The 70,717-nt window shown below is 46.6% G+C and overlaps 3 protein-coding genes across 9 annotated transcripts; all 3 read left to right on the plus strand.

The window, feature by feature from the left end:
* Positions 1-2,726: 2,726 nt before the first annotated feature.
* Positions 2,727-36,387, plus strand: LOC308138669 (uncharacterized protein; the record flags this gene model as incomplete). The annotated part of the gene is made up of 18 exons (XM_080507883.1): positions 2,727-2,910; positions 9,234-9,350; positions 10,091-10,246; positions 13,738-13,886; positions 14,621-14,764; positions 14,917-15,070; positions 16,184-16,401; positions 16,560-17,106; positions 21,717-21,950; positions 26,666-26,726; positions 27,271-27,365; positions 28,269-28,385; positions 29,035-29,158; positions 32,636-32,771; positions 33,480-33,623; positions 33,776-33,929; positions 35,043-35,260; positions 35,419-36,387. The coding sequence occupies 18 exons, from the start codon at positions 2,727-2,729 to the stop codon at positions 35,968-35,970; spliced, it is 3,504 nt and encodes a 1,167-aa protein (XP_080364009.1). The 3' UTR covers positions 35,971-36,387.
* Positions 36,388-41,523: 5,136 nt separating this feature from the next.
* Positions 41,524-53,694, plus strand: LOC308138192 (high-affinity choline transporter 1-like). 2 transcript variants are annotated; one of them, XM_080507206.1, is made up of 8 exons: positions 41,524-41,731; positions 44,135-44,251; positions 44,879-45,034; positions 45,953-46,101; positions 46,676-46,819; positions 47,087-47,240; positions 47,336-47,553; positions 52,101-53,694. In XM_080507206.1, exons 1-8 carry the CDS (start codon positions 41,548-41,550, stop codon positions 52,653-52,655), a joined length of 1,677 nt encoding a protein of 558 aa, XP_080363332.1. In that variant the 5' UTR covers positions 41,524-41,547; the 3' UTR covers positions 52,656-53,694. The 2 variants fall into 2 exon arrangements, with proteins under 2 accessions (XP_080363332.1, XP_080363331.1); XM_080507205.1 differs by lacking the exon at positions 52,101-53,694 and adding an exon at positions 48,684-52,079.
* Positions 53,695-54,851: 1,157 nt separating this feature from the next.
* Positions 54,852-66,558, plus strand: LOC308138195 (high-affinity choline transporter 1-like). 6 transcript variants are annotated; one of them, XM_080507210.1, is made up of 9 exons: positions 54,852-55,005; positions 56,626-56,832; positions 63,607-63,723; positions 63,808-63,963; positions 64,082-64,230; positions 64,310-64,453; positions 64,636-64,789; positions 65,038-65,255; positions 65,717-66,558. In XM_080507210.1, exons 2-9 carry the CDS (start codon positions 56,649-56,651, stop codon positions 66,269-66,271), a joined length of 1,677 nt encoding a protein of 558 aa, XP_080363336.1. In that variant the 5' UTR covers positions 54,852-55,005; positions 56,626-56,648; the 3' UTR covers positions 66,272-66,558. The 6 variants fall into 6 exon arrangements, with proteins under 6 accessions (XP_080363336.1, XP_080363338.1, XP_080363335.1 ...); XM_080507212.1 differs by having other exon boundaries at positions 56,629-56,832; XM_080507209.1 differs by lacking the exon at positions 54,852-55,005 and adding an exon at positions 55,574-55,893.
* Positions 66,559-70,717: the final 4,159 nt, after the last annotated feature.

Consider the following 70,717-nt stretch of genomic DNA (forward strand, 5'->3'; position numbering starts at 1 on the left):
AGTTTTGTGGTTCTGGTTCCAATGACAATAAAGACAATTCAATTCAATGGTCTGTAGAATGTGTCAAGAGGACTTGAAGTCGGCGTCCCGACGCCGTCGCTTGATTTATTTATTGTTTCACTTTCTACGACTGTAGTTTGACTGTAGTTGGTTTGACACTTTGTCTCCTGCCGCCGCGGAGCGACGGGATTACTGGACGATCTGTTGGTTTTTCTCACGCCGGAGCCTCGAGGCGCCAACATGCAGACCAGCTCAACGTTCTTTGGTCGTTTGGTTTTTTGTTCAGTTTGACGGAAAGAGGAAGTGTTTTTGTGTGTCGGGTCGAGAAAAACCTTGTCAGTGTAATGAAACTAGTAATAGATTACAGTCCCTGGTTAATTCCTCTGTGTTCACAGGGCCAGATTACTAGAGCGTTAGCATTAGCATTAGCATTAGCCGAGCTGTCAGCCATTATGTGGGTCTAGTGATGTCAGTTAGAGGAGGAAGATGCTCTATAATCTGGATTAGAGGAGGAAGATGCTCTATAATCTGGATTAGAGGAGGAAGATGCTCTATAATCTGGATTAGAGGAGGAAGATGCTAACCATTTGCTAACCATGCTAATGCTAAGCACAGCTCATGCTAGTACAGCGTCCACCAGGTTGCCGTTAGCAGGACTGAGTCTGATCGCTCCTCCAGTTAACAGGAGTTTAGGGAAATAGTAAGTTTTGAACATGACGGAGAGCGTAGCAGCATTTGCACATTTTATTTTCCTGAATGAAAAAGAACAATCACTTCGGAGCATTGATTGTTTATTTGCCGTCCCTCCATGTGGACAGTGGGACGTTGTGAACTTTGCACGTAGAGCAAGTGAGGGTGGAGAAACAAGTGAGGGTGGAGAAACAAGTGAGGGTGGAGAAACAAGTGAGGGTGGAGAAACAAGTGAGGGTGGAGAAACAAGTGAGGGTGGAGAAACAAGTGAGGGTGGAGAAACAAGTGAGGGTGGAGAAACAAGTGAGGGTGGAGAAACAAGTGAGGGTGGAGAAGCGGCCGGTGGATCACAGGAAGTTTGAACCGAGTTGAAGGAAACAGTTCTTGAGTCGCCTTTGTTTTTTTCCTTCACATGTAATTTGTGTTTCTGGATTGTTGGATGAATAAAGCTGATTTTGAACGCAGCGGTTTGCCCGGTGGTTCCACGACAAACACAACACATTTAGATCGCTGTTCCACAAAAGACTACTTTGATCAAAGTGTTGCTTTTATTTTCTTTTTATGTGCAGACCGCGCTATTTTTCAATCTAGAGCTACACTCGGTAGAGCGCAGCCCTGCAGGAACACCACATTTGTTTGCAGATCCGAGGCAGCGTCGCTAGAGCGTTAGCCGTTTGCTCAGATGGATGCTAGCTGGCCTGTCAGGTAGCTACATCACTGTGAAACACTGAGCAGGGAGCGTCTCCATGGCGACAGCCTTTGATCTCCATGAGGTTCCGCTCTCATCCACTTTGTATGGGACAGTTGTTCACAGTTTTTTGGGATTTATTCAGAAACGGTTCGTTGCTAACGTTTCAAAATCAAACGGATTGATCCTTTTATGGTGACAAATCGATTTCACGCCATTCGGATGAGTGCTTTTTACAAAAAGTTGTTAAAAGACCCACATACAAATCAATAAATAAACAATGCATTGGTTTTCTAAAGTGCTTTTCTCGACACCCAGGCTGCTGATGAGCAAGGCACAGTGAGGTGTAACTGGATCAACAGCGGTTACCAGAGTCAACACTGCTCTGGCTCCAAGGAGTCCGAGTAAATAATGTCGTGACTCCCAACAACCGGTTTGACCAGACTGATTAGATCCCACAAGGGAGGATTTGTTTTTTTAATATCTTCCAATGTTCACTGTCGTGGTGCCAATCAGGTGTGTTGTTCTGGGCCACATGAGTTGACAGGTGATCCCACTAGCATTTGTCTCTAACTCTCTACACTGCTGGTAAATAACTGAACCTCCAAGCAAAAATCCGATGAGAAGCTGGACTTGGATGCAAATGAGTTTTACTCCCAAGAACAGGCAGAACTCAGAGTCTCCGCTTGGTCCAAGACTGACGACACAGTGTTTGATTCTACCTCACTTCACTTCTCTGGTCTGCGGTATTACCTTTGGCATCATGCCTTTTATGTTATTTCTGGACCCCCCAACAATCATTTGGAACTAAACATGTCTTCAAACGTCCCTTTGGAAAGACCCTCCACTGGGTTTTTACCTTTTTTGGGTCATTTAATGGTGTCGTATTCCTCTGAGGGTCACTGAAGCTTATTTGGCCCTGCTTATGACACGATTAGAACCGTTGGCAGAGCATCCCTTTAAAAAACAACAACATTGCCATGGATACAATACAAAACAAAAGCAGCTATCATCAAACAACCATGAATTCAGCACAGACATAAGCAGCGATGCCGTCACAGCTGCCCAACTGATTTGACAAATGTATTACTTTGTTTATATTGTACAGATTCTAGGTACTAAAGCATTTTAGTCACCATTACATAAGTAAGCATGATTTCCTCTCTCCATACCTCGAAGCACAACTGCTTTGGGCAATATGTTTTCTTTCTCTGCACGACACAAAACCGGTTTGACCAGAGAGATAAGATCAGACAAGGGAGGATTTGTTCCCTGATAACTTAAACATTTACCATCAGCAGTCACCTGTTCAGTCAGTCACACCTCAGACAGTCTGCGGTGGTCCATCATGGCCGTCAACGTCCCCGGTGCCGTGGTGATGGTGGTCTTCTACCTGCTGGTCCTCGGGACCGGCGTCTGGGCCTCCTTCAAGTCCAGACGGGAGCAGAAGAAAAGTGCAGCCACTGGGATGGAGATGGCCCTGCTGGGGAACCGAGGCATCGGCTGGCTGGTGGGGATCTTCACCATGACAGGTGAGGATTTCATTACCCACTGAGTAATCAGAGTATCTGGATGAGATTGAGAAGACTACAGTGTAGTCAGACATCACTCAAGGTAATGACAAGAACATTTGGACCTCCAGCCTTTCGGCTGATCAGTTGGACAATTGAGTGTTATTTGTTCTGTTTAGTTTTCTGAAGACTGCCAAAATTAATTCAAAAAATTCAAATTCAAAAAATTCAGATTTCAAAAGATGCCCTGAATTAAAGGTGAGACACATTGTATGAGTTAAATATACATTAGATTGCAGATACAACATGCAGTTTTCCACCAAGTTGATCAAATACATAACAATGAGACAAGGGATGTGTTGCACGACTCCTTTACACACTTTAACAATTCTCAGAGTTTTGGTTGGTTTTAAGGGTTGGAGCTTCTCCAGTCTAAATAATAGATGTAAACTCTGCAGGTCAAATAGAAACTGCTCAGTGAAGTGATGTTAACAAGCAAGAGAACTTTCTATCCTCCTTGTAAAGTGCCTGAAATGTACAACGTACACTAAAGTATTGAAACGGTAAAGATCATCTGAAATAGTAAACAAGTACATCAAGTGTCCAATAAGGAATAAAGAATTGGTGCTTCAGTTCTTCAGTATAAAACTATATTACAAGCTTCAGCAGAATGTCTGTGTATTTTTCAGTTTTGAACAGAGGTGACAATTACTGAAGTATTTCTAGAGCCAATAATATGAAAGTATTTTAGATATCTGTACTTTAATCTTTCCTTCCACTATGATTGTGAGAACAAATATCTACTTTCATGACTTTAAACAGCCTCCTACATCTACATAAGAGCCTGGGGCCTTACTGGGTGGAGTCAATGCTAACTGGCTCATGTCCAGGGTGTAATCTATTACTTCTGAAAGTTTGCCACTGTTTGTGATCAGACTTGTTGCTACATACTTCAGAAGGTGTGAACCCACTCATAAATTTTCTTGATGTTTGATGTTAGTCATAGTGTTCTTTGGAACGCAGCAAACTGAACGTGCTTGTGTCTATGGTTCGCCAAACATGAAGAAGGGAAACAGTGAAGAAAACACCTCAAGTCTAACCTGTTCTTTCCAGTTGTTGGGGGCCACTCAACCTCATGGGAGGGGGAGGGTGGACCACGTTTTGAGAACAAAGGACCACATGCCTACAACTGAATAGTCTGCCATTGGTCACGTGATCACCCCCTGGACCCCCGTCCAAGGTGCAATACTAGAGGCCAACGGCAGGGGGAGCCTGAGAGCTCCCTCACCAGCTGGAATATCCAGGGCGGGCCCTCCGTCAGGATTGGTCCACATGACCCAGAGCCCACCGGAAACCCGACACCAAAACAACCGATATAAAACACCCCCGGGGTTGATTTCTTTCTCTCCAATGTTGAAACCTGCGTAAAGACGGACGCATCCGTTTCGCACGGAGACGAAGTGCCACGTGTGCCCGCTGACCGGCCCCGGAGTTCCACACCGGGCCGGACGAGCCGAGAAACCACCGTGGAACTACGTCTACTTTTCCCTTTTCCTTCTTCACCGGAGTCCGAGTGTGCAGCTGCCAGCGCACCGTCCTCCCGCATGCAGACCTGAAGCTGCTTCTTCTCCCCCCTCCTCAAAAGAAGCGCTTGATCCTCCTCGGATCATCCTGTGGACTTTTCCCTGTCCACAGACCAGTTGAGCTTGTTTACCCTGGGACGCCAGAGAAAACAAACTCGCAGCTGGGAAATCAACGCACTTTCCAGGCCGCCGGCAGCACGTTCACCCTCGTCAAACTGAGTAAGGCTTAGAGTCTGGGCAGGCAATGACAATAACGTGACTGTAATATTGCTGTGTGTTTATTATTGTGTTGAAGTCAGGGACGCCGATCCCTGTTTCCAACCCATCTGTGTCTGCGCGTTGGATTTACATCAGCGCGAACCTCCGCACTCTGTAGCCCGCTCGCTCTCTCTCTCTCTCTCTCTCTCTCTCTCCTTTTGCACAGATCATTTCTAGACTACTGTGCAGTCCAAGACAGTGTGCAGAGCTGGACAAATCTTGTCCACTGCCCTTTCTCCCCCTCCTTCCTCTCCTTTCTCTCTTTTTCTCTCCGCTCCACTAACCGCGGCGCAAACTCAGCAACAGCTGTTCCTGTGCGCCGCTCCACCCGCTTCTGTGACCGTGTGTAGTTCACTGTCCCTGGGATTTCTCAGCCACGAGCCCCCAGGCGCGCTCCGAGCAGGCTCACGAGCCGTGCACGAGCACAGTGACGTCACGCTGTCCAGAAAGAGTGCGCCAAGCGCCTCTGGTGGCCGCGTTGGTGATTGCAATCTCTTGAGAGACCGCCACTCGGTGGACAAGTCGAGTCATTGCATTCTCCCTCCGTGCGCCGCCGCGCCCCTAGTGGTCGTTACGGTCACTGCCTCGAACTAGACGCCTGCCGCCATCTAGTGTCCGTTCGAGGTCATTACACCCACACACACTGACCCTCCAACGCCTGCCGCCACCTGGTGGACGTTCGTGGTCATTACATCCCCACTCAGGCTTCCACTCACTCACACACACACACACCCTTTCTTTGTACATAGTGTTTGCTGTTTAATAGATTAGATCTCCGTGTTTGATTGTTTATTACTTAATTGTGTTTTAATAAATGATTTATGAATTCTTTTTGAATAAATACATTTTTGTTAATAAATGCATTTTAACTGAATTGATCGATTCTTGGTTATCATTGTGTATTTATTGTTGACAATTCACTGGTTTGTAACAGTCTGTGCTCGAATCTCACACCTTCCTTGTTATTTAATATTGTTATATTTACACAGAAATATTAACTTTACTTAAATAACCCTTTTTGACAAACGAGACTGAAATTTGGTATTAGCTATTTCCAGCTTAGCTGGTGGTGCCCCGATTCAATTATTATTTGATAAATAACCAATTTATGCAAATTAATAATTTTTCATTAATAAATTATTTTTGATAATTTATTAACTTTTGAGTAATTACTCAATTACTCTAGGAGTTGCTGATGAGTAACTAACCGTTTACTTCATTAGTAATTCCAATTTTTCCTAAATTACTTTCAGTAATCCATTACTTACAGTAATTATTTATGCTAATTACCAACCATAAATCCCAACACAGTTCAGCTTGGGTCAGGTGTAGGGTAGTACCACATATAGACAGAAGATGGAGCCCAACATAAGGGGTGGGACTGAGCTCTAAGCTCCTCTTGTGCGACTCCTACCCTGATTTAAAATTGATCAGACACTCAGAGAATGCAGTGGAGGAGCTCAGAGACGTTGTTTTGTGAATGGCTTCAGACTTGTTGAACTGTTTTGATTTGTTTGTCATTTGACCCAAATCTAAGCATAAACTCTACGACCATAGTGGTTGGCCTGACCAATTTGTTTGCAGAGGCATAATTTAGGCAAAATTCCTTGTTACTGGGTGCTGCCTGGTCCACTTGAGATACATGTACATAGTGTGATTTCATAGTGGAATTTATGTTAAAACAATGAAGGATAAAATCACTAAAATGTTAAGAGTAATGAGTTTTGGTTGAGTTAGATAAATATATTTACGTAAAGACTAAAATGAATAAATAAGTTATGGATCAAATACGTTCTATAAAGTTAGACTTTGATTAAAATGGTTAAAATGAGTACGGCAAGGTACATGATTTAATTTTACAAATGGAAAACATTTTAGGTTGAAACATTGTGGTACATAGCAGATAATTCAGTTAATAAATTAATGAATAAAAATGAGAAAAAGCTCAGGGTGTTAATTCATTGGAAACATTTGAACAGAGCTTATTTCTTCCTTTGTCTCTTTTTTACCCTTTTCTTTAAGGTTTTCAACCTGTTATAAAAGGCTAGAAATAAACGTTTTAAAAACTGAGTTGGCATCGCGTCGTTGTACTTGAGCTCCATCCATGTCCCATCAAGCTGGATTAGCATCAAAGAGGAAATAAGCTTGACAGTTGAAAACCACTCGTGTACCAGGAAGATTAAAGGATTAAAAGGCTTTTAAATTCCAATTGTGGACGCGATGGCAATGGCTGAAGAGAAGTCAATTAAACAACGCAAGAAGGAGCAAACAACCTCCAAGAGCCTTTTTACTCGTCAAGCCAATCATCTCTCACAAGAGGCAGATTTCATGGCTCAACAAGAATTATTGGATGACTTCAAAAAATTGTCTGACCGATTCAATGAACTCCTCCAAACAAACGAGAATTACTTGGCAGACATACTGTCAGACATGGTAAAAGAGGAGGAAGAACAGCAAGTTCTCGAGCATCAGAAGGAAATCCAGGAAATGGCCAAAGAAGCTGAGGAAAGATTCAAACTTGTGAAGAATATGCTGCAAGATACTTTGTGGAGAAATTATGGAGAGGAAGAAGTTGTGACGAGCACTAATTTTGAAAGTTATAGTGTTCATATGGATTTATTGGGGAAAAGGCTCAAAGAAGTCAATGACGCCAAGCGTGCTTGGGAAAATTGGATTCCTGGTGAGGAGAGAAGAGCTCTCAATAACAGAATCAGAGGAACAAAAGCTTTGAAATACAAGATGGAGCTGAGAGAGGCGGAGTTCCGTACTGCGAGACGAATCGCAGATGAAACTTCGGGTACCAGCAATGGTGGAAACGAGGCACTGCTGGCCCCAGCACCAATTAACCCAACTGTCAAAATAGAACCAACTGCGCTTCCTATCTTCAGTGGCAACAGTAGGGATTACTACAGATGGAAAAAGGACTGGGAAAACTTGCAAGAATAAGGTGAACCCACCGGGTCTGTTGAAGTTAAAAAGATACAACTTGTGGATAGCATTGAAGACAAGGTAGTCAAAGACCTGAGCCTGTCGACATACTCCTCTGCTGAAGAGATGTTCAGAGTTCTTGGAAACAAATACGGAAACAAGTCTGCAATACACTTGAAATACTCAAAGACTTGGAGAGACTACCTCCTATTCGAGGAAGGTCATTGATCTCGTCCAGGCAGTTGAGAAGGCCGTAGCTGATCTCACAGAACTTGACAGCACCAGTGCAATAAAGAATCCACTAGCCATACAAATCATTGAAAGTAAACTCCCTGCATTTGTGAAACGAGACTGGCCTGTTCACATGATGGAGCCAAGCAATGGAGTGATGAACAACAACCATTTCAATATGCTTGTGAGATTCCTTAAAAAGCAGGAGGGAGTACTCGAAAGGTTGGAGCAGTTAAAAGTGACAGACAGATCTGACCACTTTCCACATAAAAGACCAGAGAAAAAGTTTGCCTCAACCAAGAGCACAAAGAAAGAACTTGCAAATACATGTGGAGTGTGTGGCGATGAAAGGCACTACAACAAACTCTTCGATTGCAGAAAATTTACAAATCTCAGTGTCCCAGAGAAGAGAGTCACACTAAAATGACTCGGGGCATGCGAGATGTGTCTTGGTTGGCATACAAAGAAGGAGGACTGCAAGGACACTTGCCTTTGCAGGGATCAAGAATACAGAAAGGGGTGTCCTCTAGATCACCATTACTTCCTTTGTCTAAAAGAAAGTGAAGTGCTATCACAGAAATATTGCGATATCAGGAGGAAAAGCAATGTTCTGCGGGCTCCAGAGGAAGGAGTTCGAGGCTGAGTTGCGGAAGCGGGAGCTACTGGGGTTTGAGTCGGGTCTGGTCACGGTGGGTCAGGAAACAGGGGAAGCTGAGGCAGGCGAGTCTTCAAAGGGAAACCGAAGGAAGCGGCGTTAGTCCAACACAAAATCTGGGAGACAACACACACAAGTCTACTAACGCAGGGAGTGTTCTGATCCAGCGCAGAGTCGAGCACCGTTTAAGAGGTGCAGATGATCAGGAGGAGACGAGCTCCACCCGGTCGTCGCAGCTGAACTGAATCAGGTAATGATTCCCCCAGCAACTCCACTTCCTCACACACAGCCTGAAGCAAAAGGGGAGGAGAGACAGAAGACGGAAAAAACCCAACCACGCCCCTAAGAGGCCTCTGAGGAGTGGGGCGTGACAACGAGTGTCTGAAGTCTGACTGCTTTGAAACCCACAGAGACTGAAAGGCAATACATCTTCCTCTCAAGAAATGATACATGTTGTCAAATCTAGACAAAGTTGTGCAACATTTGAGGACTTGTGTCTTTCTTTTAATTAAAAATATTAAGTGTTCTGTACAGGATGCTCTATAATCTGATGTCAGAGGAGGAAGATGCTCTATAATCTGATGTTAGAGGAGGAAGATGCTGGATAGAGGAACATTGGAAGCTGGTGAGAATTTAGTCGTTCGGCTGTTATTTATCAGTGATTCTGTGTTTTGTGATCCATCTCTCAGCCACGTGGGTCGGAGGAGCTCTGATTGTTGGCACTGTGGAGATTATGTACACGCCGTCAATGGGACTGATCTGGACACTCATCTTGTTCACTGCATACAGTACGGGGTTCATTGTTGGTAAGAGTTTAGTCATATCTGCCAGACTACTGCTAATCTGGATTTGAGAAACAATCAAAACACAAGAGAACTGAAGAGTTCTTCCAAACACACCATGAAAAACAAGGAACATTTTCTGCTCAGATGTTGGTTTGTGTTTCTGCAAAGAAAGCAACTTCATGGAAACGGTCAATATGATCAAACTATCTGTTAGCATCACAGACAGACATGAGCTAGCATCTCAAGAGCATCAGACCAGTTAAAAATCCACCAGAAACCCCCTGGCATCAGAGGATCGTTGTGACGGTGGAGAATTGCAGTGGTTGTGGATTTGCGTCAATTAAAAATGTATTTTAAAAAGATTATAGCTTTAACTCGGGTTTACAAACAGTTGGACTCGGTGGAGATTATTAAAATATTTTGCAAATCCAGTGGCCGAGTCTGAGACAAGTCCCGTCAAATACCAAGGAGTCCAAGACGACAATAAAACGTCTCGAGTACGGACTCGAGTACTACAGCCCTACCATAATCTGTCTAATGCATAAAACTCAGAAACATAAATGAATAGAGTGTTGTGGATGTCTATGATGTGTATTGGAATCAGAGTACTCAATGTTGAAATGTTATTTGATCAGAGTAAACATTGGAAACCAAACCTTCAGTTTATTAAAAACACATTCAAAAAATGGCTGACAAGTTATTCTGTAATTGTTCACACAATTTTAACCTTTTGTCTCCTTCTGCTGCACTTTTCTCCTCAGGTGGTTTGTTCTTTGCGAAGCCGATGAGAGACATGAAATGTGTCACCATGATGGATCCGTTTCACTTGAAATATGGAAAAATCGCTGCAGCTGGACTGAGTCTGCTTTCACTTGTGGTGGATTTGTTCTGGGTACCATCAACACTGATTGGACTCGGTAAAAATACATTCTCCTGGGACTTGGTAGTTTTATTTTGAGAGTCATCTTGATCACAATCAAACTTGGTAATTTTATTTTGACAGTCACCTTGATCTCCCCCTTGAACTGCTACCTTACCGTGGTGGGAGAGTTTGAGCACCCGAATGACCCTCGGAGCTACGTTGTCGGGGGGCTTTATGCCCCCCAGTAGGGTCTCCCAAGGCAAACAGGTCCTAGGCGACGGGTCAGACCAAAAGCAGTTCAAAAGACCCCCTCTGAACATACACCAGAGGAGAGAAGTGCCGTCACCCGGTTTGGCGCAGCCGGGGCCTCACCCTGGAGCCAGGCCCGGGGTGGAGGCTCGCATGCGAGCGCCTTGGGGAGGGCTCTTGCCCGTGGGACTCGCCCGGGCTCAGCCCGAAGGGACGACGCGGGCCCCTCCTCCTCATCCTCCTGTGGGCCCACCACCTACAGAGGCTGCCGTAGGGGTCGGGTGCAATGTGGATTGGGTGGCAGTCGACGGCAGGGGCCTCGACGACCCGATCCCCGGACACAGAATCTGGTTTTCGGGACATGGAATATGACCTCGCTGGGGGGGAAGGAGCCCGAGCTTGTGGGGGAGGCTGAGAGATACCGTCTAGATATAGTCGGGCTAACCTCCACTCACAGCTTGGACTCTGGAACCCAGCTCCTCCACAGGGGCTGGATACTCCACTTCTCTGGAGTTGCCCGCGGTGTAAGGCGGCGGGCTGGAGTGGGCTTGCTTATTGCCCCGCAGCTCAGCCGCCATGTGTTGGAGTTCACCCCGGTGAACGAGAGGTTGCGTCCCTACGCCTTTGGTTAGGGGACAGGTCTCTGACTGTTGTCTCGGCCTATGCACCGAACAGCAGTTCAGAGTACCCAACCCACTTGGAGTCCCTGGGAGGGGTGCTGGATAGTGCCCCAACTGGGGACTCCATTGTTCTCCTGGGGGACTTCAACGCCCACATGGGCAATGACAGTGAGACTTGGAAGGGGGTGATTGGGAGGAACAGCCTCCCCGATCTGAACCCGAGTGGTTTTCTGTTATTGGACTTCTGTGCCAGTCACAGCTTGTCCATAACGAACACCATGTTGGAGCACAGGGGTGTCCATAAGTGCACGTGGCACCAGGACACCCTAGGCCGGAGGTCAATGATAGACTTTGTGGTCGTGTCATCTGATCTCCGGCCGCGTGTCTTGGACACTCGGGTAAAGAGAAGGGCAGAGCTGTCAACTGATCACCACCTGGTGGTGAGTTGGATGTGCTGGACTGGGAGGAGACCGGATAGACTCGGCAGGCCCAAACGTGTTATGAGGGTCTGTTGGGAACATCTGGCCGAGCCCTCCGTCCGCGCAGTTTTCAACTCCTACTTCCAGGAGAGCTTCTCACGGGTCCCCAGGGAGGCTGGAGACATTGAGTCTGAGTGGACCATGTTCTCCACTTCCATTGTTGAAGCAACTACAGGCGCCTGTCGTGGCGGCAATCCCCGAACCCGGTGGTGGAAACCAGAAGTAAGGGATGTCGTCAAGCTGAAGAAGGAGTCCTATCGGGCACTGTTTGCTCATAGGACTCCCGAGGCCATCGACAGGTACCGGCAGGCCAAGCGAGCCTCAAGAAGGGGGATCGGAGGGTGTGTTCCAACTACAGAGGGATCACACTCCTCAGCCTCCCCGGGAAAGTCTATTCCAGGGTACTGGAGAGGAGGGTCCGGCCGTTAGTCGAACCTCGGATCCAAGGGGAACAATGCGGTTTTCGTCCTGATGGTGGAACACTGGACCAGCTCTAGACCCTCCACCAGGTGCTTGAGGGTTCATGGGAGTTCGGCCAACCAGTCCACATGTGTTTTGTGGATCTGGAGAAGGTGTTCGATCGTGTCCCTCGAGATGTCCTGTGGGGGGTGCTCCGGGAGTATGGAGTCCGGGGCTAAGGGCTGGTCGGTCCTTGTATCCCCGGAGCAGGAGTTTGGTTCACATTGCCGGCAGTAGGTCAGACCTGTTCCCTGTGCACGTTGGCTGGAGGCAGGGGTGTCCTTTATCACCAATTCTGTTCCTCATAGATATGGACAGAATTTCTAGGCACAGCTGGGGGCCGGAGTGGGTCCAGTTTGGGGACCACAGGATCTCATCTCTGCTATTTGCAGATGATGTGGTTCTGTTGGCTCCATCAAGCCTGGACCTTCAGCACTGACCCGGTTCACAGCCGAGTGTGAAGCAGCCGGGATGAAGATCAGCACCTCTAAATCCGAGGCCATGGTTCTCGACTGGAAAAAGGTGGCTTGCCCCCTCCAGGTCGGTGGAGTACCCTTGTCACAGGTGGAGGAGTTCAAGTATCTTGGGGTCTTGTTCACGAGTGGGGGTAAGATGGAGCGTGAGATCGACAGGCGGATCGGTGCAGCGTCTGCAGTTATGTAGACGTTGTATCAGTCCGTCGTGGTGAAGAAGGAGCTGAGCCAAAAGACGAAGCTCTCGATTTACCAGTCGATCTTTGTTCCTCCCCTCACCTATGGTCATGAACTATGGGTCATGACCGAAAGAACCAGATCCCGGATACAAGCGGCTGAAATGAGCTTCCTCCGTAGGGTGGCTGGGCGTCACTCTTAGAGATAGGGGGAGGAGCTCAGTCCCCCTTAGAGATAGGGGGAGGAGCTCAGTCACCCTTAGAGATAGGGGGAGGAGCTCAGTCACTCTTAGAGATAGGGGGAGGAGCTCAGTCACCTTAGAGATAGGGGGAGGAGCTCAGTCACCTTAGAGATAGGGGGAGGAGCTCAGTCACCCTTAGAGATAGGGGGAGGAGCTCAGTCACCCTTAGAGATAGGGGGAGGAGCTCAGTCACCTTAGAGATAGGGGGAGGAGCTCAGTCACCTTAGAGATAGGGGGAGGAGCTCAGTCACCAGGGAGGAGCTCAGAGTAGAGCCGCTGCTCCTCCACATCCAGAGGAGCAGCTGAGGTGGTTCAGGCACCTGTTTCAGATGCTGGAGCCTCCCCAGGGAGGTGTTCCATCATGTCCCTCCGGTAGGAGGCCTCGGGGCAGACCCAGGACACGGTGGAGGGACTATGTCACTCTATGGCCTGGGAACACCTTGGGGTGCCACCAGAAGAGCTGGAGGAAGAGTCTGGGGGAGGGAAGTCTGGGCAACTGTGCTCAGACTGCTGCCTCCGCGACCCGGCCTGGATAAGCGGCAGACAATGGATGGGTGGAGACACCTTGATAACAATCAAACTTGGTGGTCTGTCCACTAGAATGTTCTCCCAGTGTTCATGTTTAGAGCCCACCATGAAAACGACATAATTTCTGCATCACGTTTCTGCCGTTTCCATGGAAACAAACAGTGTTTTTAGAATGTTGCTGTGTAAACGTGTAACCTTTGTGAAACCAAAACACTGAGTTTTCACTTGAAACGTGGTGGTGTAAACGAGGCTTTATTGTGGCGTTACTGTGATGCTCATTGGCTGCTGTGCTGTGGACCAATCCTGACGGTGTCTGACAGGAGGAACCATGAGTGTGGTCCTGGATGTGTCCTTCTCCGTCTGCATCTGGATCTCTGCTGCCGTGGCCGTGGTCTACACCCTGCTGGGAGGCCTCTACTCCGTGGCCTACACTGATGTCATACAGCTCGTCCTCATCTTCATCAGCTTGGTAAAGGCTGCTGGAGTGTGTGTGTGTGTGTGTGTGTGTGTGTGTGTGTGTGTGTGTGTGTGTGTGTGTGTGTGTGTGTGTGTGTGTGTGTGTGTGTGTGTGTGTGTGTGTGTGTGGTTTCATTGCAGCACCCACTAGTGGCCAAACATATAAACTACATCTTGTTCAGTGTTTCTGTTATTTTTATAGGAAGAGCCATCATTTTCTAAATGATGGCCTTTCAAAAAGGTTTTTTCGAAGGAGTTTGGAATTTTATTGTGAAAGGCCCCAGCCTAGCTAACCACGTAATATCCATTTGGAAGGTGTTTACTAACTGAGGACTATTAATTTGAAGGTGTTTGGACCTTTTATTTTGAAAGCAAGCACATGCAGTTTAACTGGCCAAAGTTGAATTGAAATCTCGTGTCTCAATACTGTGGATTGCAGAACAATGTTCTCAAAAGGTGCAGTTACCATGACATCATCGAGATGGAGGGAACATGGTGAAGAGGTCAAATGTGGCTTTATTTAGGAAGAAGAGGAGGAGGAAAGAGAGAAACAACAAATCATTCAGGATCCTTGCCCCCTGGCAAGGCTGGTGGAAGGGTTAGGGTTAGGGTTAGGGTTAGGGTTACCCAAACCCTAACCCTGACACCTAAAGTATATTTCTATATAATCTGATACGGTTCAAGGAGGGTCAGAAAGAAAACCTCCCAGGCTCTGTGTATTTATTGTTCCTTGTCTTTTTCCTACAGGTTGTCTGTGTTCCCTTCGTCATGATGAACCCTCACACCGTGAACATCAGCCAGACTCTGCTGAACAACTCTTTACACTCTCCATGGATTGGCACACCAGATGTTAGAAAGACATGGTTAATGATTGATGAGTTCTGCTTCTTGGTAAGATGAGACAACAACATCAAGTAATATATCTCCTACAATCACACTGCACTAGGACAGCTCATGTCATCTGTGTTTCTGACACTTCAAAACTACATTTGTGGACGAAAATCAGCAGATTTAGTTTTTATTTACTGCATTTTGTTTTGAAGGCACTGGGCAGTCTGGCATGTCAGTCCATCCAGCAGAGAATCTTGTCGTCTTCTTCTACTGCGACGGCCAAGCTCACATGCTTTGTTGCTGCTTTCATCCTGCTTCTATTTATGATTCCTCTCGTACTGCTCGGGGCGGCCGTGTCGTCTACAGGTAATCAACAGCTTTGCTTCCTGCAGTCAATTGTGAAAAATGGTGTCTGTGTTATGGTCAAGGAAAATCTAATGTCATTTTGAAAAATTGTCCCTCTGGAGGCTCCTGCTGAGGAAGAGGATCAAAGTGTTTCCTGGTTTCTTCATAGGGGTGTAGAAGATGAATGAGAAGGTTTTCAACTGGATCAGCAGTTTCCATCAAGCAGCCATCTACAACTCATCAGTAATGAATTCATACACTTATATAATGATGATGTCTGCATAGAGACTCGTTTACAAATCCTTCTCTGTGCAAGTGAATAAAGTCTCCCATGTGACGGCCCCTAATATCAAACAGCACACATCTGGTAGTGGATCCCTGATCTGAGTCACAATATTCCTTTTCTATTGTATTAGTGCTGAATGTCAACTGGTGAAGTACCGCCCTCCCTCAAACTGCAGCTATCAGATCCATATTCAAGAAGTACAACCTGGATCCAGAGCTCCTCTCAAACCACCACCCTCTCTCAAACTCTCCCTTTCTGACAAAGATTCTGGAAAAGGTCGTCACCCTGCAGCTTCAAGGACATCTCCGATCCCAACAACGTCCTCAGACGTTTCAATCAGGTTTGAGACCCTCCGACAGCACAAAGACTGCTCTGACAGAGTTTTGAATAAGCTCCTGAGAGCAGAAGACTCTGGCTCCCCCAGCCTACTGATCCTGCTCCACCTACTCAGTGCCGCCGTGTTCCACCAAGACTGAAACAATGAGATTGTGGATACAAGTGTCAGGACTCGTGGTGGAGCCATTGGTCCTCCACAGTGAAAGGAGACAGCTAAAGTGGTTCAGGACAACGGCTAAGAGATCCACTGGTGTCCTCTAAGTGAACCAAGGACATCCGACTCAGCCCCTCAGCCCGGTCCAAACTACCAGGAGAAATGACATCTCTTGGATGGTCTTCCAGAAGCTTGATGTCCTTCAGAAGTGTTGGGGGAAGACAGGGGTGTCCGGGCTGATTGTCTCTCCATACTGCCACTGGGACCGTATGCAGGCCAAGTTGGATAGAAGATGAATGAATTAAGCATTTTAGGTCTATCAGTCCAACTCTTTCATTCTCCTGTTTCTGTCCTTCAGACTGGAACATGACCTCCTATGGTTCTCCGTCTCCATACGACCGTGGGGAAGCAGCTCTGGTCCTGCCCATCGCCCTGCAGCACCTCACCCCGACCTTCGTCTCCATCATCGGTATCGGATGTGTGGCTGCAGCCGCCATGTCATCAGTTGACTCTGTTTTGCTTTCTGCTGCTTCAGTTTTCACCAACAACATCTACAAGAACCTCCTGAGACCAAAGGTGAGCTGATCTAGAATCCAACTAAACTGCTTCTTCTTACGACTACAGTACCCAACTCCCCGTTCAATGGTTGTACTGTATGGAGAGGAGCCAATAAGGATGATTTGACAGAATGAATGAATGAACATCTTGTTTATAATTCATTGTTTTCTCCCCAGGCATCAGACAGGGAGACCCTGTGGGTGATCCGTGCTGCTGTGGTTGTGGTGGGTGTGGCTGGAACATCTCTGACCAGCCTGAAAAACAGCATCGTGCTCTTCTGGTTTCTTGGAGCTGAAGTGTCATACGTCCTCCTCTTCCCTCAACTCGTCTGTGTCCTCTTTTCTAAAGTGTCCAATGCTTACGGGGCTCTTATAGGCCTTCTGGTGGGACTGGGGGTACGACTCCTCAGTGGACACACATCTCTGGGACTGCCCGTCATCCTCCATTTCCCAGGATGCACTCTGGAGGACGGCGTCTACGTCCAGTACTCTCCGGTTAAGACCATCTCCATGGTGTCTGGTCTGGTCTCCATCTTGCTCTTCTCCTACCTGACGTCTGAGCTCTTCAATAGAAACCTGCTGTCTGAGAGGTGGGACGTGTTCAAAGTGAAACACCGGCAGCTGCCACAAACACCAGCAGGTGGCGCCACAGAGCTGAAGGAGAATGAGAAGCGGAATGGAAGCCTCCCTCCTTCTGACATAACAGAACCAATGATGAGCACATGTTAGCATTCCTGTCTGGTGTTTATTTACTCATGTAATGAATGAAGGGGGTAACTACAATCTAGGCTCATAAGATCCATTGCTTCATGCTCCTCGTCCATCCTTCCATCTTGTATTCTGCTTATCCAATTCAGGGTCGTGAGGTGCAATGCGATACAATTAGAAGAAGCCCTTTTTAAACATGGTATCTTTTTTTCAATGTTTCATTTAATTAAATCTGAGAAATTTCCAGTCAAATGGAAACAAACAGCACCAACATTCTTGTGTTTTTTTTTTTTGTTGTTTTTCTATTCCTGAGGGGCCTTTCAAAAAGCAGCACACTGAGTGGTTCACTTCAAAGGTTGTACCTCATCACCTCTTGTGTGTGACTGGAACATATTGTGAGTAACGAGACGTAGAAAGCCTGTGTGAATTTATCTGGGCCAGAGATCATTTTAGGGACTTTCTGGGAACTTTTCACAAATGGAAACCAGCAGTGGTTCTGAAAAGGAATAATCAACCACGTTGGTATGAAGTGCTGAAGGAAGCATGCTCAGACGTAGCAGAAGGCATCTAAACACGTGCTGAGCCAGTGTTTCCACTTTCCACACCTGACTGCAATCTGGATGTGGACGTGAGCTGCAACAAAACTTGTTCTGCTGAGAGGAATGTGGATAGAGAAGTGGACTGGAGCAGAACTCCTTCTGCTGACCCAGTCAGTTCCAACACCCTTACCATCCCAGATCAGGTCGATCAGTCAAACGTCCTCATGTCCTCATCCGGGTTGTGGCACAGCAACATAAGCTCTGCCTCCCTGAGCAAAGCAGCTCTTCCTTGGTCCTGCCTTACACCCAGTAATGTGCAGTGAGCATCAGGCTTGGTAGGGAGGGCATTGTATGACAAGGCCATTCATGTTGACACCAAGGACAGTTACATGATGTGCTTAGTACACGTGGATATTAACAATTAAGAGTGCATTATTTCATTGACATCACCTGCACACAAGGGAAGCTTTTATTTTGAAACATTAAACTGTAATAGCAAGGCAGAATGATGTGACACAAAATCATCTTATCTCCTGGTTGCCTACTTCCAAATATTAAACTAAATTAAACTAAACCAGATCAACTAACGAAATACACGAACTGAGCAACAAAATATCAACACAACACAATCATTACCAACTCTACAAACCTTACAGAACCAATAATAAAGACATTTGAAACACTGCCAACTCAACTCCCACAATGTTTTGTATCGATCAGCTCCATGAAGCTGCAATATGTTTCAGTCTTAATCTAAAAAATTCAAGTTGGGAAAAAACAATTAAAGAAACTAAAGCAATGATCCAATAACAGTCCCCAGACTCTCCCAACAAGATAAATCTCATGACCTGGCAGCCCAGCTGTTTATCTTGGAAACACTGAAAAATGTAGAAAATTAAAACTCTCACAGCAGAACCGTCTGTGGTGCTGAAACCACTCCTGAAACCACTCCTGTAGAACGGTCTGTGGTGCTGAAACCACTCCTGAAACCACTCCTGTAGAACCGTCTATATGATCTAGTCATTATTGGCCAGCAGCGGTTGAGGAGGAGCCTGAAGCAGAAACTGACCTATTGAAAGACGTTCCAGCTCAGCTCATGGTGCGAGCAGAGAAACAACACGACGCCTCGGACTGTAAGGTGTGTACTTTGACTCCAACTGCCCGTTCAGGAAGTACTTTCTGTGTGTTTGCTCTGACAGCGACCGCAGAATCAATATTTGTCCAAGTCGGCATCTTACTGTTGCTTCTATGAACTTCAGAGACACCAAGGTGGAACTCTTTGGAAGAGAAACGCCCGAGAAAAACTGCGTCCCGAGAAGACAAGTTCTTTTGCACATGCTCAGTAGAGCCACTCAGGACAACGTCTCCTCGCCAGGACACTTCCTCCTTGTGCCTCGTCTTGAAGACGTGTTGGAATCTGTGTTCATGCTTCAAATGTGCCTGAGTGCTTGTTTTTCCTCATTAAAAACTTTTCTCCCCGGAGATCAGTCTGAAATCTGCCTTTTATTTCTCCTCTCCTCTCCTCTTGTCGTCTTTCTTTCCCCCCAAGCTTTCCATGCAGTTTTGTGGTTCTGGTTCCAATGACAATAAAGACAATTCAATTCAATGGTCTGTAGAATGTGTCAAGAGGACTTGAAGTCGGCGTCCCGACGCCGTCGCTTGATTTATTTATTGTTTCACTTTCTACGACTGTAGTTTGACTGTAGTTGGTTTGACACTTTGTCTCCTGCCGCCGCGGAGCGACGGGATTACTGGACGATCTGTTGGTTTTTCTCACGCCGGAGCCTCCAGGCGCCAACATGCAGACCAGCTCAACGTTCTTTGGTCGTTTGGTTTTTTGTTCAGTTTGACGGAAAGAGGAAGTGTTTTTGTGTGTCGGGTCGAGAAAAACCTCGTCAGTGTAATGAAACTAGTAATAGATTACAGTCCCTGGTTAATTCCTCTGTGTTCACAGGGCCAGATTACTAGAGCGTTAGCGTTAGCATTAGCATTAGTCGAGCTGTCAGCCATTATGTGGGTCTAGTGATGTCAGTTAGTGGAGGAAGATGCTCTATAATCTGGATTAGAGGAGGAAGATGCTAACCATTTGCTAACCATGCTAATGCTAAGCACAGCTCATGCTAGTACAGCGTCCACCAGGTTGCCGTTAGCAGGACTGAGTCTGATCGCTCCTCCAGTTAACAGGAGTTTAGGGAAATAGTAAGTTTTGAACATGACGGAGAGCCTAGCAGCATTTGCACATTTTATTTTCCTGAATGAAAAAGAACAATCACTTCGGAGCATTGATTGTTTATTTGCCGTCCCTCCATGTGGACAGTGGGACGTTGTGAACTTTGCACGTAGAACAAGTGAGGGTGGAGAAACAAGTGAGGGTGGAGAAGCAAGTGAGGGTGGAGAAACAAGTGAGGGTGGAGAAACAAGTGAGGGTGGAGAAGCGGCCGGTGGATCACAGGAAGTTTGAACCGAGTTGAAGGAAACAGTTCTTGAGTCGCCTTTGTTTTTTTCCTTCACATGTAATTTGTGTTTCTGGATTGTTGGATGAATAAAGCTGATTTTGAACGCAGCGGTTTGCCCGGTGGTTCCACGACAAACACAACACATTTAGATCGCTGTTCCACAAAAGACTACTTTGATCAAAGTGTTGCTTTTATTTTCTTTTTGTGTGCAGACCGCGCTATTTTTCAATCTAGAGCTACACTCGGTAGAGCGCAGCCCTGCAGCAACACCACATTTGTTTGCAGATCCGAGGCAGCGTCGCTAGAGCGTTAGCCGTTTGCTCAGATGGATGCTAGCTGGCCTGTCAGGTAGCTACATCACTGTGAAACACTGAGCAGGGAGCGTCTCCATGGCGACAGCCTTTGATCTCCATGAGGTTCCGCTCTCATCCACTTTGTATGGGACAGTTGTTCACAGTTTTTTGGGATTTATTCAGAAACGGTTCGTCGCTAACGTTTCAAAATCAAACGGATTGATCCTTTTATGGTGACAAATCGATTTCACGCCATTCGGATGAGTGTTTTTTTACAAAAAGTTGTTAAAAGACCCACATACAAAACAATAAATAAACAATGCATTGGTTTTCTAAAGTGCTTTTCTCGACACCCAGGCTGCTGATGAGCAAGGCACAGTGAGGTGTAACTGGATCAACAACGGCTACCAGAGTCAACACTGCTCTGGCTCCAAGGAGTCCGAGTAAATAATGTCGTGACTCCCAACAACCGGTTTGACCAGACTGATTAGATCCCACAAGGGAGGATTTGTTTTTTTTAATATCTTCCAATGTTCACTGTCGTGGTGCCAATCAGGTGTGTTGTTCTGGGCCACATGAGTTGACAGGTGATCCCACTAGCATTTGTCTCTAACTCTCTACACTGCTGGTAAATAACTGAACCTCCAAGCAAAAATCCGATGAGAAGCTGGACTTGGATGCAAATGAGTTTTACTCCCAAGAACTGGCAGAACTCAGAGTCTCCGCTTGGTCCAAGACTGACGACACAGTGTTTGATTCTACCTCACTTCACTTCTCTGGTCTGCGGTATTACCTTTGGCATCATGCCTTTTATGTTATTTCTGGACCCCCCAACACACATTTGGAACTAAACATGTCTTCAAACGTCCCTTTGGAAAGACCCTCCACTGGGTTTTTACCTTTTTTGGGTCATTTAATGGTGTCGTATTCCTCTGAGGGTCACTGAAGCTTATTTGGCCCCGCTTATGACACGACTAGAACCGTTGGCAGAGCATCCCTTTAAAAAACAACAACATTGCCATGGATACAATACAAAACAAAAGCAGCTATCATCAAACAACCATGAATTCAGCACAGACATAAGCAGCGATGCCGTCACAGCTGCCCAACTGATTTGACAAATGTATTACTTTGTTTATATTGTACAGATTCTAGGTACTAAAGCATTTTAGTCACCATTACATAAGTAAGTGTGATTTCCTCTCTCCATACCTCGAAGCACAACTGCATTGAGAAATGTGGTTTTTATCTCGACACGACACAAAACTGGTTTGACCAGACTGATTAGATCCGACGAGGGAGGATTTGTTCCCTGATAACTTAAATATTCACCACCAGCAGTCACCTGTTCAGTCAGTCACACCTCAGACAGTCTGTGGTGGTCCATCATGGCCGTCAACGTCCCCGGTGCCGTGGTGATGGCGGTCTTCTACCTGCTGGTCCTCGGGACCGGCGTCTGGGCCTCCTTCAAGTCCAGACGGGAGCAGAAGAAGAGTGCAGCCACTGGGATGGAGATGGCCCTGCTGGGGAACCGAGGCATCGGCTGGCTGGTGGGGATCTTCACCATGACAGGTGAGGATTTCATTACCCACTGAGTAATCAGAGTATCTGGATGAGATTGAGAAGACTACAGTGTAGTCAGACATCACTCAAGGTAATGACAAGAACATTTGGACCTCCAGCCTTCCGGCTGATCAGTTGGACAATTGAGTGTTATTTGTTCTGTTTAGTTTTCTGAAGACTGCCAAAATGTATTCAAAAAATTCTAATTCAAGAAATCTAGATTTCAAAAGAAGCCCTGAATTAAAGGTGAGACACATTGTATGAGTTAAATATACATTAGATTACAGATACAACATGCAGTTTTCCACCAAGTTGATCAAATACATAACAATGAGACAAGGGATGTGTTGCACGACTCCTTTACACACTTTAACAATTCTCAGAGTTTTGGTTGGTTTTAAGGGTTGGAGCTTCTCCAGTCTAAATAATAGATGTAAACTCTGCAGGTCAAATAGAAACTGCTCAGTGAAGTGATGTTAACAAGCAAGAGAACTTTCTATCCTCCTTGTAAAGTGCCTGAAATGTACAACGTACACTAAAGTATTGAAACGGTAAAGATCATCTGAAATAGTAAACAAGTACATCAAGTGTCCAATAAGGAATAAAGAATTGGTGCTTCAGTTCTTCAGTATAAAACTATATTACAAGCTTCAGCAGAATGTCTGTGTATTTTTCAGTTTTGAACAGAGGTGACAATTACTGAAGTATTTCTACAGCCAATAATATGAAAGTATTTTAGATATCTGTACTTTAATCTTTCCTTCCAATATGATTGTGAGAACAAATATCTACTTTCATGACTTTAAACTGCCTCCTACATCTACATAAGAGCCTGAGGCCTTACTGGGTGGAGTCAATGCTAACTGGCTCATGTCATGGGTGTAATCTATTACTTCTGAAAGTTTTCCACTGTTTGTGATCAGACTTGTTGCTACATACTTCAGAAGGTGTGAACCCACTCATACATTTTCTTGATGTTTGATGTTAGTCATAGTGTTCTTTGGAACGCAGCAAACTGAACCTGCTTGTGTCTATGGTTCGCCAAACATGAAGAAGGGAAACAGTGAAGAAAACACCTCAAGTCTAACCTGTTCTTTCCAGTTGTTGGGGGCCACTCAACCTCATGGGAGGGGGAGGGTGGACCACGTTTTGAGAACAAAGGACCACATGCCTACAACTGAATAGTCTGCCATTGGTCACGTGATCACCCCCTGGACCCCCGTCCAAGGTGCAATACTAGAGGCCAGCGGCAGGGGGAGCCTGAGAGCTCCCTCACCAGCTGGAATGTCCAGGGCGGGCCCTCCGTCAGGATTGGTCCACATGACCCAGAGCCCACCGGAAACCCGACACCAAAACAACCATATAAAAAACCCCGGGGGGTTGATTTCTTTCTCTCCAATGTGAAACCTGCGTAAAGACGGACGCATCCGTTTCGCACGGAGACGAAGTGCCACGTGTGCCCGCTGACCGGGCCCGGAGTTCCACACCGGGCTGGACGAGCCGACAACCACCGTGGAACTACGTCTACTTTTCCCTTTTTCCTTTTGTCCTTCTTCACCGGAGTCCGAGTGTGCAGCTGCCAGCGCACCGTCCTCCCGCATGCAGACCTGAAGCTGCTTCTTCTCCCCCCTCCTCAAAAGAAGCGCTTGATCCTCCTCGGATCATCCTGTGGACTTTTCCCTGTCCACAGACCATTTTAGCTTGTTTACCTGGGACGCCAGAGAAAACAAACTCGCAGCCGGGAAACCAACGCACTTTCCAGGCCGCCGGCAGCACGTTCACCCTCGTCCAACTGAGTAAGGCTTAGAGTCTGGGCAGGCAATGACAATAACCTGACTGTAATATTGCTGTGTGTTTTATTGTTGTGTTGAAGTCAGGGACCCCGATCCGTGTTTCCAACCCATCTGTGTCTGCGCGTTGGATTTACATCAGCGCGAACCTTCTCTCTCTCTCTCGCTCTCTCTCTCTCTCTCTCTCTCTCCTTTTGCACAGATCATTTCTAGACTACTGTGTAGTCCAAGACAGTGTGCAGAGCTGGACAAATCTTGTCCACTGCCCTTTCTCCCCCTCCTTCCTCTCCTTTCTCTCTTTTTCTCTCCGCTCCACTAACCGCGGCGCAAACTCAGCAACAGCTGTTCCTGTGCGCCGCTCCACCCGCTTCTGTGACCGTGTGTAGTTCACTGTCCCTGGGATTTCTCAGTCACGAGCCCCCAGGCGCGCTCCGAGCAGGCTCACGAGCCGTGCACGTGCACAGTGACGTCACGCCGTCCAGAAAGAGTGCGCCAAGCGCCTCTGGTGGCCGCGTTGGTGATTGCAATCTCTTGAAAGACCGCCACTCGGTGGACAAGTCGAGTCATTGCATTCTCCCTCCGAGAAGGTTGGAACGCTCATTGACCTCGCTTCAGACACGAACTATATCACGCACAAGGCTGCTGGCCATCTCAGGCCTCAAAGTGAGGGAGTGACTTTAGTCCTGGGCGGTGTTGGTGGAATGACTTTGACGGTAAAAACAAAACGCTATCTACTCAGAGTACGCGTTCACACTGCCTCAGGTGAGCAAAGGTCACATGAACTTGTTTGCTATGGACTGGACGAAATTGCAAAAGTACCCAAAAAGAAATCGAACCCATAAAACTTCAGAGATTCTTCCCCGAAGTCAATCTGGAAGACCTGAAATGCCCGAGGGAGGTTGAACTTTTGATCAGTCACCGTGAAGGAAGACATGCCTCCCAAAGAGTAAAGTTGTTGGGGACCTCGTCTTGTGGGACAGGCCCCCTGGGCAAGACGGTATGTGGTGCTCACCCTGCTCTATTTGAACACATTGAGATTGCTGCACATCAGTCAGAAACACACTTCGCTCGATCAATGCACACAGCTGCTGTTGAATATAAGGAGGTAAGAAGCAACGGTGACCCGCTACAAGTTGATGTGACAGGTGGCTCTACCAGAGACTTTATTGATTGGTGGAGATGGGAGAGCCTTGGCGCAGCCTGTGAGCCAAAATGTGGGGGTTGTCGATGTGGTAATTGCCAGCCAGGGGGCAAAGAAATTACACTGGCAGAGGAAAAGGAGCTGGAAATAAGAGGGACTAACATACGTCAAGGCAGATGCTCACGCAGACAATCCACATTGGGACGCAAAGCATCCGTGGACACAAGATCCCTGCTCTGTTCCGAACAACATTGGCGCTGTTTGAGCTACTTTCCTAAGAACAGAAAAGCAGCTGGAGAGAGAGCCAGAGTGGAAAGCAGCATGTTCTGTACAAGTAGATGAGATGGTAGACCGACGTGCAGTGATAAAGCTTATTGAAGAGATGAAGAACGACTGGAAAGGCCCTGTCTGGTATGTGAGTCACCTAGTGGCCCCGAATCCCCACTCTGTCACTACTCCAGTCCGACTAGTATGGAATAGCAGCCAAAAGTTCAAAGGGATAAGCATGAATGACATACTGATAAAGGGACCAAATGTGCTCAACCCTATCAGAGCTGTTCTGCTGTGATTCAGGCAGGGTGTGCATGCTGCCTTAGGAGACATCCAGAAGATGTACAACTCGGTATGGTTGGCGGACCGTGAGATGCACCTGCACTGATTTCTCTGGAGGCACAATCCTGTCGATGACATTGAGGAGTATGCCATAACCAGAGTAAATATTGGTGACAGACCAGCAGGGTGCATCACACAGGTGGCAATGAGAGAGACAGCCAAGCTAGCAGCTTTTAGTCACCTGGTAGAGGAGCGCAGTCTTTGATGAAGACAGTTATGTCGACGACATACTTACTTCCCACAACAGTCTGGGAACTCTTGTCAAGATCACTCAAGGAGTGGAGGAGACCCTAAAGGCTGGTGGTTTCTTTCTCAAATCCTGGTGCTTAAAAATCTGGCAGTTGATGGGGTTTCTACCTGGAGTGAATTCCAAACGATTTTGTTCACAGCGTCCAACCTCGTGGATGAAAGACCAATAGACGCTAAAGTGCAAAGCAGAGAAGATTGTATTTGCAACCTCAGCCCAAACAGTCTCCTGCTTGTACGAGCCAACCCCAAGGGTGACTTTGCAAACTTTGACTTCAAAGGCTACCCCCGCAAAAGACTGCCAGCCAAACAAACAGAAGTCAATACGTTCTGGAATCATTGGTGCCAGCTCGCGGGGCTAAATGTATTCACAGGATGTTCCTTATCTTCTTTTTTTTCTTAATTAAAAAAAAAGAAATGTTTAAATACATGACAGTCATTCCAATGTTCTTTTATAGAGAAAATAGAAAAGCCCAACATATCCACATGAGCAAGCAGGTGTTTGCGACTGTGGAAAGGAAAAACTCCCCCAACAGGAGAAACTTTGTAGAAACCAGAGTCAGAGGTGGAGGAATTCTGCGGACCGGTTGGGGTGAAAGGATGGAGGAGAGGAGAGGAAAGACAGAGAAAGACTTGGTGGGGGGATACATACAATACCCTTGTTAGTGCGACATACATTTTTTGCCATTATAATACAATAATCACAGTGATCCAAATATGTTCCAACTGCCATGAGATTAAACCAGCCTGAGCAACAACAGAGCAAAAAACTAAATAATCACAACAATGATAGCAAAGACAAAAACAAAAGGACACAAAACAAAGAACACAACAAAAAAAAGAAAGAAAGAAAACAAACAGACAAAAAAAAAAAAAAAAGTCAGCTGTCCATCCAAGCCGGGAGCCCCACTGCTCCCCGTCTCCCCCCGATCCAGGGGTGAGCCGGAACCGGAGCACGGCAGCCGGGGCCATCCCTGCCCCAGCGGGGGGAGGGAGGTGGAGGGAGGACCCACCCCCGGCGCCGCAGCGGGCACCCCCGCATTTATTCATGAGGATATTCCTTATGAATACATTTGGCCCAACGAGTGGCAACGTCGCAGACATAGTTTGGGTGGCTGACCAAAATGCACTGAGAAACCAGTACAAACTGGGAAGAGTGGTTGGAGTCGACCAAGATGGGAAAGGAAATGTCAAGGATGGCAACATAAGAGTGGCTCCGAGCTATCCTGTCCCAATAAGCTCTGCAAAACATCAAACAACAAAATCATCCTTCGGAGAGATGTGAGCCAAACCAGACCATTAAACACTATAATTCAATAAAACATGGCCTTTTCAGCAAGAGACCAAAGCTGCCATCTGCTCTCTTCCAGAAATGTTTAGTGTGAACTATAATGGGGTCCTACCAGAGGAAAATCGTTCCTCTGAGGCCACGAGTGTTACAGTGTGACTTCGGAGGCAGATACACCAGCGGGAGACAGACGAGTACACTTGAGTTTATTTTCAACAAGAGCGTGAATACAAGGTTCTGCGGGCTCCACAGGAAGGAGTTCGAGGCTGAGTTGCGGAAGCGGGAGCTACTGGGGTTTGAGTCGGGTCTGGTCACGGTGGGTCAGGAAACAGGGGAAGCTGAGGCAGGCGAGTCTTCAAAGGGAAACCGAAGGAAGCGGCGTTAGTCCAACACAAAATCTGGGAGACAACACACACAAGTCTACTAACGCAGGGAGTGTTCTGATCCAGCGCAGAGTCGAGCACCGTTTAAGAGGTGCAGATGATCAGGAGGAGACGAGCTCCACCCGGTCGTCGCAGCTGAACTGAATCAGGTAATGATTCCCCCAGGAACTCCACTTCCTCACACACAGCCTGAAGCAAAAGGGGAGGAGAGACAGAAGACGGAAAAAACCCAACCACGCCCCTAAGAGGCCTCTGAGGAGTGGGGCGTGACAACGAGTGTCTGAAGACTGACTGCTTTGAAACCCACAGAGACTGAAAGGCAATACATCTTCCTCTCAAGAAATGATACATGTTGTCAAATCTAGACAAAGTTGTGCAACATTTGAGGACTTGTGTCTTTCTTTTAATTAAAAATATTAAGTGTTCTGTACAGGGTGCTCTATAATCTGATGTCAGAGGAGGAAGATGCTCTATAATCTGATGTCAGAGGAGGAAGATGCTCTATAATCTGATGTCAGAGGAGGAAGATGCTCTATAATCTGATGTCAGAGGAGGAAGATGCTCTATAATCTGATGTCAGAGGAGGAAGATGCTCTATAGTCTGATGTTAGAGGAGGAAGATGCTCTATAATCTGATGTCAGAGGAGGAAGATGCTCTATAATCTGATGTCAGAGGAGGAAGATGCTCTATAATCTGATGTTAGAGGAGGAAGATGCTCTATAATCTGATGTCAGAGGAGGAAGATGCTCTATAATCTGATGTTAGAGGAGGAAGATGCTGGATAGAGGAATATTGGAAGCTGGTGAGAATTTAGTAGTTCGACTGTTATTTACCAGTGATTCTGTGTTTTGTGATCCATCTCTCAGCCACGTGGATCGGAGGAGTTGTGATTGTTGGCACTGTGGAGATTATGTACACGCCGTCAATGGGACTGATCTGGACACTCATCATGTTCACTGCATTCAGTACGGGGTTCATTGTTGGTAAGAGTTTAGTCATATCTGCCAGACTACTGCTAATCTGGATTTGAGAAACAATCAAAACACAAGAGAATTGAAGAGTTCTTCCAAACACACCATGAAAAACATGGAACATTTTCTGCTCAGATGTTGGTTTGTGTTTCTGAAAAGAAAGCAATTTCATGGAAACGGTCAATGTGATCAAACTATCTGTTAGCATCACAGACAGACATGAGCTAGCATCTCAGCTGCTGGTTGTGGATTTGCATCAATTAAAAATTTATTTTAAAAAGATTATAGCTTTAACTCAGGTTTACAAACAGTTGGACTCGGTGGAGATGATTAAAATATTTTGCAAATCCAGTGGCCGAGTCTTAGACAAGTCCCGTCAAATACCAAGGAGTCCAAGACGACAATAAAACGTCTCGAGTACGGACTCGAGTACTACAGCCCTACCATAATCTGTCTAATGCATAAAACTCAGAAACATAAATGAATAGAGTGTTGTGGATGTCTATGATGTGTATTGGAATCAGAGTACTCAATGTTGAAATGTTATTTGATCAGAGTAAACATTGGAAACCAAACCTTCAGTTTATTAAAAACAAGTTATTCTGTAATTGTTCACACAATTTTAACCTTTTGTCTCCTTCTGTTGCACTTTTCTCCTCAGGTGGTTTGTTCTTTGCGAAGCCGATGAGAGACATGAAATGTGTCACCATGACGGATCCGTTTCACTTGAAATATGGAAAAATCGCTGCAGCTGGACTGAGTCTGCTTTCACTTGTGGTGGATTTGTTCTGGGTACCATCAACACTGACTGGACTCGGTAAAAATACATTCTCCTGGGACTTGGTAGTTTTATTTTGAGACTCATCTTGATCACAATCAAACTTGGTAATTTTATTTTGACAGTCACCTTGATCTCCCCCTTGAACTGCTACCTTACCGTGGTGGGAGAGTTTGAGCACCCGAATGACCCTCGGAGCTACGTTGTCGGGGGGCTTTATGGCCCCCCAGTAGGGTCTCCCAAGGCAAACAGGTCCTAGGCGACGGGTCAGACCAAAAGCAGTTCAGAAGACCCCCTCTGAACATACACCAGAGGAGAGAAGTGCCGTCACCCGGTTTGGCGCAGCCGGGGCCTCACCCTGGAGCCAGGCCCGGGGTGGAGGCTCGCATGCGAGCGCCTGGTGGAGGGCTCTTGCCCGTGGGACTCGCCCGGGCTCAGCCCGAAGGGACGACGCGGGCCCCTCCTCCTCATCCTCCTGTGGGCCCACCACCTACAGAGGCTGCCGTAGGGGTCGGGTGCAATGTGGATTGGGTGGCAGTCGACGGCAGGGGCCTCGACGACCCGATCCCCGGACACAGAATCTGGTGTTCAGGACATGGAATATGACCTCGCTGGGGGGGAAGGAGCCCGAGCTTGTGGGGGAGGCTGAGAGATACCGTCTAGATATAGTCGGGCCAACCTCCACTCACAGCTTGGACTCTGGAACCCAGCTCCTCGACAGGGGCTGGATACTCCACTTCTCTGGAGTTGCCCGCGGTGTAAGGCGGCGGGCTGGTGTGGGCTTGCTTATTGCCCCACAGCTCAGCCGCCATGTGTTGGAGTTCACCCCGGTGAACGAGAGGTTGCGTCCCTACGCCTTTGGTTAGGGGACAGGTCTCTGACTGTTGTCTCGGCCTATGCACCGAACAGCAGTTCAGAGTACCCAACCCACTTGGAGTCCCTGGGAGGGGTGCTGGATAGTGCCCCAACTGGGGACTCCATTGTTCTCCTGGGGGACTTCAACGCCCACGTGGGCAATGACAGTGAGACTTGGAAGGGGGTGATTGGGAGGAACGGCCTCCCCGATCTGAACCCGAGTGGTGTTCTGTTATTGGACTTCTGTGCCAGTCACAGCTTGTCCATAACGAACACCATGTTGGAGCACAGGGGTGCACATAAGTGCACGTGGCACCAGGACACCCTAGGCCGGAGGTCAATGATAGACTTTGTGGTCGTGTCATCTGATCTCTGGCCGTGTGTCTTGGACACTCGGGTAAAGAGAGGGGCAGAGCTGTCAACTGATCACCACCTGGTGGTGAGTTGGATTCGCTGGACTGGGAGGAGGCCGGATAGACTCGACAGGCCCAAACGTGTTATGAGGGTCTGTTGGGAACAGCTGACCGAGCCCTCCGTCCGCGCAGTTTTCAACTCCTACCTCCAGGAGAGCTTCTCACGGGTCCCCAGGGAGGTTGGAGACATTGAGTCTGAGTGGACCATGTTCTCCACTTCCATTGTTGAAGCAACTACAGAGCACTGCGGCCGCAGGGTCTCTGGCGCCTATCGTGGCGGCAATCCCCGAACCCGGTGGTGGAAACCAGAAGTAAGGGATGTCGTCAAGCTGAAGAAGGAGTCCTATCGGGCACTGTTTGCTCATAGGACTCCCAAGGCCATCGACAGGTACCGGCAGGCCAAGCGAGCCTCAAGAAGGGGGATCAGAGGGTGTGTTCCAACTACAGAGGGATCACACTCCTCAGCCTCCCCGGGAAAGTCTATTCCAGGGTACTGGAGAGGAGGGTCCGGCCGTTAGTCGAACCTCGGATCCAAGGGGAGCAATGCGGTTTTCGTCCTGATGGTGGAACACTGGACCAGCTCTAGACCCTCCACCAGGTGCTTGAGGGTTCATGGGAGTTCGGCCAACCAGTCCACATGTGTTTTGTGGATCTGGAGAAGGTGTTCGATCGTGTCCCTCGAGATGTCCTGTGGGGGGTGCTCCGGGAGCATGGAGTCCGGGGCTAAGGGCTGTTCGGTCCTTGTATTCCCGGAGCAGGAGTTTGGTTCACATTGCCGGCAGTAAGTCGGACCTGTTCCCTGTGTACGTTGGCTGGAGGCAGGGGTGTTCTTTATCACCAATTCTGTTCCTCATAGATATGGACAGAATTTCTAGGCACAGCTGGGGGCCGGAGGGGGTCCAGTTTGGGGACCACAGGATCTCATCTCTGCTATTTGCAGATGATGTGGTTCTGTTGGCTCCATCAAGCCTGGACCTTCAGCGTGCACTGACCCGGTTCACAGCCGAGTGTGAAGCAGCCGGGATGAAGATCAGCACCTCTAAATCCGAGGCCATGGTTCTCGACTGGAAAAAGGTGTCTTGCCCCTCCAGGTCAGTGGAGTGCCCTTGTCACAGGTGGAGGAGTTCAAGTATGTCGGGGTCTTGTTCACGAGTGGGGGTAAGATGGAGCGTGAGATTGACAGGCAGATCAGTGCAGCGTCTGCAGTTATGTAGACGTTGTATCGGTCCATCGTGGTGAAGAAGGAGCTGAACCAAAAAGCGAAGCTCTTGATTTACCGGTCGATCTTCGTTCCTCCCCTCACCTATGGTCATGAACTATGGGTCATGACCGAAAGAACCAGATCCCGGATACAAGCGGCTGAAATGAGCTTCCTCCGTAGGGTGGGTGGGCGTCACCCTTAGAGATAGGGGGAGGAGCTCAGTCCCCCTTAGAGATAGGGTGAGGAGCTCAGTCACCCTTAGAGATAGGGGGAGGAGCTCAGTCACCCTTAGAGATAGGGGGAGGAGCTCAGTCACCCTTAGAGATAGGGGGAGGAGCTCAGTCACCTTAGAGATAGGGGGAGGAGCTCAGTCACCCTTAGAGATAGGGTGAGGAGCTCAGCCACCAGGGAGGAGCTCGGAGTAGAGCCGCTGCTCCTCCACATCCAGAGGAGCAGCTGAGGTGGTTCAGGCACCTGTTTCAGATGCTGGAGCCTCCCCAGGGAGGTGTTCCATCATGTCCCTCCGGTAGGAGGCCTCAGGACAGACCCAGGACACGCTGGAGGGACTATGTCTCTCTATGGCCTGGGAACACCTTGGGGTGCCACCAGAAGAGCTGGAGGAAGAGTCTGGGGGAGGGAAGTCTGGGCAACTGTGCTCAGACTGCTGCCTCCACGACCCGGCCTGGATAAGCGGCAGACAATGGATGGGTGGAGACACCTTGATAACAATCAAACTTGGTGGTCTGTCCACTAGAATGTTCTCCCAGTGTTCATGTTTAGAGCCCACCATGAAAACGACATCATTTCTGCATCATGTTTTAACCGTTTCCATGGAAACAAACAGTGTTTTTAGAATGTTGCTGTGTAAACGTGATACCTTTGTGAAACCAAAACACTGAGTTTTCACTTGAAACGTCGTGGTGTAAACGAGGCTTTATTGTGGCGTTACTGTGATGCTCATTGGCTGCTGTGCTGTGGACCAATCCTGACGGTGTCTGACAGGAGGAACCATGAGTGTGGTCCTGGATGTGTCCTTCTCCGTCTGCATCTGGATCTCTGCTGCCGTGGCCGTGGTCTACACCCTGCTGGGAGGCCTCTACTCCGTGGCCTACACTGATGTCATACAGCTCGTCCTCATCTTCATCAGCTTGGTAAAGGCTGCTGGAGTGTGTGTGTGTGTGTGTGTGTGTGTGTGTGTGTGTGTGTGTGTGTGTGTGTGTGTGTGTGTGTGTGTGTGTGTGTGGTTTCATTGCAGCACCCACTAGTGGCCAAACATATAAACTACATCTTGTTCAGTGTTTCTGTTATTTTTATAGGACGGGCCATCGTTTTCTAAACGATGGCCTTTCAAAAAGGTTTTTTCGAAGGAGTTTGGAATTTTATTGTGAAAGGCCCCAGCCTAGCTAACCACGTAATATCCATTTGGAAGGTTTTTACTAACTGAGGACTATTAATTTGAAGGTGTTTGGACCTTTTATTTTGAAAGCAAGCACATGCAGTTTAACTGGCCAAAGTTGAATTGAAATCTCGTGTCTCAATACTGTGAATTGCAGAACAATGTTCTCCAAAGGTGCAGTTACCGTGACATCATCGAGATGGAGGGAACATGGTGAAGAGGTCAAATGTGGCTTTATTTAGGAAGGAGAGGAGGAAAGAGAGAAACGACAAATCATTCAGGATCCTTGCCCTCTGGCAAGGCTGGTGGAAGGGTCAGGGTTAGGGTTAGGGTTAGGGTTAACCCAAACCCTAACCCTGACACCTAAAGTATATTTCTATATAATCTGATACGGTTCAAGGAGGGTCAGAAAGAAAACCTCCCAGGCTCTGTGTATTTATTGTTCCTTGTCTTTTTCCTACAGGTTGTCTGTGTTCCCTTCGTCATGATGAACCCTCACACCGTGAACATCAGCCAGACTCTGCTGAACAACTCTTTACACTCTCCATGGATTGGCACACCAGACGCTACAAAGACATGGTTAATGATTGATGAGTTCTGCTACTTGGTAAGATGAGGCAACAACATCAAGTAATATATCTCCTACAATCACACTGCACTAGGACAGCTCATGTCATCTGTGTTTCTGACACTTCAAAACTACATTTGTGGACGAAAATCAGCAGATTTAGTTTTTATTTACTGAATTATGTTTTGAAGGCACTGGGCAGTCTGGCATGTCAGTCCATCCAGCAGAGAATCTTGTCGTCTTCTTCTACTGCGACGGCCAAGCTCACATGCTTTGTTGCTGCTTTCATCATGTTTCTATTTATGATTCCTCTCGTACTGCTCGGGGCGGCCGTGTCGTCTACAGGTAATCAACAGCTTTGCTTCCTGCAGTCAATTGTGAAAAATGGTGTCTGTGTTATGGTCAAGGAAAATCTAATGTCATTGTGAAAAATTGTCCCTCTGGAGGCTCCTGCTGAGGAAGAGGATCAAAGTGTTTCCTGGTTTCTTCATAGGGGTGTAGAAGATGAATGAGAAGGTTTTCAACTGGATCAGCAGTTTCCATCAAGCAGCCATCTACAACTCATCAGTAATGAATTCATACACTTATATAATGATGATGTCTGCATAGAGACTCATTTACAAATCCTTCTCTGTGCAAGTGAATAAAGTCTCCCATGTGACGGCCCCTCATATCAAACAGCACACATCTGGTAGTGGATCCCTGATCTGAGTCACAATATTCCTTTTCTATTGTATTAGTGCTCAATGTCAACTGGTGAAGTACCGCCCTCCCTCAAACTGCAGCTATCAGATCCATATTCAAGAAGTACAACCTGGATCCAGAGCTCCTCTCAAACCACCACCCTCTCTCAAACTCTCCCTTTCTGACAAAGATTCTGGAAAAGGTCGTCACCCTGCAGCTTCAAGGACATCTCCGATCCCAACAACGTCCTCAGACGTTTCAATCAGGTTTGAGACCCTCCGACAGCACAAAGACTGCTCTGACAGAGTTTTGAATAAGATCCTGAGAGCAGAAGACTCTGGCTCCCCCAGCCTACTGATCCTGCTCCACCTACTCAGTGCCGCCGGGTTCCACCAAGACTGAAAGAATGAGATTGTGGATACAAGTGTCAGGACTCGTGGTGGAGCCATTGGTCCTCCACAGTGAAAGGAGACAGCTAAAGTGGTTCAGGACAACGGCTAAGAGATCCACTGGTGTCCTCTAAGTGAACCAAGGACATCCGACTCAGCCCCTCAGCCCGGTCCAAACTACCAGGAGAAATGACATCTCTTGGATGGTCTTCCAGAAGCTTGATGTCCTTCAGAAGTGTTGGGGGAAGACAGGGGTGTCCGGGCTGATTGTCTCTCCATACTGCCACTGGGACCGTATGCAGGCCAAGTTGGATAGAAGATGAATGAATTAAGCATTTTAGGTCTATCAGTCCAACTCTTTCATTCTCCTGTTTCTGTCCTTCAGACTGGAACATGACCTCCTATGGTTCTCCGTCTCCATACGACCGTGGGGAAGCAGCTCTGGTCCTGCCCATCGCCCTGCAGTACCTCACCCCGACCTTCGTCTCCATCATCGGTATCGGATGTGTGGCTGCAGCCGTCATGTCGTCAGCTGACTCTGCTTTGCTTTCTGCTGCTTCAGTTTTCACCAACAACATCTACAAGAACCTCCTGAGACCAAAGGTGAGCTGATCTAGAATCCAACTAAACTGCTTCTTCTTACGACTACAGTACCCAACTCCCCATTCAATGGTTGTACTGTATGGAGAGGAGCCAATAAGGATGATTTGACAGACTGAATGAATGAACATCTGGTTTATAATTCATTGTTTTCTCCCCAGGCATCAGACAGGGAGACCCTGTGGGTGATCCGTGCTGCTGTGGTTGTGGTGGGTGTGGCTGGAACATCTCTGACCAGCCTGAAAAACAGCATCGTGCTCTTCTGGTTTCTTGGAGCCGAAGTGTCATACGTCCTCATCTTCCCTCAACTCGTCTGTGTCCTCTTTTCTAAAGTGTCCAATGCTTACGGGGCTCTTATAGGCCTTCTGGTGGGACTGGGGGTACGACTCCTCAGTGGACACACATCTCTGGGACTGCCCGTCATCCTCCATTTCCCAGGATGCACTCTGGAGGACGGCGTCTACGTCCAGTACTCTCCGGTTAAGACCATCTCCATGGTGTCTGGTCTGGTCTCCATCTTGCTCTTCTCCTACCTGACGTCTGAGCTCTTCAATAGAAACCTGCTGTCTGAGAGGTGGGACGTGTTCAAAGTGAAACACCGGCAGCTGCCACAAACACCAGCAGGTGGCGCCACAGAGCTGAAGGAGAATGAGAAGCGGAATGGAAGCCTCCCTCCTTCTGACATAACAGAACCAATGATGAGCACATGTTAGCATTCCTGTCTGGTGTTTATTTACTCATGTAATGAATGAAGGGGGTAACTACAATCTAGGCTCATAAGATCCATTGCTTCATGCTCCTCGTCCATCCTTCCATCTTGTATTCTGCTTATCCAATTCAGGGTCGGGGGTTCTGGAGCCGATCCCAGCTACTGTGGGCGAGGCCAGGATCCACCCTGGACAGGTTGCTGGTCTGTCACAGTGTCACGCTCGTCAGTCCAATATACATGAAATGTGATGCAATTAGAAGAAGCTCTTTTTAAACATGGTACCTTTAAAATTTTTTTTTCATTTAATTAAATCTAAGAAGTTTCCATTGAAATGGAAGAAACAGAACCAACATCCTTGTGTTTTGTTTTGCGTTTTTCAGTATTTTGATACTCTGCTACATTTATGCATGATCCCGTTGTTACTTGCTACAAAATAAAATTTGAATATAATCATACAATTGTCTGAGGATATTTGGGTTCATCAGATTGTGTCACAGTGTTTGCTTCTCGTTTTAAATAATGGTTCATTCTGGGAAGTGGAGGAAAAAGATGTCTACTGTGGGAGTGTTTACTTTTGGAAAAAGCAGTTTTTGTTGTGCCTTTTGTAACGTTAGATCAGACACAATCAATTTCTGTGCTGGATCATATTTGCTTTCGTGTCTCAAAGAAAACAAGTCTGTGTCTTGATAATTGTGTCCTTTAAACATCCTGACTGGTGGCAGAAGCAGAACTTTCCTCTCAGACGTTTGATGGAAACATTTCTCTCATCACGTGAAAGGATCATTCAAATGTTCGATGGCAGTCTGATTCCTCAGCCTACTGATATTGCTGCATGCTCACCTCCAACATTTCCACAAGACACACTTCTTCAAGACCACACTTCTCAGCCTCCCAGGGAAAGTCTACGCTCGGGTACTGGGAAGGAGACTCCAACCAATGGTCAAACCTCCGATTCAGTCCTGGCCGTGGAACCACAGACCAGATTCACCCTCTCACAGATTATCAAGGGGGCATGGGGATTCACCAATCCAGTGTACAGATGTGTTTCAAAGCGTTGAGGATGGTCGACCACCGTGTCCAGAGATGCATTGTGGGAAGTGCTGAGAGAGTTCCAGAACCACTGCTGCAGGCTCTGTGTCTCTGTACTTTGGCATGAAGTCAGACTAGTTCAAGTGGGGCGCCGGACCAGTCAAGTCAAGTCAAATGATTTACTCCTGAGGGGCCTTTCAAAAAGCAGCACACTGAGTGGTTCACTTCAAAGGTTGTACCTCATCACCTCTTGTGTGTGACTGGAACATATTGTGAGTAACGAGACGTAGAAAGCCTGTGTGAATTTATCTGGGCCAGAGATCATTTCAGGGACTTTCTGGGAACTTTTCACAAATGGAAACCAGCAGTGGTTCTGAAAAGGAATAATCAACCACGTTGGTATGAAGTGCTGAAGGAAGCATGCTCAGACGTAGCAGAAGGCATCTAAACACGTGCTGAGCCAGTGTTTCCACTTTCCACACCTGACTGCAATCTGGATGTGGACGTGAGCTGCAACAAAACTTGTTCTGCTGAGAGGAATGTGGATAGAGAAGTGGACTGGAGCAGAACTCCTTCTGCTGACCCAGTCAGTTCCAACACCCTTACCATCCCAGATCAGGTCGATCAGTCAAACGTCCTCATGTCCTCATCCGGGTTGTGGCACAGCAACATAAGCTCTGCCTCCCTGAGCAAAGCAGCTTTACTTGGTCCTGCCTTACACCCAGTAATGTGCAGTGAGCATCAGGCTTGGTAGGGAGGGCATTGTATGACAAGGCCATTCATGTTGACACCAAGGACAGTTACATGATGTGCTTAGTACACGTGGATATTAACAATTAAGAGTGCATTATTTCATTGACATCACCTGCACACAAGGGAAGCTTTTATTTTGAAACATTAAACTGTAATAGCAAGGCAGAATGATGTGACACAAAATCATCTTATCTCCTGGTTGCCTACTTCCAAATATTAAACTAAATTAAACTAAACCAGATCAACTAACGAAATACACGAACTGAGCAACAAAATATCAACACAACACAATCATTACCAACTCTACAAACCTTACAGAACCAATAATAAAGACATTTGAAACACTGCCAACTCAACTCCCACAATGTTTTGTATCGATCAGCTCCATGAAGCTGCAATATGTTTCAGTCTTAATCTAAAAAATTCAAGTTGGGAAAAAACAATTAAAGAAACTTAAGCAATGATCCAATAACAGTCCCCAGACTCTCCCAACAAGATAAATCTCATGACCTGGCAGCCCAGCTGTGTTTATCTTGGAAACACTGAAAAATGTAGAAAATTAAAACTCTCACAGCAGAACCGTCTGTGGTGCTGAAACCACTCCTGAAACCACTCCTGTAGAACCGTCTGTGGTGCTGAAACCACTCCTGAAACCACTCCTGTAGAACCGTCTGTGGTGCTGAAACCACTCCTGTAGAACCGTCTATATGATCTAGTCATTATTGGCCAGCAGCGGTTGAGGAGGAGCCTGAAGCAGAAACTGACCTATTGAAAGACGTTCCAGCTCAGCTCATGGTGCGAGCAGAGAAACAACACGACGCCTCGGACTGTAAGGTGTGTACTTTGACTCCAACTGCTCGTTCAGGAAGTACTTTCTGTGTGTTTGCTCTGACAGCGACCGCAGAATCAATATTTGTCCAAGTCGGCATCTTACTGTTGCTTCTATGAACTTCAGAGACACCAAGGTGGAACTCTTTGGAAGAGAAACGCCCGAGAAAAACTGCGTCCCGAGAAGACAAGTTCTTTTGCACATGCTCAGTAGAGCCACTCAGGACAACGTCTCCTCGCCAGGACACTTCCTCCTTGTGCCTCGTCTTGAAGACGTGTTGTAATCTGTGTTCATGCTTCAAATGTGCCTGAGTGCTTGTTTTTCCTCATTAAAAACTTTTCTCCCCGGAGATCAGTCTGAAATCTGCCTTTTATTTCTCCTCTCCTCTCCTCTTGTCGTCTTTCTTTCCCCCCAAGCTTTCCATGCAGTTTTGTGGTTCTGGTTCCAATGACAATAAAGACAATTCAATTCAATGGTCTGTAGAATGTGTCAAGAGGACTTGAAGTCGGCGTCCCGACGCCGTCGCTTGATTTATTTATTGTTTCACTTTCTATGACTGTAGTTTGACTGTAGTTGGTTTGACACTTTGTCTCCTGCCGCCGCGGAGCGACGGGATTACTGGACGATCTGTTGGTTTTTCTCACGCCGGAGCCTCGAGGCGCCAACATGCAGACCAGCTCAACGTTCTTTGGTCGTTTGGTTTTTTGTTCAGTTTGACGGAAAGAGGAAGTGTTTTTGTGTGTCGGGTCGAGAAAAACCTCGTCAGTGTAATGAAACTAGTAATAGATTACAGTCCCTGGTTAATTCCTCTGTGTTCACAGGGCCAGATTACTAGAGCGTTAGCGTTAGCATTAGCATTAGTCGAGCTGTCAGCCATTATGTGGGTCTAGTGATGTCAGTTAGTGGAGGAAGATGCTCTATAATCTGGATTAGAGGAGGAAGATGCTAACCATTTGCTAACCATGCTAATGCTAAGCACAGCTCATGCTAGTACAGCGTCCACCAGGTTGCCGTTAGCAGGACTGAGTCTGATCGCTCCTCCAGTTAACAGGAGTTTAGGGAAATAGTAAGTTTTGAACATGACAGAGAGCCTAGCAGCATTTGCACATTTTATTTTCCTGAATGAAAAAGAACAATCACTTCGGAGCATTGATTGTTTATTTGCCGTCCCTCCATGTGGACAGTGGGACGTTGTGAACTTTGCACGTAGAACAAGTGAGGGTGGAGAAACAAGTGAGGGTGGAGAAACAAGTGAGGGTGGAGAAGCGGCCGGTGGATCACAGGAAGTTTGAACCGAGTTGAAGGAAACAGTTCTTGAGTCGCCTTTGTTTTTTTCCTTCACATGTAATTTGTGTTTCTGGATTGTTGGATGAATAAAGCTAATTTTGAACGCAGCGGTTTGCCCGGTGGTTCCACGACAAACACAACACATTTAGATCGCTGTTCCACAAAAGACTACTTTGATCAAAGTGTTGCTTTTATTTTCTTTTTGTGTGCAGACCGCGCTATTTTTCAATCTAGAGCTACACTCGGTAGAGCGCAGCCCTGCAGGAACACCACATTTGTTTGCAGATCCGAGGCAGCGTCGCTAGAGCGTTAGCCGTTTGCTCAGATGGATGCTAGCTGGCCTGTCAGGTAGCTACATCACTGTGAAACACTGAGCAGGGAGCGTCTCCATGGCGACAGCCTTTGATCTCCATGAGGTTCCGCTCTCATCCACTTTGTATGGGACAGTTGTTCACAGTTTTTTGGGATTTATTCAGAAACGGTTCGTCGCTAACGTTTCAAAATCAAACGGATTGATCCTTTTATGGTGACAAATTGATTTCATGCCATTCGGATGAGTGTTTTTTTACAAAAAGTTGTTAAAAGACCCACATACAAAACAATAAATAAACAATGCATTGGTTTTCTAAAGTGCTTTTCTCGACACCCAGGCTGCTGATGAGCAAGGCACAGTGAGGTGTAACTGGATCAACAACGGCTACCAGAGTCAACACTGCTCTGGCTCCAAGGAGTCCGAGTAAATAATGTCGTGACTCCCAACAACCGGTTTGACCAGACTGATTAGATCCCACAAGGGAGGATTTGTTTTTTTAATATCTTCCAATGTTCACTGTCGTGGTGCCAATCAGGTGTGTTGTTCTGGGCCACATGAGTTGACAGGTGATCCCACTAGCATTTGTCTCTAACTCTCTACACTGCTGGTAAATAACTGAACCTCCAAGCAAAAATCCGATGAGAAGCTGGACTTGGATGCAAATGAGTTTTACTCCCAAGAACTGGCAGAACTCAGAGTCTCCGCTTGGTCCAAGACTGACGACACAGTGTTTGATTCTACCTCACTTCACTTCTCTGGTCTGCGGTATTACCTTTGGCATCATGCCTTTTATGTTATTTCTGGACCCCCCAACACACATTTGGAACTAAACATGTCTTCAAACGTCCCTTTGGAAAGACCCTCCACTGGGTTTTTACCTTTTTTGGGTCATTTAATGGTGTCGTATTCCTCTGAGGGTCACTGAAGCTTATTTGGCCCCGCTTATGACACGACTAGAACCGTTGGCAGAGCATCCCTTTAAAAAACAACAACATTGCCATGGATACAATACAAAACAAAAGCAGCTATCATCAAACAACCATGAATTCAGCACAGACATAAGCAGCGATGCCGTCACAGCTGCCCAACTGATTTGACAAATGTATTACTTTGTTTATATTGTACAGATTCTAGGTACTAAAGCATTTTAGTCACCATTACATAAGTAAGCGTGATTTCCTCTCTCCATACCTCGAAGCACAACTGCATTGGGCAATATGTTTTCTTTCTCTGCACGACACAAAACAACCGGTTTGACCAGACAGATAAGATCAGACAAGGGAGGATTTGTTCTTTGATAACTTCAATGTTCACCACCAGCAGTCACCTGTTCAGTCAGTCACACCTCAGACAGTCTGCGGTGGTCCATCATGGCCGTCAACGTCCCCGGTGCCGTGGTGATGGCGGTCTTCTACCTGCTGGTCCTCGGGACCGGCGTCTGGGCCTCCTTCAAGTCCAGACGGGAGCAGAAGAAGAGTGCAGCCACTGGGATGGAGATGGCCCTGCTGGGGAACCGAGGCATCGGCTGGCTGGTGGGGATCTTCACCATGACAGGTGAGGATTTCATTACCCACTGAGTAATCAGAGTATCTGGATGAGATTGAGAAGACTACAGTGTAGTCAGACATCACTCAAGGTAATGACAAGAACATTTGGACCTCCAGCCTTCCGGCTGATCAGTTGGACAATTGAGTGTTATTTGTTCTGTTTAGTTTTCTGAAGACTGCCGAAATTTATTCAAACAATTCTAATTCAAGAAATGTAGATTTCAAAAGATGCCCTGAATTAAAGGTGAGACACATTGTATGAGTTAAATATACATTAGATTACAGATACAACATGCAGTTTTCCACCAAGTTGATCAAATACATAACAATGAGACAAGGGATGTGTTGCACGACTCCTTTACACACTTTAACAATTCTCAGAGTTTTGGTTGGTTTTAAGGGTTGGAGCTTCTCCAGTCTAAATAATAGATGTAAACTCTGCAGGTCAAATAGAAACTGCTCAGTGAAGTGATGTTAACAAGCAAGAGAACTTTCTATCCTCCTTGTAAAGTGCCTGAAATGTACAACGTACACTAAAGTATTGAAACGGTAAAGATCATCTGAAATAGTAAACAAGTACATCAAGTGTCCAATAAGGAATAAAGAGTTGGTGCTTCAGTTCTTCAGTATAAAACTATATTATAAGTTTCAGTCAATGTTTGTGTATTTTTCAGTTTTGAACAGAGGTGACAATTACTGAAGTATTTCTAGAGCCAATAATATTAAAGTATATTAGATATCTGTACTTTAATCTTTCCTTCCACTATGATTGTGAGAACAAATATCTACTTTCATGACTTTAAACTGCCTCCTACATCTACATAAGAGCCTGGGGCCTTACTGGGTGGAGTCAATGCTAACTGGCTCATGTCCAGGGTGTAATCTATTACTTCTGAAAGTTTTCCACTGTTTGTGATCAGACTTGTTGCTACATACTTGAGAAGGTGTGAACCCACTCAGTAAACCTTCATTTGTATAATTATGTTTACAGCTGATGTTAGTCATGGTGATATTTGGAACTCAGCCAACTGAACCTGTTTGTGTCTATTTACACTTTAGAATTCAGTTCAGTTTTATACAATGGTATTTCTACCGCTCCAAATATAACTCAGTCATTTCAACACGATCTGGAAAGGAAAACCAACAATTCACATTATATTTTCATTTATTCATTAAATTTAATGGGACAGTGCATATTGATGAACAGACAGTGTTGTAAATACACCAGATTTAGCTCAGAGCTTATTTCCATCTTCAGTCCCACGAGGTAGAGCCATATCACCAAACACAAATATATATTGGTACTATAGAATGTGTGGAAAATAACGCACACTATAAAACATACCACATTACAATACATATATTTATGTATGTAATGTTAATTTTGTTTTAGTTGTGAATAAAACATTTTTCCCCACAGTGTACTTTTGTAAGTACAGCTGAATGTCTACTGTAATAGGAAGACAATGGTAAATGTGAAACTTTAGGAAGTTTCCCACCAGAATCAGAGATTTATTGGTTTGTACCAAAATGATGCTGATATGAATGGTCAGTGTTGCTACGCCTCACACGGGGCACCATTTATGTCGGGGTTTCTTCCCTCACAAGGATCACTAGGGACCATTTATGTAGTGTCTTGGAAATTTGGCTATCGATAATGATTACGATGATCAAAGATATTCATTAATAATTTTATTGTATAAAACAAGCAAAATGTATAATGTTACTTGTTTAACAGGACATGATAGCAATTTCACTTATATCAGTCTCATCAGATATACTGAATAATTCATTAGGAATTTGAAATAGTGGTTAAAATAATGACAATTACCATGACAGGTGAGCGCCGCGCTAACGCCACAAACGCCACGAACGCCACGAACGCCACGAACGCCACGAACGCCACAAACGCCACGAACGCCACGAATGCCACGAACGCCACGAACGCCACGAACAGGCTCTTGCTGCGGTTTCCGTTCAGACTCTAGATATTCAGTCGCTGCAGATCAGATCAGCGTCGTCCTCCGACATTCTTCACCTGTGGAGCGGCGCTCAAACTCACATCTCACAACTTAAAACATGTCATGGCGGCTTGGCTGGCAGAGCGGCCGTCTCTTATTCAGAAGGTTGCAGGTCCAATTTTGCCATTTGCTCATGTCCACATGTTGAAGTGTCCTTGAGCAAGACACTGAACTTCAAACTGCTTCCATTGGATGAACTGAGGCATTTTGCATGTTGTGTGTGTGTGTGTGTGTGTGTGTGTGTGTAATCTTTAACAGTGATTAAAATAGACACGCATGAATCAACGATAACTTGCAAAGTACAAATTGACTCAAAACACAGCTCAGCGTCGGCCATGTTTTCTTTATGAACTATATTGATTGATACTATGTTTGATTCCGTCTGGCAGCGACGTGGATCGGAGGAGGCTTTGTCCTCGGTACGACTGAGATGATGTACACGCCGTCGATGGGATTAACCTGGACCATCATCCTGCTGTCCTCGTACAGCGTGAGCCTGATTGTTGGTAAGACTTTCATTACAGTTGCTCCATACTTTAGAAGTTACTCTGCCAGGTCAAAACAAATGAAAAGTAGTTATTGTGCTCTTTAATCTGGACATCAGAGGAGGAAGATGCTCTATAATCCGATGTTAGAGGAGGACGATGCTCTATAATCTGGTGCCAGAGGAGGAAGATGCTCTATAATCTGGATGTTAGAGGAGGAAGCTGCTCTATAATCTGGATTTTAGAGGAGGAAGATGCTCTATAATCTGATGTTAGAGGAGGAAGATGCTCTATAATCTGATGTTAGAGGAGGAAGATGCTCTATAATCTGGATTAGAGGAGGAAGATGCTCTATAATCCGATGTTAGAGGAGGAAGATGCTCTATGATCTGGTGTTAGAGGAGGAAGATGCTCTATGATCTGGTGTTAGAGGAGGAAGATGCTCTATAATCTGGATTAGAGGAGGAAGATGCTCTATAATCTGGATGTTAGAGGAGGAAGATGCTCTATAATCTGGATGTCAATGCATCATGAACAGTAATGTATTCACCAGGGTAACTGAACCATGTGTGACGATTGAACTCGTCCGTTGGTCTTCACGTCTCAACGCCTCTAGATTTCGGTCTAATCCCGATGTTCTGATTCCAGCTGGTTTGGTTTTTGCCAAACCGATGAGAGAAAAGCAGTACGTCACCATCGTGGACCCGTTCTTCATCAAGTACGGGAAGATCCCCTCGGCTGGAATGAGCCTGGCTTCTATTCTACTTGACGCCATTTGGACTCCGACGGCCCTGGTTGGACTAGGTACCGTCTCTCCTCGCCACATCCTGTTTGTGTTCGCCATTTTGTCATCATTATGTTGTGACAAAATGTCAGGAGGAGAAACATAGCTTGAAGACCACTAGCAACTTCATCAGCAGCAACTTCATCACCAGCAACTTCATCAGCAGCAGAGCTGGCCTGATGTCGCTCAGTAGATTATCATGTATCTCCAAGCCATGCTACATGCTACATGCTACATGCTAAGTGCCTCCAGTGCACACAGTGCAGTGTGTAGACACACGCTATGCTCTAAGTAACACAAACACGGTGGTATTCTGAAGCCCTCAGGGACGTTTCAGGTGCTTGTAGCATCGACGCAGAGGCTGTATAAACAAGTGTATCATTTGCTTATTGAGTATGAATCAGTTATTTACTCGTATTAGTACTTACAAGTTGCTAAAAGTACTTGTACTCTTCCCTGAAACTTCTTCTACCAGAATCCACATGAGAATAATTAATATTCGGGATCCAGTAGTTGTTGTTGACATCATCACACTCAGACTAACTGGCAATTCCAGCATTTTATTTTGGCGGGACATCCCCGCTTTGTTGACGTCTCAGCTTGGTGTCACCAGTTTGTGCACGAGATCTACTGAATCTACTGGATCTACTGGACCTATTGGGTCAACTGGATCCAGTTTCTCTACATCCAGACTTTCCTCTTCAAGACTCAGTCAGGAAACATCAACACTGTGATGGTTTGTCTGGAAACTTCTGGACTTTATTGTGAAGGTTCTGATGAGCTGCAGGTTGAGATGAGAGGAAATGAGAGGAGAAGGTCTGGTTTATTCTGTTTTTCTGGTAGTGGAACTTTTAGAAAGTGGTATTGGTGCATTAAATACAACTGTTGTGCAAATTCTTTGTCATTCTTTTAAATACGAGATAGTTTGTTGCTGACAGGAGGAACCATGAGCGTGATCTTGGATTTGAACTTCACCATGTGCGTGTGGATCTCCGCCGCCGTGGTGGTGGTCTACACCCTGCTGGGCGGCCTCTACTCCGTGGCCTACACCGACGTGATCCAGCTCGTCCTCATCGCCGTCGGTCTGGTGAGTCTCTGTCACTTCGACTCTATTTCAGTGGATTGCACTTCAAAGCAGGCAGCTCATGCTTGATATCGTCTTCCTCTGTGAAAATACCAGTGTCGGTTCCAACATGGAGTACCAGTACTCTGAACAGAACCCCGATACAACCTGACGAGTATTACCCGACGTCACGCAGGCACAGAGGAAGAGAGCACGAGGGAACGTTTGGAGATTCTTTAATGTCACTGGGAATGACGGACGTGAGGCGGGCTGTAAACAACGATCTGCCAATGAGGCGGTTTTAGAAGATATTTGAAGGAAATCAATAAAAAAAGGTTTAACAAAGTTTGACATTTTAAAAATCTCACAAAATAGGCATAATTGGGCAACATCCCATCGAGCTCCCGTCTTAAACAAAACTAAATGTCTTCTGATTGGTTTCCATCCAGTTTTTATTCGTCGACCAAAGTGTCAATTGTATTTTACATTTTAGTCCAAACTCACCGTCAAGGAAAACACTGACACCAACCATGTTCTGGTTTGGTTCTGGTGTTGGAGGAATCACCAGTTCCATGGTGTTTGTTCTCTTTTCCACAAGGTGGTGTGCGTTCCCTTCGTCATGACCAACCCTCACTGTCTGAACATCGGAGACACTCTGACGAACAACACCGTCCACGCCCCCTGGATCGGGAAGCCGGAGCTGAAGAGGATCTGGATCATGATGGATGACTTCTTATTTTTGGTGAGAAAATACAAATAACGTCCGTCACATGTCACACGACCATGTCAATATCCAATATCCTCCGATATCGATCCAAACCACAGGAACTGAAGGAGGAACACGGCAGCACGGTTACCGTTTTCCATTTTGGGACATTTGTCATAATTCAGAACATGAAATATGTGATTTTTTTTGGGCAAAATGCAAACGATTCCGCTTTGTCCAACTTCTCAAAGAGTCCCTTTGGTCAAATGTAATGATATTAAGTAAAGCCGTTGTGTTCTGGAGTGTCTGGGTAATCTGGGCTACCAGGGCGTCCACCAGAGGACCTTGTCTGTTTCCTCGGCGGCGGCGGCCCGCATGACGTGCTTCATCGCTGCATTCCTCGTCTTTGTGTTTGGGATTCCTCTCATTCTGATCGGAGCTGCAGCTTCATCCACAGGTGAGACCAAGCTGCTGCCCGGAGGAGCGATCAGCCATACCTTCAGGTTCGCCTGTGTTCAGGACACTTTCCCTCCCCCCGTGTCCGTCCTTCAGACTGGAACATGACCTCCTATGGTTCTCCGTCTCCATACGACCGTGGGGAAGCAGCTCTGGTCCTGCCCATCGCCCTGCAGCACCTCACCCCGACCTTCGTCTCCATCATCGGCATCGGATGTGTGGCCGCAGCCGCCATGTCGTCAGCTGACTCTGCTTTGCTTTCTGCTGCTTCAGTTTTCACCAACAACATCTACAAGAACCTCCTGAGACCAAAGGTGAGAAAAATACTCAACATTTTGTCAACAGGTTTATCTCCACCATTAATCATTTCACAGCTGAATATTGACTATATACATTAAAAAAATAAATAAAACTCTAATATTAATACTGCTGACTGTAGTCAGACCAACAGAACTTCACTGAAACTCAAGATGTTTAGTGAAAACCCAAACCTCCATTTACACGACGGCTCCCAAAGTGGTTATTTTCAAAAACATTCACACTCCGTCTCCGTGGAAAAGATGGAAAAATCTAACTCTTCTGAAAGCCTGCTGCTACACATGCTCGCCACAGCTGTGGTAACTCGTTCTTCTGCTCATGCTCAGTAGATGGACTCTGCTGCATTGTTTCATTGTTTTGTTACAAAAACATACAACAGCATCAGGAAGGAGGAAAAAAAAGATTTATATATATTTTTTAAATACATTTTATTTTTTAAAAACGGTGGGAAAGTGCATGGGGTGGAGGTGGGGAACAAGGGGTGAGAAAGGGGCGGGGCTAACATTTGACTTTGATCTGTCAAGTTAGTTGGATGAAAGGGATCTTCTTACACTCTGAGATGAACCTCATCAGAGGACATGAAAGAGGACATGAAAGGTTGATGTCATTTAATCTCCCGCTTTGATCTCTGGTTATAAAACAGCCTGCTCTGGAGCAGGTCAGACGTTCAGAGCGATTCACCACAGTAAGAAGTCTACCAGCGTTGCGTTACTGAAAACCCAACGTTCATCCTGAAGTTGTCTGGATAAGAGAATATCCAGAGTTGTACTATTATCCCGCGAGTCTATCAAATACTCGCCTCAATCCGTGCTGCAGAGTAAACCAGCGTCACATTTATCAGGTCGCACCAGAGTCAACCAGAGCAAAATGAGCAACTTTTTCCGCAATTTGTTCAGAAGAGCCAGAGGGAGAATTCACAAGAACCGACAAGAGGACCTTCCAGAACATGTCCCTGATGTGAGTCTCTATATTTGATACGTCCCAAGCAGATGTGACCAACTATGATAAATGTTCCTGGAAGAAACTCTTCTATTGGTGTGGACATTTATCAACAAGGTTATCATGAGTAAGATCAAAGTCTGTTCTGTCCTTTCTGTTGTGTTGACTCTCTGTCTTTTGTCCTCAGAGTGCCAGGTTCCACTGCTCCATCTGTGGGGACATGTTGACGGCGCCAGTCACCACACCATGTGGACACAACTTCTGTAGGGACTGCATCACCCAGCACTGGGACACCCAGGTCCAATGTGACTGTCCCCAGTGTGGAGAGAGTTTCAGAGAGAAACCTCTGGCAGTGGTCAACACTTTGCTCTCTCAGGTCGTTGCCCAGTTCAGACCTGCTACGACACCAGAAGGAGTTCTCTGCGACGTCTGCACTGGAACCAAAGTGAAGGCCGTCAAGTCCTGCGGGGTGTGCCTGCTCTCCTGCTGCCGGCCTCACCTGGAGCCTCACCTGACCAAGTCGGTCCTGAAGAAACATCGGCTGCTGGACCCCGTGGAGGACCTGGAGGCCAGGATGTGTCCGAAGCACCAGAAACCTCTGGACATGTTCTGCATCAGCGAGCAGAAATCTATCTGCGTGGCGTGCGCCGTCAGCGAGCACAGGTCTCACAATGTTCTTGCTCTGAGTGACTACGAAGAACACAAGCTGGAGCTGAAGAAGACCGAGGCTGAGAACCAGAAGCGACGAGTGAAGGTGGAGGAGATCAGAGAGAGTCGGGAGAAGAGTAGAGCTGCTGCAGGCCGGGAGAGAGCAGAAGGCGTGGAGGTGTTCAGGGCTCTGATAGAGCATGCGGAGAGAGCTCTGGAGCAGCTGAAGGAGAGGATTGAAGAGGAAGAGGAAGCCAGAGAGACACGGGCTGGAGGTCTCCTCAAACATCTGGAGGAGGAGATCAGTGAGCTGACCAAGAGGAGCTCAGAGGTGCAGCAGCTCCTTCAGTCTGGAGAACAGCTCAGCCTCCAGGGAGACTCCTCCTCCCTGAAAGCTGCTCCACCCACCCAGGACTGGACGGAGGTCCACGTCCCTCCGTCGTCACATGAGGGGACGGCGGCGAGAGCTGTGGCTCAGCTGCAGGAGACGGTCAGCCAAGAGTTGAAGAAGCTGTCTGAGGCCGAGCTGAAGACCAAGAAGCAGCAGTTTGCAGTGGACGTGACTCTGGATCCCGATACAGCAAATCCTTACCTCGTCCTGTCTGATGACGGGAAACGAGTCAGCAATGGTGACGTGAGGAAGCAGCTTCCAGACCACCCAAAGAGATTCTCCTCTTGTGTGAGTGTTTCGGGCAGACAGAGGTTCTCCTCTGGTAAAAGCTACTTTGAGGTCGAGGTGAAAGGAAAGACCGACTGGACGTTAGGAGTGAGCAAGGAGTCCATCAGCAGGAAGGGGAAGGTCAGAGTGAGCCCTGATGGAGGCTTCTGGACCATATGGTTGAGAAATGGAAATCAGTACTGTGCTACCGATAACTCTCCAGTGCCTCTGTCTCTGAGCTCTGCTCCTGAGAAGGTGGGGGTGTTTGTGGACTACGAGGAGGGTCGGGTCTCTTTCTACGACGTCGACGCTGCAGCTCTGATCCATTCCTACACTGACTGCTGCTTCACCGACCCACTCGTCCCACACTTCTGTCCCGGGCTGAACGAGGGTGGAAAGAACTCTGCACCTCTGATCATCTGTCCTGTCGATCAGTGTTTGATCGGTTCCCGTTCAGGCGATTCCCTCAGTCCAACACAGGCTGTGTCATCAAATCCAATCCAATCCAATTCTATTTGATTTGCAATAACCCAGTGGAACCCAAAGTGCTTTACAACAAAGCTATAAAAACAATACATTAAGAGATAAATACAAGAATAATACATAAAACACAGGTCTGACTGGAGGAGCCACGGTGCTGCAGGTTGGTGACGCTTCCAGAGATTCGTAAAAACAGAGCATACAGAATAAATACTCTGTCCGAGACAGAGTTAAAAGACCAACCTAAAAAAGTGGGTTTTTAGCTTTGATTTAAAAAGGCCCAGATCAGTAGTGGTGTGAATGTCGGGGGGAAGTTTGTTCCTCAGTCTGGGAGCAGCAGCAAGAGAGCGACACCCCACTGCTTACATCTCCACCTTGGACTGTCTAAAGGAAGCTGAGCTGAAGAACCAGGGCCCTGCAGGGTCACTAGAGTTAGAATATCAGACAAGTAAGAGGGACCAGGACATTGATAGCATTGAAAACACACAGAAGTTTAAAATCAATTCTGAAAGGAACTGGAAACCAGTGGAGAGACGACGGCACCCGGGGACGTGAAGCTCCGCCTGCACATAGAATCTAGCTACATCACATAGAATCGAGCTCCATCACATAGAATCCAGCTCCATCACATAGAATCCAGCTCCATCACATAGAATCCAGCTCCAATGCATTAAATCCAGCTCCAACGCATAGAATCCAGCTCCATCACATAGAATCCAGCTCCATCACATAGAATCTAGCTCCATCACATAGAATCCAGCTCCATCACATTAAATCCAGCTCCATCACATAGAATCTAGCTCCATCACATAGAATCCAGCTCCATCACATAGAATCCAGCTCCATCACATAGAATCTAGCTCCATCACATAGAATCCAGCTCCATCACATAGAATCCAGCTCCATCGCATAGAATCCAGCTCCATCACATAGAATCCAGCTCCATCACATAGAATCCAGCTCCATCGCAGTCAGGACTCACTGGTCCGGCTCTTCACCTCCCTGAGGACACGTCCTCGAGACAAACTCGCCAGCATCCGCTAGTTAGCTTGTTCTCGTGTCTCATCTGTAGGTGCCTCCGTGTTGCTAACTGCTTTCACTCCAGTGTTTGAAATGAGCCCCCCCCCCCCCCCCCTTCCTTCCCTGATAACCCTCACACCAGGAATTCTGGAAGCTTGTCTCTGTCCAGGACTCAAGGTCTTCTCACAACAACAGACTGGACTGACTGCAGAGACACAACAGGAACTTTCACCGTCTTGGACGAGGATGTGGGAGGAGCTGAGGCCGAGCGCCCCGGAAGCCGAGCGCCCCAGAGGGCCGAGTGCCCCCGGAGGCTGAGCGCCCCGGAGGCTGAGGGCCCGGCCGCTGCTCGCCAGGACACTTCCTCCTTGTGCCTCGTCTTGAAGACGTGTTGTAATCTGTGTTCATGCTTCAAATGTGCCTGAGTGCTTGTTTTTCCTCATTAAAAACTTTTCTCCCCGGAGATCAGTCTGAAATCTGCCTTTTATTTCTCCTCTCCTCTCCTCTTGTCGTCTTTCTTTCCCCCCAAGCTTTCCATGCAGTTTTGTGGTTCTGGTTCCAATGACAATAAAGACAATTCAATTCAATGGTCTGTCCCAGAAACTTAATGGAGGTTTTGGAGAACTCTGTTTGTTTGGTGACAAACCTGAACGTGTTCCGAGCTGCACTCATCTGCATGTGTGTGTGTGTGTGTGTGTGTGTGTGTGTGTGTGTGTGTGTGTGTGTGTGTGTGTGTGTGTGTGTGTGTGTGTGTGTGTGTGTGTGTGTGTGTGTGTGTGTGTGTGTTTGTGTCCTCAGGCGTCAGACCGGGAGGCCCTGTGGGTTCTGCGGCTCGTGGTGGTTGCGGTGGGCTTGGTCAGTTCTACACTCAGCACCCTGCAGAACAGCGTCGTCGCCTTCATCTTCTTCGGGCGTGAAGTGGCGTACGGCATCATCTTCCCTCAGCTCGTCTGCGTCCTCTTCTCCAACGTGTCCAACGGCTACGGGGCCGTCATGGGCTTCGTGGTGGGTCAGGTGTTGAGAGTGCTCAGTGGAGACCCGAAAAGTGGCATCCCGGTAGTCCTCCGTTTCCCAGGATGCACTCTGGAGGACGGCGTCTACGTCCAGTACGCTCCGGTCAAGACCATCGCCATGTTGGCCACCGTGGTGTCCATCCTGCTGTTCTCCTACCTGACGTCTGAGCTCTTCAACAACAACCTGCTCCCCCAGAGGTGGGACGTGTTCAAAGTGAAAGTCCAGCAGGCGCCGCGGCCGCCGACGCCAGCAGGTGGCGCCGCAGACGACCAGGACGACGAGAAAGTAAACAGTAACTTACTTGAATCAGACGCTCCGGAGCCGGAGGTAAACACATGATCACGAGCAGACCTGGCCCGTTTGACAGAGCAGGTTACGTTCCATGCTACAGGTTAAGGGTTCAATTCCCCTCCACCTCCACAAGAGCCGATGTGTCCTTGGGCAAGACACCCCGTTAACACGACAACGATTTCAAGTGAAAATTTTAATGTTGTGTGTCCATCGACACGACAACAGTGCTAATAACAGTCCAACTTGGTGGTTTTATTTTGACAGTCACCATAATAACAATCCAACTTGGTGGTTTTATTTTGACAGTCACCGTAATAACAATCCAACTTGGTGATTTTATTTTGACAGTCACCATAGTAACAATCTGACTTGGTGGTTTTATTTTGACAGTCACCGTAATAACAATCTAACTTGGTGGTTTTATTTTGACAGTCACCGTAATAACAATCCAACTTGGCGGTTTTATTTTGACAGTCACCATATTAACAATCTAACTTGGTGGTTTTATTTTGACAGTCACCGTAATAACAATCCAACTTGGTGGTTTTATTTTGATAGTCACCGTAATAACAATCCAACTTGGTGGTTTTATTTTGACAGTCACCGTAATAACAATCCAACTTGGCGGTTTTATTTTGACAGTCACCGTAATAACAATCTAACTTGGTGGTTTTATTTTGACAGTCACCGTAATAACAATCCAACTTGGTGGTTTTATTTTGACAGTCACCGTAATAACAATCCAACTTGGTGGTTTTATTTTGACAGTCACCATAGTAACAATCTGACTTGGTGGTTTTATTTTGACAGTCACCGTAATAACAATCCAACTTGGTGGTTTTACTTTGCTTTTACTTTGATTTGTTCTCATGGAAACACAAAACTTCTCTGAAACAAAAACATCAAAGTGGTGAGTTTTCACTTGTCGTTGCCATGGTAACGGGGCCTAAATCAGAATTTTATTCCAATTCTGTGTGAACATTTTGTTGAGCTTTCAAAATGTCTGAATGTCACAGATTGTTTTGTTTTTGTCTTTAATTTGTATCGACCAAAACTGCCTGTTCAATAAAAAAGACGGTTTTTACAATCGCTTTGAAACGAATCAGTTTCATCAGTTTCATTTGGAATTTTGCCATTTTTGTGCTTTTCCAGTTCATCTTGTGCTTTTTATTTTGCACCTTTAGCATTTATATTTGTTGGCGCTGTTTTGTTCACTCTTTCCTTCTCATTTGTGTTGCATCATAATATTACTGACTTCAACACTCGGTGGTTTGTGTTTCCTGTTCCTGGGACGGCTTGGACTTCTGCCTCCTGCTGCGACTACATTTTTAGATCCAAGCTGCCTTGGATTGTGATGTAAAGTGTAACATGACAACCGACTGACTCCCAGCTGGACGAGTCTGCGTCTGTTCATCACGGTGGTTGACGGAGGAGAAGCGCTTTTGGTTCTCGTTGCCTTCAGGACTCTTTTGGTTTGTTCACCAGGAATCAGGTTTTCCCTGTGTTATCATTTTGAGCACATTATAGCTACTACATCCTTTATTAATAGTCTTGGCTGTTTTAGCCATTTTGCCACCTATTGTTTCTTTTTGGGGTTTTCTAGAGGCGGGGTCTCATGATCCTTCTGACTTTTGGGGTTTTCGGAGGCGGGGTCTCATGATCCTTCTGACTTTTGGGGTTTTCGGAGGCGGGGTCTCACGGTCCTTCTGACTTTTGGGGTTTTCGGAGGCGGGGTCTCATGATCCTTCTGACTTTTGGGGTTTTCGGAGGCGGGGTCTCATGATCCTTCTGACTTTTGGGGTTTTCTGAAGGCGGGGTCTCACGATCCTTCTGACTTTTGGGGTTTTCTGAAGGCGGGGTCTCACGATCCTTCTGACTTTTGGGGTTTTCTGAAGGCGGGGTCTCACGATCCTTCTGACTTTTGGGGTTTTCTAAAGGCGGGGTCTCATGATCCTTCTGACTTTTGGGGTTTTCTGAAGGCGGGGTCTCACGATCCTTCTGACTTTTGGGGTTTTCTAAAGGCGGGGTCTCACGATCCTTCTGACTTTTGGGGTTTTCTGAAGGCGGGGTCTCACGATCCTTCTGACTTTTGGGGTTTTCTAAAGGCGGGGTCTCATGATCCTTCTGACTTTTGGGGTTTTCGGAGGCGGGGTCTCCCGATCCTTCTGACTTTTGGGGTTTTCGGAGGCGGGGTCTCATGATCCTTCTGACTTTTGGGGTTTTCGGCAGGAGGAGTCAGAGAGGGCAGCACAGGGAGAACTGGCTTGCGGCAGCCAAGCGTTCATAGCTTAGTGATCCTTGGATGTCGGCTCTTCTTGTCATCGTGAAGCAGAATTCACCGAGCATTGGATTGTTCACCACTAACAGGGAGCGTGTGCTGGGACTAGACAATTGTGAGGTTAGTTCTACACTTCTGATGATGAGCTGTCACAACAGTAATCCTGCTTGTAACTTTAGAAATCTACCAGCCACGATGGCAGCTGATCGAAAAAGTTCCACCTGATTTAGATCCTGCGTTCCGCCATCGCTGTGTCTGCAGAACATGAGCAAAAGCAAAGGGTGACATATCAGTGACATATCACATCCTTCATCAGGAGCTGGTACCTTAGCAATACTGTGATCACGGTTTACACCTTTGTTTAGAAACAGAAAATCTGACAGTTGATTCTAACGAGGACAATCTGACCGTTGCTTCCAGGATCAGGTTGTTCTGCTGTCAGCCACACACACACACACACACACACACACACACACACACACACACACACACACACACACACACACACACACACACACACACACACACACACACACACACACACACACACACACACACACACACACACACACACACACACACACAGAGCTCTTGTGACACTCAGTGATTAAAGACATCTGATTCCATTTGGCAACAGACACCGTGACAAAATTGACCAATCGTGCTGAAGCTAGCCTTATTGTCGGGGTGTGCCCCCCCCACACAGGACAAAACTGTTGAACCAGGGAAGTTGGACGCTGCTGGTCCTCCTGAGACGTCCAGGGTCCAGCGCTGCACATTGCATGAGGCTAATTAAACGGTGAAATGTGTCTCGCTGTCTTGAGACCCTTTTTAATCAGCCAAGTATAGGATCAAAGTCCCGGGAGGAACCAGTCGGCTGGGTATCGGGTTCTAACAGTTTGGTGCTGTGGCCTTGGGACTTTCTTGTTTTTGAGTAGTTGGGAAGTCTGGTTTTACTTCACGGGCTCCTCTTTCTTCCACCAAACCACACGGAGCTCCAAAAACAAGGTAAGCAGAAACCCTTTTCTGAATTTCTGCCAGACATGACAGTCTGGGCGGAGGGGGGGGGGTCTGGAACACAGCCGCTACATTTGTGAGTATTTTTGGTCTGTTAGGACATTGAGTGAATATAGCCACATGTGATGTTTCATCACATGCACAAACTGAGGACTGACAAACAAGCGTCTGAAAACTCTGGAGATGATGGAGATGACCAAGGTTAACCTGAAGCTAATATAATCCAACATGATGAGTAGAACAACGATTCCAGTATTAGATATTGCACGTTATTACGTAATGCGCTGCTACAAGCCGTGGTCACCAGGACCAGTAGCGGCGTTTCCACGGTGCCCAACCGTTTGTAGAAAGTCTGTTTGTCCTCAGGAGACATTTTAAACAAGTTCAGACCCGCCGTGTGAACGGACACACAAAACGCTACGGCGGTTTTCAGCTTTCTCTTCAAATCGTTGCCGTGGAAACGGGCTCTAATATGAGGATGGGAACTGTGGTCAGCTATCAAGCCATGAAGATTTGAATGAAGGAGATCAGATATTTAATTATATTTCATTATTGTAACTTGCTTTGATTTGAATGAAGTTGGTGAGATGAACTCCTCTCCTGCAGAATTCTGCACCATCAGTTTGTCTTTGACCGCGAGAGGCTAACAGATGTATGACACAAAGTACAGACTCTAAATGCACTAAGCTGAGAGCAAACCATGACTTTCTTCCACGTCGGCAGCAGAGGACAGCAGCTCGTCCATCATGGCCGTCAACGTCCCCGGTGCCGTGGTGATGGCGGTCTTCTACCTGCTGGTCCTCGGGACCGGCGTCTGGGCCTCCTTCAAGTCCAGACGGGAGCAGAAGAAGAGTGCAGCCACTGGGATGGAGATGGCCCTGCTGGGGAACCGAGGCATCGGCTGGCTGGTGGGGATCTTCACCATGACAGGTGAGCTCGTTCAAAGGGAACCTAAGATCAGGATGAAAATGTCTCGTCTTTCTAAATGTGTGGAGGACTGAATGTGCCAAAAGTAAATAAATGCTCCATTAAATAATTAGTTAAATAGGCCATTAATCTATTAAAAGTGGAATTAAGTATATACCGTGGGGCAAAAAAGTATTTAGTCAGCCATCAATTGTGCAAGTTGTCCCACTTAAAAAGATGAGGGAGGCCTGTAATTTCCATCATAGATATTCCTCAACTATGAGAGACAGAATGAGAAAAAAAAATCCAGAAAATCACATTGTCTGATTTTTAAAGAATTTATTTGCAAATTATGGTGGAAAATAAGTATTTGGTCGTTAACAAAAGTTCATGTCAATACTTTGTTATAGACCCTTTGTTGGCAATGACAGAGCTCAAACGTTTTCTGTAAGTCTTCACAAGGTTTTCACACTGTTGCTGGTATTTTGGCCCGTTCCTCCATGCAGATCTCCTCTAGAGCCGTGATGTTTTGTCGCTGGGCAACACCGACTTTCAACTCCCTCCAAACATTTTCTATGGGGTTGAGATCTGGAGCCTGGCTGGGCCACTCCAGGACCTTGAAATGCTTCTTACAAAGCCACTCCTTAGTTGTGTTTGGGATCATGGTCATGCTGAAAGACCCAGCCACGCTTCATCTTCAATGCCCTGGCTGATGGAAGGAGGTGTTCATTCAAAATCTCACCATACATGACCCCATTCATTCTTTCCTTTACACGGATCAGTCGTCCTGGTCCCTTTGCAGAAAAACAGCCCCAAAGCATGATGTTTCCACCCCCATGCTTCACAGTAGGTTTGGTGTTCTTTGATGTTTCCACCCCCGTGCTTCACAGTAGGTCTGGTGTTCTTTGATGTTTCCACCCCCATGCTTCACAGTAGGTCTGGTGTTCTTTGATGTTTCCACCCCCATGCTTCACAGTAGGTCTGGTGTTCTTTGATGTTTCCACCCCCATGCTTCACATGGGGGTGGAAAAATAGGAGTAAAAGTTTCAGAAAGAGATCCTGTGGGTCTCATAGCAATAAATAGCAAAGACCTGAACTAAAAGGTCCAATAATAAACCAACAGATGCAATTTAACCAGACCACCACCAGGGCAATACTTTCAAACTCCAAATTTAGTGATTTACCTGAACTTTCTACAGGGAGAAATAAGTGTGGAAACAAAGTTTATCAACCAATAAATAAACCAACTAGGAAAGAAGAAAATAACTCGTCTTACGGTTTTATACCTGTTAAAAGTCAACGCGAGGGGCAGAGCCATTCCCTTTTAATTAAAATTATGATAATTGACCCTATTGATGCATCCTAGAAATGTCACCTCAACCTCTCATCCTGTTAACCATCGCTGTCCAGTCCCTCAACAGACTCAGACGTTGTTTATGGTATGAAGAGAACACCAACTGCCTGATAAGAGGTTCAGGACAGAACGTGGGTTCTCTGCAGAGATTGATGTGAGACATCGGAAATACCACAGATGAGGAGCATGAGGTGGAAACATAACTTCCTCACGAGACGATGTTTTGTCCAGGGAAGGTCTCATGGGAGACGCTGACAGAGGAAAACAGGAGGTGCACAGTGATCCAACTGGAGATGCTCTTATGTGTTGATATAGAATAGAAGATACATGGAACATACTTTAAATTAAAAGTATTGTTGAATTAAAGGTAAAAGATTATTTAATGTTTTTTATTTCTTTTATAAAAGGGGAAATGGCAATAAATATATATAAAAGTAATAAAAAACATGATGAGAGTTAAAAGATAATCTTCAAAAGACACATTTGATAATAAGGAGCACATAGAATAAATTCTAATAACAGTAATGAGGTTTAAAGTCAGTATTTCTTTGGTGGTTGATCATTAATAAACTTATCGGACTGTCTAATCTGATGTGAGATGTTGCAGGTGGATCCTGAACTGATGTTGCTGCACCGCCAACAAGATCAGCTTCAATTGTTTAATATTAATAAATTCAGTTTAAATAATTTTTTAGGGAAAAACAGATACTTAGTTTGCATTTAGATTTTTAGGGAAAATAACTGTCGAAGCAGGAACAGATGCCTTAGATAGGAGGTTTATTTCTTTATAGACATTGTCTCATTGTCAGCATATGACAATGTGTTGTGCTTGAACATTTAATAAATTGTTGCTTGATGATGTTTTCTCTGCTGATTGTAAAACATTTGTGTGCTTGCAAAAATGATCTTGCAGCTGAAAATCAATAAAGAAGTGGCTGGTTACAAGTGATGTGAGAATGTAAGCACAAATATGATAAACAGGAGGGAAATGTTAGAATATTAGTACATAAAGTTACCATATTCATGCTTAATTTCAGTCTTATTTCTTCTGTTCTTATTTGGCAGCGCCACTCAGGTGCTGATTATTGTCCTTGACTAATCATGTGTTCTGAGCCTTGGTAGGAACACTCTGACCGAGACTGATAAACAGGAACACTGCATCTTCCCCGTAGCTGCCATCTCGGTGGTGATCTACGCGTAGAGGATGTCCTGAGATTGTGCTTATTTTTGATAACTGCCAAGCACAACAACTTGTCTATTTCTATGATGCATATTCTGTAAACCCTTCCATCTTTTAATCGAAATAAAAGGCAAGGAGAAACGGCAAAAGCTTAGAGCGGTTCGAAGTGGTGACTTGAGCACACTTTGTCCGTTTCTCCTCGCGAGCAAACAAACTTACCCTTGTTGTCTTGTTCTTTCTTGCTGATTTAATAAATGTCTATAGCCTGAACCTGACAGTGTTCTTTGATGTTTCCACCCCCATGCTTCACAGTAGGTATGGTGTTCTTTGATGTTTCCACCCCCATGCTTCACAGTAGGTATGGTGTTCTTTGATGTTTCCACCCCCATGCTTCACAGTAGGTCTGGTGTTCTTTGATGTTTCCACCCCCATGCTTCACAGTAGGTCTGGTGTTCTTTGGATGCAACTCAGCATTCTTTCTCCTCCAAACACGACGAGTTGAGTTTTGACCAAAAAGTTCTATTTTGGATTCATCTGACCATACGACATTCTCCCAATCCTTTTCTGGATCATCCAAATGCTCTCTAGCAAACTTCAGACGGGCCTGGACATGTCCTGGCTGAAGCAGGGGGACATGTCTGGCACTGCAGGACTGGAGTCCCTGGCGGCGTAGTGTGTTACTGATGGTACCTTTGTTACTTTGGTCCCAGCTCTCTGCAGGTCCTTCACTAGGTCCCCGTGAGGTTCTGGGATGTTTGCTCACCGTTCTCGTGATCATTCTGATCCCACGGGGTGAGATCTTGCGTGGAGCCCCAGATGGAGGGAGATTATCAGTGGTCTTGTATGTCTTCCATTTTCTAATAATTGCTCCCACAGTTGATTTCTTCACACCAAGCTGCTTCCCTACTGCACATTCAGTCTTTCCAGCCTGGTGCAGCTCTACAATTGTGTTTCTGGTGTCCTTTGACAGCTCTTTGTTCTTGGCCATAGTGGAGTTTGGAGTGTGACTGTTTGAGGTTGTGGACAGGTGTCTTACATACTGGTAACCAGTTCAAACAGGTGCCATTAATACAGGTAACGAGTGGAGGACAGAGGAGCCTCTTAAAGAAGGAGTTACTGGTCTGTGTGAGCCAGAAATCTTGCTTGTTTGTAGGTGACCAAATACTTATTTTCCACCATAATTTGCAAATAAATTCTTTAAAAATCAGACAATGTGATTTTCTGGATTTTTTTTCTGATTCTGTCTCTCACAGTTGAGGAATAGCTATGATGAACATTACAGGCCTCCCTCTTCTTTTTAAGTGGGACAACTTGCACAATTGGTGGCTGACTGAATACTTTTTTGCCCCACTGTACATGTGTCACTGTCAAGCCTCTTTAATTGTTGTGCTGCTCTTGACTTGAAGAGCTTTTCTCTTCACAGGATGTTTGTGAACCACTTTAGAGCTTCCAATTCCTTTTCTTTATTGAAGCAGCAGGCGAAAGTTCCTTTAGGCAATAAACCTCAAAGAATGACAAAAAAAATCATTTGTTCAATTACGAAACAATATTTTGAAAATAATACTGCAAATAAATTGTGTTAACTTTAAACAACCAAGTATTCAACAAGTAAATTAAAGTAAGAATTCAGTTTTGAACCAAGGTAGTTTGTTTTAACACAACAAAAATTAGGGTTTTAATTGATTTTCAAATGAACCACATTGAAAAAAAAAACACTCAGATATACACATTCTTAGCAAGATGTTGACATTTGGCTTTTCAAAACAAAGTGCATTAAACATCATGTCCACATCGAAGCAGAATCTTCAGGTATTCTTGAATGTACCAAACAATTGTTGGGGGACATTGAAATGTGGCTGCATTGGAGCAACGGCAGTGTGGAGCTGCTGCACACCTGACAGGTAGGAGGCTCCTCCCTGGCCAATCAGAGAGCAGAGCAGCCAGGTGAGGCTTCACCTGACAGCTCACAGGCAGTTTGACTGAACAGTCATTAATTAACTGAAATACAGTTAATTTGAAAATAATAATTGGATGTTTTTTACATGAAATGAATTCATACACATATATTTTATTAATTAATGACACATTAAATCACGCATTTATATAGCTAATTCTAATTTGTATTAATTAATGACACATTTAATTATTTATTTAAGGGTGCATTAATTGATTAAATTAGACATCTTTAGACCATGAAATTCTTAATTAAATAGTGAAATAATGAGATGTGGTTTTTTAAACATACATTTAACTGGTATTTTAATTAATTAATGACACATGTATATATTTAATTCTAATTGTAATTAATCCATCCATCCATCTATTATCTGCCTATATATTTAATTACATTTTGTATTAATAAAGGACACATTTAATTAATCATTTAATGATTTAATATGATTTATATATTTAATTCAAATTATTATGAATTACTGACATTTCTCCTGGGGGACTTCAACGCCCACGTGGGCAATGACAGTGAGACCTGGAAGGGGGTGATTGGGAGGAACGGCCTCCCCGATCTGAACCCGAGCGGTGTTCTGTTATTGGACTTCTGTGCCAGTCACAGCTTGTCCATAACAAACACCATGTTCGAGCACTGGGGGGTCCATAAGTGTCCGTGGCACCAGGACACCCTAGGCCGGAGGTCAATGATAGACTTTGTGGTTGTGTCATCTGATCTCCGGCCATGTGTCTTGGACACTCGGGTAAAGAGAAGGGCAGAGCTGTCAACTGATCACCACCTGGTGGTGAGTTGGATGCGCTGGACTGGGAGGAGGCCGGATTGACTCGGCAGGACCAAACGTGTTATGAGGGTCTGCAGGGAACATCTGACCGAGCCCTCCGTCCGCGCAGTTTTCAACTCCCACCTCCGGGAGAGCTTCTCACAGATCCCGAGGGAGGTTGGAGACATTGAGTCCGAGTGGACCATGTTGAATGAATGGGGCCATGTCATGTGGAAATTCTGGCAAACTGTCCGGCGCTTCAGGTGGGGGAAGCAGTTCTCCACCAACACTGTTTACAGTGGAAGTGGGGAGCTGCTGACCTCAACTGGGGACATTGTTGGGCGGTGGAAGGAATACTTCGAGGACCTCCTCAATCCCACCACCACGTCTTCCATTGAGGAAGCAGAGACTGGGTTCTCAGAGGTGGACTCGTCCATTACCCAAGCTGAAGTCACAGAGGTAGTTGTGAAGCTCCTCGGTGGCAAGGCACCGGGAGTGGATGAGATTCGCCCAGAGTTCCTTAAGTCTCTGGATGTGCATGGACTGTCGTGGCTGACTCGTCTCTGCAACATTGCACCGTTCGACCGTGTCCCTCGAGATGTCCTGTGGGGGGTGCTCCGGGAGTATGGAGTCCGGGGCTAAGGGCTGTTCGGTCCTTGTATTCCCGGAGCAGGAGTTTGGTTCACATTGCCGGCAGTAGGTCAGACCTGTTCCCAGTGCACGTTGGCCTCCGGCAAGGGTGTCCTTTATCACCGATTCTGTTCCTCATAGATATGGAGAGAATCTCTAGGCACAGCCGGGGGCCGGAGGGGGTCTAGTTTGGGGACCACAGGATCTCATCTCTGCTATTTGCGGATGATGTGGTTCTGTTGGCTCCATCAAGCCTGGACCTTCAGCGTGCACTGACACGGTTCTCAGCCGAGTGTGAAGCAGCTGGGACGAGGATCAGCACCTCTAAATCCGAGGCCATGGTTCTCACCAGAAAAAGGTGGCTTGCCCCCTTCAGGTCGGTGGAGTACCCTTGTCACAGGTGGAGGAATTCAAGGATCTTGGGGTCTTGTTCAGTGGGGGAAAGATGGAGCGTGAGATCGACAGGCGGATCGGTGTAGCATCTGCAGTTATGCGGTCGTTGTATCGGTCCGTCGTGGTGAAGAAGGAGCTGAGCCAAAAGACCAATCTCTGGATTTACCAGTCGATCTTCGTTCCTCCCCTCACCTATGGTCATGAACTATGGGTCATGACCGAAAGAACGAGATCCCGGATACAAACGGCTGAAATGAGCTTCCTCCGTAGGGTGGCTGGGCGTCACCCTTAGAGATAGGGTGAGGAGCTCAGTCACCCTTAGAGATAGAGTGAGGAGCTCAGTCACCCTTAGAGATAGGGTGAGGAGCTCAGTCAGGAAGAGTCTGGGGTGAGGGAAGTCTGGGCAACTCTGCTCAGACTGCTGCCTCCGCGACTAAATACAGAGTTTATTAAAAAAGAAAGAACACTGCCACAGACGGGTTCACTTTCACGGCCCATGTCCGTTGGCGTTGCAGCGACTTGGGTCGGCGGAGGCCTGATCGTTGGTGCCACTGAGATGATGTACACGCCTTCCATGGGACTCACCTGGATGTTAATCATGCTCTCAGCATACGGCTGCTCTTTCATCCTCGGTAAGAGTCTGGATTACATCTCACAGACGACAAGAAGTGCACCTGCTTGCTGAGACAACAAACGATAGTCTGCTTGATTCACAGCCGGTTTGGTGTTTGCCAAGCCGATGAGGGAGCAGAGGTACGTCACCATGCTGGACCCTGTGGAGAGGAGATACGGGAAGTTCCCTGCGGCTGGAATGAGCCTGGCGTCACTCGCCCTGGACCTGACCTGGGTGGCGTCGACTCTGATCAGCTTGGGTGAGGAGGAAGTCACACTGTCACACTGTGTTTTTGTTTACTCTGTGAGCTGTTCACCTGGCTGTAGAAAATAAAATCAAGCGTCATATCAATATGGAGAAATGGCCGTACCTGACAGGAGGAACCATGAGTGTGGTCCTGGATGTGTCCTTCTCCGTCTGCATCTGGATCTCTGCTGCCGTGGCCGTGGTCTACACCCTGCTGGGAGGCCTCTACTCCGTGGCCTACACTGATGTCATACAGCTCGTCCTCATCTTCATCAGCTTGGTAAAGGTTGCTGGAGTCTGACATTGGCGGAGGGGTTTGAGGACGTCTCCATCATTCACTTCCTTCTCTGTCTCTGCAGGTCGTCTGCGTTCCGTTCGTCATGACGAACCCTCACTGCCTGAACATCGTCGACACTCTGAACAACAACACGCTGCATGCCCCGTGGATCGGTGCGCTGGAGTGGAGAAGAGCCTGGCTGATGCTCGATGACTTTTTACTGTGGGTAGGATGAAGCGCGGATCTCAGAGTGTCCCGGTCTCACGTAGCAAGACGAGATTTCTGAAGCTAACCAGTGAGGCGTCGGCTTTTCTCTACTGACTAGTATCTCTACTGACTAGTATCGGCAGTATTTAGTTTGAAAAATCTGGCTATATTGGATGTTTGTGTTTATGTTTTGCTCTGCAGACGCTGGGCAGTCTGGGATACCAGGCCTTCCACCAGAGAATCCTGTCTTCTACTTCTTCGGCCACCGCCAAGTTCACCTGCCTCGCTGCTGCTGTTTTGTTCCTCATGTTTGGAATCCCCGTGATTCTCCTCGGAGCAGCCGCCTCGTCCACAGGTGATCCCCGCCTCTTACAAGCTGACCGAAAGTGAAATTTCATTCTTTCGCCAACACGTCGTCATTCGTTAGCCTACTGTATGGTTCAATTTCCACACGATCAAACTTTAGCCCCCAAATTCTGAGTCAGCAAAAAAACATGGTGTCATCAGCATAATGGTGATATTTATGGTAATGTACTGTATTTGTTCAAATGAAAATCACTTAAACTGATTGAACTCTTTCATTCTCCTGTTTCCGTCCTTCAGACTGGAACATGACCTCCTATGGTTCTCCGTCTCCATACGACCGTGGGGAAGCAGCTCTGGTCCTGCCCATCGCCCTGCAGCACCTCACCCCGACCTTCGTCTCCATCATCGGTATCGGATGTGTGGCTGCAGCCGCCATGTCGTCAGCTGACTCTGCTTTGCTTTCTGCTGCTTCAGTTTTCACCACCAACATCTACAAGAACCTCCTGAGACCAAAGGTGAGCGATGCGTCACCTTGTTGCTGGACGGAGTGGTGGTGGAAGTGCTGCTCCTGGTGCAGGTCACCATGTCGGGAGTAACCAGTAGTTCTGCACATGCTCAGTAGAGCCAATCAGAACAAAGTTTTCTCTGTGGTGTCATGGCTCCCAGTCCTTATTCTCCTGGACTGGATAGTTGTATTTTTGGTACTTTTATTTTGACAGTCACCTTAATAACAATCCAACTTGGTGGTTTTATTTTGACAGTCACCATAATAACAATCCAACTTGGTGGTCTGTCCACTAGAATGTCCATGTTCAACACACTCAACAGCACCAACTAGTGGCCTGGAATGCTAACGACATCGTTTTCAGGCTTTCAGCTGTTTCTTTGTCAACATTTAAATGTGAAGCTTTTCTGATATAAAAATGTGAAAATGATGCCTCAGCGATCTCTCCTTCCTCCCCACCTCCTCCCTCAGGCGTCGGACAGAGAGACTCTGTGGGTGATCCGAGTTGTGGTGGTTGTTGTCGGCATCTCTGGTTCACTACTTTCCATCCTACAAAGCAGCATCATGATTTTCTGGTTCTTTGGGGCTGGACTGGCGTACACCGTCATCTTCCCTCAGCTCGTCTGCGCCGTCTTTTTCCAAATATCCAACGGTTACGGAGCCGTCACTGGCTTTTCAGTGGGACTGATGGTAATACTCCTGAGTGGAGAACCGTCACTGGGACTACCCGTCACCCTCCGTCTCCCAGGATGCACTCTGGAGGACGGCGTCTACGTCCAGTACGCTCCGGTCAAGACCATCGCCATGTTGGCCACCGTGGTGTCCACCCTGCTGTTCTCCTACCTGACGTCTGAGCTCTTCAACAACAACCTGCTCCCCCAGAGGTGGGACGTGTTCAAAGTGAAAGTCCAGCAGGCGTCGCGGCCGCCGACGCCAGCAGGTGGCGCCGCAGACGACCAGGATGACGAGAAAGTAAACAGCAACTCCAACCGTTTAGAGGTAACAGAACCAATGATGAAGGAGTGAAGGATGAACACGCTATCGTGGCTCCAGGCAGCGAGTCGTCCAGCCCTCGTTCGGACGGACAAGTTTCAGATCAACTATGAGACGTGTTGCTGAAAGCCTCTGAATGATGTCACAACCTCCATCACTGCTCGCCACCTTCTCCTTTCACTTCAATTCATCTTTCTCTCCTGAATATACTGAATTATTTCCTCCAGTTCACGACTCTGAAGTGACTTCAGTTTGTATTACGCCCATGTTTCATTTCCTGAACATCGTTCATGTTTTCATTGAAGAATAAAATATTCTTTGCTGGGAAAATGTTGATTTTGATATTAGTATTGACAGTCATGCTTGTTCCCTCAAGCTGAGATATAGGAGGCCTGCAGAGAACTAATACCATCTAATATTCTATTAAACACTAATAAGATCTAATATTCTATTAAACACTAATAAGATCTAATATTCTATTAAACACTAATAAGATCAAATATTCTATTAAACACTAACAAGATCTAATATTCTATTAAACACTAATAAGTTCTAATATTCTATTAAACACTAATAACGTCTAATATTCTATTAAACACTAACAACATCTAATATTCTATTAAACACTAATAACATCTAATATTCTATTAAACACTAATAACATCTAATATTAGGAATAAACAAGTACAGGTAGTCAAGTTTGGAGTGACGGGAGTCTGGCATAGGTACAGGTACAGGTCAGGTACAGGTACAGGTACAGGTACAGGTCAGGTACAGGTACAGGTACAGGTACAGGTGCAGGTGCAGGTGCAGGTGCAGGTACCGGTACAGGTCAGGTACAGGTACAGGTACAGGTGCAGGTACAGGTCAGGTACAGGTACAGGTACAGGTCAGGTACAGGTACAGGTCAGGTACAGGTACAGGTACAGGTACAGGTACAGGTACAGGTGCAGGTACAGGTGAAAACCATCACGGATGTCAAGGAGAAAATGAAATATTTTACTGTGAAGAAGTAAAATGTACAAAATGTCACAACGTAGTGTAGAAACTCCTGAATCATGAGAAGGAACATTGATGGTCTTTCTCTATATGACCTAGTCATTATTGGCCAGCAGCGGTTGAGGAGGAGCCTGAAGCAGAAACTGACCTATTGAAAGACGTTCCAGCTCAGCTCATGGTGCGAGCAGAGAAACAACACGACGCCTCGGACTGTAAGGTGTGTACTTTGACTCCAACTGCTCGTTCAGGAAGTACTTTCTGTGTGTTTGCTCTGACAGCGACCGCAGAATCAATATTTGTCCAAGTCGGCATCTTACTGTTGCTTCTATGAACTTCAGAGACACCAAGGTGGAACTCTTTGGAAGAGAAACGCCCGAGAAAAACTGCGTCCCGAGAAGACAAGTTCTTTTGCACATGCTCAGTAGAGCCAATCAGGACAACGTCTCCTCGCCAGGACACTTCCTCCTTGTGCCTCGTCTTGAAGACGTGTTGTAATCTGTGTTCATGCTTCAAATGTGCCTGAGTGCTTGTTTTTCCTCATTAAAAACTTTTCTCCCCGGAGATCAGTCTGAAATCTGCCTTTTATTTCTCCTCTCCTCTCCTCTTGTCGTCTTTCTTTCCCCCCAAGCTTTCCATGCAGTTTTGTGGTTCTGGTTCCAATGACAATAAAGACAATTCAATTCAATGGTCTGTCCCAGAAACTTAATGGAGGTTTTGGAGAACTCTGTTTGTTTGGTGACAAACCTGAACGTGTTCCGAGCTGCACTCATCTGCATGTGTGTGTGTGTGTGTGTGTGTGTGTGTGTGTGTGTGTGTGTGTGTGTGTGTGTGTGTGTGTGTGTGTGTGTGTGTGTGTGTGTGTGTGTGTGTGTGTGTGTGTGTGTGTGTGTGTGTGTGTTGTGTGTGTGTGTGTTTGTGTCCTCAGGCGTCAGACCGGGAGGCCCTGTGGGTTCTGCGGCTCGTGGTGGTTGCGGTGGGTTTGGTCAGTTCTACACTCAGCACTCTGCAGAACAGCGTCGTCGCCTTCATCTTCAATAAACAATTTTCTCCATAACCTTTGGAAAGGAAGGAAGCTGAGACAGGCTGAATGTCTAAGGTCTGAATCTGAGCCAGGTTCAGTCACCACCACATGCCTGAAGCTCAGAGGTCCACTCCCATTTACTAAACTGCTATTTAAAATGTTGAGCGCAAACGCTGGCAACATGAGCAGAACCTCTGTTATATAAGGCTGATGGCTTCACACTGCTCAAAGTCAGCACAGCATGTGGCAGAGGTAGAGGGGTCATAGGTAGAGGGGTCATAGGTAGAGGGGTCATAGACAGAGGTAGAGGGGTCATAGGTAGAGGGGTCATAGACAGAGGTAGAGGGGTCATAGGTAGAGGGGTCATAGGCAGAGGTAGAGGGGTCATAGGTAGAGGGGTCATAGACAGAGGTAGAGGGGTCATAGGTAGAGGGGTCATAGACAGAGGTAGAGGGGTCATAGGTAGAGGGGTCATAGGCAGAGGTAGAGGGGTCATAGGTAGAGGGGTCATAGACAGAGGTAGAGGGGTCATAGGTAGAGGGGTCATAGACAGAGGTAGAGGGGTCATAGACAGAGGGGTCATAGGTAGAGTGGTCATAGGTAGAGGGGTCATAGACAGAGGTAGAGGGGTCATAGGTAGAGGGGTCATAGACAGAGGTAGAGGGGTCATAGGTAGAGGGGTCATAGGCAGAGGTAGAGGGGTCATAGGTAGAGGGGTCATAGACAGAGGTAGAGGGGTCATAGGTAGAGGGGTCATAGACAGAGGTAGAGGGGTCATAGGTAGAGGGGTCATAGGTAGAGTGGTCATAGGTAGAGGGGTCATAGACAGAGGTAGAGGGGCCATAGGTAGAGGGGTCATAGGCAGAGGTAGAGGGGTCATAGGTAGAGGGGTCATAGGTAGAGTGGTCATAGGTAGAGGTAGAGGGGTCATAGGTAGAGGGGTCATAGTCAGAGGTAGAGGGGTCATAGGCAGAGGTAGAGGGGTCATAGACAGAGGTAGCGGGGTCATAGGTAGAGGTAGAGGGGTCATAGGTAGAGGTAGAGGGCTCATGGGCAGGACTGCTAATGAGGGTCCTAATGTTCACAACCTTGTTGGTGAACTAGCTCGGGAACCTCTCCCTCCTCAGGGTTCTCCAGGCAGACTGCTTGGGGAGCATTCAGAACAGAGTTAACAGTTTTCAAGAAAGCACAAGAATTGTGACAGTTAGAGGCAATGATATCAAAAACAAATTTGGATTTTGCAAAATTCACAGTCTTCTGAAAAGAACGCCAGCTGTCCCTCAACATGTGGAAGGACACCTGTCGCTTATCCTTCTTCCACTTCCTCTCAGCTGTCCTGCACTCATGGCTCAGGTTTAGGTTCAGAGAGTCTCGTTTGTAAAGGAGCCACAACATCTAAAGTAGATCGACAGGATGAGTCAAAGTGGGAGGGAAGTGCCTTGCCATCTATATTGAAGACCAGAACGTCAGTCAGACTGGGAGATGAGTAGAAGGCTGTGTTAAACTAACGCGGCAAGACGACTCATTCTGAAGACCAAGACTCTCTGGTGTAACTGTGGAGTTTTCCCCACGTCCTTTGATCTGGTCTCTAAAGTCAATGTGAATGCCACCGAGCCAAATGAAGGGGTGAAAATTCTCGGCTCCGCCCCCTACCGGGTGAAGCAGGTCCGGGACTATCAGAATGTAAAAGGCTCCTTAGATTTACTCCTTGTCTGTATAATTGAATCAAATTGGAATTGACGGTCTCTGCAGGACAAATACTCCTCGTGTTTTTAAAGTTCACGGTCATGCAAGACAGAAGAAGAGAAGCGAGATTCCACAAAGATTAAACAAGCAGGCTGCAAAAAGACCCGACATTCCAACTCAGATCTGAACTACAGACAAGCAGAGTGTCGGTTCAGTGTGAGGTGAACGTCAACAATAACCACACAATTATAGAGTACACACATTTCAACTGCAAACACTGCTTAAGACACCGAACCAGGTACTTTTAGTACATGAGCCAAAGTAAATATGGAAACGTCTTTTAAACTCAATCCTGGAGAAATTGGATTAGGAGGAGGACGAGGAGGAGGAAGAGGACGAGGACGAGGAGGAGGACAAGGAGGAGGAGGAGGAAGACAAAGTTACACAATCTCCTTCAATGTTTTTCCACATAGAAAGAGATTGTGTAACTTTGTCTAATGGAGTGGCCAGTAATCATACATGTGCTTCTGAAGTTACATCACTACCACGTCAATTTCACAATGTTAAACGGACAAGATACAGAATTTCTGAACAGAAGAGGCATGGATGTGTTTAGAAGACATGAAGACCCCTGTGATACTGTAGCAGCCAAACATCGTAATGGAAAAAACTAATGAAAGCATTTTGTCATCCTAAAAAAAAGTATGACTCCAAATGTGTTTGGCACTTTTAATTCAAGTTACAAAAAAGACAAGTGGTGTTAAAAAGTTCTC

The sequence above is a fragment of the Blennius ocellaris genome (genome assembly GCF_963422515.1).
Source record: "Blennius ocellaris genome assembly, chromosome: 13".
Classification (NCBI taxonomy): domain Eukaryota; kingdom Metazoa; phylum Chordata; class Actinopteri; order Blenniiformes; family Blenniidae; genus Blennius; species Blennius ocellaris.

Bases quoted from the DNA above. Each gene is read 5' to 3' on its own strand.
- LOC308138192 (XM_080507205.1), top strand. From the start codon at position 41,548: ATGGCCGTCAACGTCCCCGGTGCCGTGGTGATGGCGGTCTTCTACCTG. The intron at 45,035-45,952 runs GTACCGTCTCTC...TGTTGCTGACAG, and splicing joins GACGGCCCTGGTTGGACTAG to GAGGAACCATGAGCGTGATC. The intron at 46,102-46,675 runs GTGAGTCTCTGT...CTTTTCCACAAG, and splicing joins TCCTCATCGCCGTCGGTCTG to GTGGTGTGCGTTCCCTTCGT.
- LOC308138195 (XM_080507210.1), top strand. From the start codon at position 56,649: ATGGCCGTCAACGTCCCCGGTGCCGTGGTGATGGCGGTCTTCTACCTG. The intron at 56,833-63,606 runs GTGAGCTCGTTC...TTGGCGTTGCAG, and splicing joins GGGGATCTTCACCATGACAG to CGACTTGGGTCGGCGGAGGC. The intron at 64,231-64,309 runs GTAAAGGTTGCT...CTGTCTCTGCAG, and splicing joins TCCTCATCTTCATCAGCTTG to GTCGTCTGCGTTCCGTTCGT.